Here is a 61750-nt window from a genome sequence, read left to right on the forward strand (position 1 = left end):
GAGGTACCTTGTCAAAGGCCTTGCTGAAATCCAGGTACACAACATCCACCGTCTTCCCTTCATCCACTTTCCTGGTAACCTCCTCGAAAAACTCCAATAGATTGGTCAAACATGACCTACCACACACAAAGCCATGTTGACTCTCCCTTATAAGTCCCTGTCTATCCAAATATTTGTAGATCCTATCCCTTATCACACCTTCCAATAACGTGCCCACCACCGACGTCAAACTTACTGGCCTATAATTTCCCAGATTTCTTTTGGAACCTTTTTTAAACAGCAGAACTAAGTCTAGGATCTAAGACTTGTGAGATTAAGACTCCACAGTATATTTCTAATAGTATTTTATGATAAAATACTCTCAGTTGACACATACAGAATTGCAGAGTTAAATGTATAAATTGATTAACAGTCCTTTGTTAACAAACTAACTTCTCTAGGAGAAGGATACATCTAAACGTGGAGAATCCTAAAGTATCTCATATCAATCTCTAATACATTTCTAAGAAGTTTAATAGAAACATACTTACAAAAACCACGAGGGTCTTTGTTGACGAAGCAGGCTTGCAGAACAGAATTCTTTTGGCTGCACTCTTAGCAGGAGATAGAGTGAGTGATGAATCTGTAGATCCGGCCTGTTTATATACATATTTCTTACTCATCTGGTATTATCTCTTCTGTTTATCTCTTGCATTGTGTACTGTTCTATGCCAAAATGTGTTTATCACCAAGCTGTGATTTAATGTTCTTAGAGTCTGCTTGAATGTCAGGTATCTAAGATATATAGTCAGGCAGGACGTTTGTTAGAGACTCATCTCTATTTTTGTCTATTTTCAATGTGTCTATATTCTTAAATATATAGATGTCCAAATAACCACTGTTCCAAATGGTGATAACGTAAACATCAAAGGTTAGGAAGTTAGGTTTATTTTGTTCTTTGCTTGTTATCTGTAGATGCTCTTTTGCACTCTAGTTAGTAGTTATAATTGCAGGAAGGTAATTGGTAGAACTTGTGGGCTGCCAATTCCCAAGTATCTTCAAACCCTACTTTTGTCTTTTAGTGACTTCCTCCTGGGTCAGCCACAGTTTCTTAAGCTGATGCTGACTTTTGAATGACCTGTCTGCTGAAATAGTTTTATTCCACTTTTAATTCAAGTACCTGATGTGTTAATTTCTGCTGCTCACAAATGTCCTTATCCTGAACCGAATTCTGGGACAGTGCGATATCCATCACAGGTCTGGAGGAGGTTAGAGAGCTATGTGTGAGGACATGGAGGAAAAAGAAGGATGAGAGTTTTAAAACTGAAGTGTCCTGGGAGCCAATGCAGGCTAACAAGCACAGAGACGCCGGATGAAGTTTGTGAAAGTTATGATACAGTATTTTGAAATGCTCAAGTGCTTGGAGTGTGCAAAGTGTGAAGCCAGTCATTTCCAATCCACATATGCCACTGACTTCAAGGAATTTCATGAGCTTAATACTGGTTCATTTTAAGAATTCTTTACAAAATGGCTGAATGTAACCACAAAATGTCTGCCGCTAATATGCCCGTTACACCAGTCAATTGATCCATTCCTCAAACATAAAACCATGGGAACTTTGGCCAAGGTTCATGTGTATATGTGGATTGTAGGTTTATATTGTTGAGTATTTCTGGTGCAATCTTACACGTTTAAACTAATAGATTGTGGTGGGCGAGTGGAATCGGCTGCCGTCAGTGGTGGTGGAGGCGAACTCAATAGGGTCTTTTAAGAGACTCCTGGATGAGTACATGGAGCTTAATAGGACGGAGGGTTATAGGTAGGTCTAGAAGGTAGGGATGTATTCGGCACAACTTGTGGGCCGAAGGGCCTGTTTGTGCTGTAGTTTTTCTATGTTTCTATGTTTCTAAATCAACACCACAATGCCAGAGGAAGTGAACAAATATGAGAAAATTTCCAATTTGCCCTGGCTGAAGATTTATCAATTGTTCAATTTCATGCAAACAGGCAAAAAAAAAGAAAAACAGATTTTGGGTCTACACTAGACACTCTTTCAGTTTCAGTGGCAGTCTGAAGAATCTGAATTCTCTGCTGCCTGATAATTAATGAACCAGGAGAAAGATCCAGGGTCTGGAAAACAAGACCCCTCGCTGGGCTTTGTCATTGCACTAGTGCCACCTGTTGGACAAACTCAAAAAGGTTTGTGAGTTAAGGCCCATTGTGTACAACCAAACTTTTTTTAAACAGGCCTCGGAGACAGGCAGCAAAGCTCCGTGTGTACGGCTCTCCGGCAGAATCAGCCTTCAGTGAAGCTGGAGGCGAGAGTTTGTGTCTCTGTCTCATGGAGTCCGTCAGTGTGAGAGAGAAGAAGCAGAAAGCAGTGCAAGGCACTGCTCCCAAAGCTGCTGGAAACTGATTCAATCTAACCTTCCCAACAGGAACTGCACATCAGCCTGAATAGAAAACACTTAATGTGGCTGGAGGAAAAAACTGGAGGAAAAGACTGAAGCAATGGCATTAATCACATCTTTCAAAGAGCTAGCACAGGCACAATGGGCTGAATGGCCTCCTCTCGTCATCTATCCAGGAATGAAAAATCAGTGACAATCTGCACTGGGGCAGGAATTCACTGAACTGATCCTAATTAATGCTGGTTGGGTGCATTGGCCACGCTAAATTCTCCCTCAGTGTACCCGAACAGGCACCAGAGTGTGGCAACGAGGGGATTTTCACAGTGACTTCATTGCACTGTTAATGTTAGCTTACTTGTGACACTCATACATAAACTTTAAATTTTAAACATGAAGTGGATGAAGGTAGAGAATGCTGTGTTTCTAAAGTTCCATCAATTTCCTATCACTGTCCTAACATGTCACGTTACACTGGCGGCAGGGTGGCATAGTGGTTCGCACTGCTGCCTCACAGCGCCAGGGACCCGGATTCAATTCTGGCCTCGAGTCACTGTCAGTGTGGAGTTTGCGCATTCTCCCTGTGTCTGCGTGGGTTTCCTTCGAGTGTTCTGGTTTCCTCCCACATTCTGAAAGACATGCTGGTTAGATCGATTGGCCATGCCAGATTCTTGCTAATTGTCTTTCTATACATGTTAACCATATTCTTAAATAAACATTGTTTGATAAAAGCTCCCAAATGGATCACTGGAATCGTACCTGAAGTGAGCCATCTCATGCTCATCCTAGCCAATTTCAAGATGCAAAATTTATGATCCAGACAGGCTCCATAAAACACTTCGGAATTTTTGACCCGAACTATAGCAATGTCCCATCAAAATTGCCCTAATTAAATAAGCTCCCAGCTTCTCTCTCTCGCTCTCTCTCTCTCTCTCTCTCTCTGGAAGTTAACCCTTCGTGAACTGCTTCTAACTTCATAGCAATGTCATTTTATAAATTCATCTTCCCCCTCAAATGTTGTTCTTAGTTTGCTTTCATAGCCTTTTGCACCAATGCACCGTATAAATTAATAATTCGTCAGGTGACAAAAATCTCCCAACTTTTAATAGCAAACTTGAATTTATGACTCCTCAGAATTGATTCACCAAATGGCAGAATTCAGCTTTCACTGGTAATCCTCTGAACACTTTTATAATTCAAACATTTCCATTCCTTATATTTCCCCCTTCTCAGTCAACGAGATATCACAGCTTTGACCTTTTTTAGCAAGTACATAAAGTGCGTGGAGTGGAGCCACTGACTGTGCTTGATGTACTAACCTCAAAACTTTCCATCAATATTGCCTGATAACCATCAGTAGCTTCACTTGGCAGTTAGCAATTGAGAGCCAGCCACATGCACACTCATTTGAAAAAGACTAATCTGAATAGAATCATTGCTTGGAACGTCATCCAGGACCCATTCTTCCTGTCTTCTGCCTTCAAGTGCAATAACACCTGTGTTCAACCTAACACTCTTCAGAACAACTTCGACCATTTGTTAAGTGCAACCTTGAAGGTGAGTCATTCTGTATAATTCACCTCTCGCAGAGAGTTGAGGTGATGGAGGCAGATGAAGATTTCTCCCCTTCTGATTTAAAGTTTATTTATTAGTCACAAGTAGGCTAACATTCACTCTGCAATGAAGTAACTGTGAAATTCTCCTAGTTGCCACACTCCGATGTCTGTTCGGGTACACTGAGGGAGGATTTAGCATGGCCAATGCACTTAACCTTTGGACTGTGGGAGGAAACCAGAGCACCCGGAGGAAACCCACGGGGAGAACGTGCAAACTCCATACAGACAGTGACCCAAGCCGGGTAATCAAACCCGGGTCCCTGGCACTGTGAGGCAGAAGTGCTAACCGCTGCACCACCGCATCATGAACCAGAAAACACATCTTATTTATATTCATTCCTGGGATAATGGGTGTCTCTAGAAATGTCAGGCTTTATTTACACACAGGGAAGCCAATGGGTGGGATTTTTCAGTCTAGCTCGAGCGAGACTGGAAATTCCCGCCTGAGGTCATTGGACATTTCTGTTGTCCGCCCTTCGCCTCCTCCGATTCCGTGACCGGCGGGGTGGTAGAATTCCGGCGGATGGCCTAGTGGTATCATCACTAGACTATTAATCCAGAAACTCAGCTAAAGTTCCATGGACCCCAGGTTCAAATCCCGCCACGGCAGATGTTGGAATTTGAATTCAATAAAAATGTATCTGGAATTAAGAATCTACTGTCGACCACGAAACCATTGTCGATTGTCAGAAAAACCCATCTGGTTCAAAAATGTCCTTTGGGGAAGGAAATCTGCTGTCTTTACCCTGGTCTGGATTACACGTGATTCCAGAACCACAGCAATGTGTTTGACTCTCAATCAACTGCTCTTGGGCAACTAGGGATGGGCAATAAATGCTGGCCAGTCAGCGATACCCATGTCCCATGAATTAATTAAAAAAAGAATACTGTTCATCCCTAATTGAGCGAGATTAGGTGGTGCTGTGCCACATTCTTGAACCACAGCAGTCCGTGCAGTGGAGTTGTCCTCCCGGTGCTGTTAGGTAGATGGTTCCAGGATTTAAAATAACCAAATCCTGCAGATGCTGGCAATCTGAAATAAAGACAGAGACAATTCCAGAAATACTCAGGGGGTAGCAGAACAATTAGATGCTGCTCCTTCAGCTTGTGTTGGGCTTCACTGGAGCAATTCATACAACAATCAATTCAAATGTCACCATCTGCCATGGTGGGATTCAAACCAAGGCTCTCAGAACATTATGCTGGCTCTGTGGATTACTAGTCCAGTGATAATACCACTATGCCAACACCTCCACAGAGACTAAATGGGACTCAAGTTTCTTTGTACTGGTTTCTACTCAAGCAACTGCAGGGAATCTATTCCCATACAAGGTGGACCATAAGCTTCGTGATGAACTACAATACATCATTCTTACACTGTTGTACAGATCATTGAGTCATATAGTGCAGAACAGGCCCTTTGGCCCATCGAGTCTGCACCAACAATATCTATCACTGAAGGTGCGCTCATCCCATTTTCCTGCTCTTGTCCCATATCCTTGAATATTATATTTCAAGTCGCCATTCAAATATTTTTTAAAGGTTGTGAGGTTTCCGGCCTCCACTACCTTCCCAGGTAGTGCATTCCAGATTCCCACCAACCTCTGAGTGTCAGGGATTCTCCCCTGAATCTCCTGCCCCTTACCCTAAAACTATGTCCCCTCGTGATTGACCCCTCAACCAAGGGGAACAGCTGCTCCCTATTCATCCTGTCCATACCCCTCATAATCTTATACATCACAGTCGTGTCCCCTCTCAGTCTTCTCTGCTCGAAAGAAAACAATCCAAGCCTATCTAGTCTCTTCTTATAGTTTAAATGCTCCATCCCATTTGCCTTCTTAACAAGAGTCCCATATGCCTTCTTAACTATTCTATTCACCTGCTCTGCTGATTTCAGGTATCTGTGAATAATTATGCCAAGGTCCCTCTGTTCCTCTGAGCTTCCTAGTGTCTTGTCATTCATTAAATACTCCCTCATCTTGTTTCTTCTTCCTAAGCGCATCACCCTGCATTTATCAGGGTTAAATATCACTTGCCATTGCTCTGCTCATCTGACCAATCCATTGATATCTTCCTGTAACCTACAACCATCTTTTTCACTATTAAACACCCTACCAACCTTGGTGTCATTTGCAAACTTGCCTATCATTCCCCCCACATTTTCACCGATATCATTTTTGTATATAACAAACATTAAGAGTGCCAGTACTGATCCTTATGGTACACTGTTGGACACTGACATCCAGTCATTCGAACAGCGTTCTACCACCACCTTTTGTGTCCTATTACTAAGCCAGTTTCTGATCCAACTCGCCAAATTTCCCTAAATTCCAAGCGCTTTAAACTTCTCAATCAATCTCCCAGGTGGGAGCTTGTCAAAGGCTTTACTAAAATCCATACAAACTACATCAACTGAACCTCCTTCATCCATGCATTTACCAATCTCAAATTAAATTAACATGATTTGATACTTTAATAGTTACCCAGTCAATATTCATACACACATACAATGATGATACCAGCATGTTTACACTATAATATGACCTTCAACCCTGAGTTACAATGGACAAAGCAGCATCTTGTATCTTTGTCAGAAAACTCCCATTCTGCTCAGTTCCCATACAGTCTTGCAGCTGAATCTTGAGTCGTTATAATACAATTTTACTTGTATGTTGTTATTAACCTTCCCCTATCACCCTCCTATTACCCTCCAAGCCACACTCCATCCTGACTTAGAAATATATCATTATTCCTTCACTACCACTGGGTCAAAATCCTAGAACTCACTCCCTAACAGCATTGTGGGTGTACCTACATCACATAGGATGCAACAGTTCAAGAAGGCAGCTCATTACCACCTTCTGGACGGCGACTAGAGATGGGCGATAAATGCTGGCCTAACCAGCGACAACCACATCTCTTGAATGAATATTAAATATAATCCTGTTGATAATGTCATTTGGATAACAGCTAGAAATGGAAATCTAGGAACACTGGCATTTACATTAATCTATCCTTCCTGAGTTTGAAGTCTTAAACTGAACAAACAGCTCCAGGTGGATGTTTGAACAAGGTTCTGTACAACTGAATCATTTCCGCACCTTCGTACTCCAGCTTATTTAAGATAAAGACCACCATTTCATTACATTTTAAATTAAATTCTTTTGCTGTGCAGCAGCTTTTACTGATAAGTGCTCATGGACATCCAAACTGTGGGGAAGCACGGTCGCACAGTGGTTAGCACTGCTGCTTCACAACGCCAGGGACCCAAGTTCGATTCCCAACTTGGGTCACTGTCTGTATGGCGTTTGTATGTTCTCCTTGTGTCTCCGTGGGTTTCCTTCGGGCACTCCGGTTTCCTACCACACTCCAAAGATGTGCAGGTTACGTCTATTGGCCATGCTAAATTCTCCCTCAGTGTACCCAAACAGGCGCCAGAGTGTGGCGACTGGGGGATTTTCACAGTAACTGCATTGCACTGTGAATGTAAGCCTACTTGTGACAGTAATAAATAAACTTTAAAGCTCTTTGCCCTTTTACAGTTCCTCTCACCATTCCTGTTGTATTTCTATATTTTCATAATACAAACTTACGAAGCTCACATGGGACTGGTAAACTAAACATAAGTTTACTTTATTTGAAGGCTTGGTACAGGGGGTGGCATGGTGGTACAATGGTTAGCACTGCTGCCTCACAGCGCCAGGGAGTTTGTTAGGTGTGTCCAGGAGAGTTTCCTGACACAGTATGTGGATAAGCCTACTAGAGGAGAGGCTGTACTTGATCTGGTGCTGGCTAATGAACCTGGACAGGTGGAGGATCTCTCGGTGGGTGAGCATCTTGGGGATAGCGATCATAATTCTATCTCCTTCACGATAGCATTGGAAAGAGATAGGATCAGGCAGGCTAGGAAAGTGTTTCTCTGGAGTAAAGGGAAATACAGTGTCATCAGGGAGGAAATTAGACGGGTAAATTGGAAGGAGGCATTCTTGGGGAAAAGTACCGAAGGAAAGTGGAGGATTTTCAAGGAATGTTTGTCTGGAGCTCTGCATGACAACGTTCCGATGAGACAGGGGGGTGTTGGTAGGGTACGGGAACCGTGGTGCACGAAGGTTGTGATGAACCTGGTGAATAAGAAAAGAGAGGCGTACAGAAGGTTCAGAGAGCTAGGAGGTGTTAAGGATTTAGAGGAGTATACGGGATGTAGGAAGGAGCTTAAGAAGGAAATTAGGAGAGCGAGAAGGGGTCATGAGAAGGCCTTGGCGGGTAAGATTAAGGAGAATCCCAAGGCTTTCTACAAATATGTCAAGAGTAAAAGGATGAGATGTGAAGGCATAGGACCCTTAAAAGGTGAAGGGGGAAAAGTTTGTGCGGAACCGTTAGAAATGGCGGAGCTGCTTAATGAATACTTTACCTCGGTATTCACGGTGGAAAGGGATCTGGGTGGTTGTACTGCTGGTTTGCGGTGGACAGAAAGGATCGAGCATGTGGACATAAAGAAAGAGGATGTGTTGGAACTATTGAATGGCATCAAGGTTGGTAAGTCGCCGGGACCGGATGGGATGTACCCCAGGTTACTGTGGGAGGCGAGGGAGGAGATTGCGGAGCCTTTGGCGATGATCTTTGCATCGTCGATGGAGACGGGAGAGGTTCCGGAGGATTGGAGGATTGCAGATGTGGTCCCTATATTCAAGAAAGGGAACAGGGACAGCCCGGGAAATTACCGACCGGTGAGTCTAACCTCAGTGGTTGGTAAGTTGATGGAGAGGATCCTGAGAGACAGGATTTATGATCATCTAGAGAAGTTTAGTATGATCAAAAGTAGTCAGCACGGCTTTGTCAAGGGCAGGTCGTGCCTTACGAGCCTGGTTGAGTTCTTTGAAAATGTGACCAAACACATTGACGAAGGAAGAGCGGTGGATGTGGTCTATATGGACTTCAGCAAGGCATTCGATAAGGTCCCCCATGCAAGACTTCTTGAGAAAGTGAGAGGGCATGGGATCCAAGGGGCTGTTGCCTTGTGGATCCAGAACTGGCTTGCCTGCAGAAGGCAGAGAGTGGCTGTGGAGGGGTCTTTCTCTGCATGGAGGTCAGTGACCAGTGGAGTGCCCCAGGGATCTGTTCTGGGACCCTTGCTGTTTGTCATTTTCATAAATGACCTGGATGAGGAAGTGGAGGGATGGGTTGGTAAGTTTGCTGACGACACCAAGGTAGGTGGTGTTGTGGATAGTTTGGAGGGATGTCAGAAGTTGCAGCGAGACATAGATAGAATGCAAGACTGGGTGGAGAAGTGGCAGATGGACTTCAACCCGGATAAGTGTGTGGTGATCCATTTTGGCAGATCCAATGGGATGAAGCAGCAGTATAATATGAAGGGTACCATTCTTAGCAGTGTAGAGGATCAGAAGGACCTTGGGGTCCGGGTCCATAGGACTCTTAAATCGGCCTCGCAGGTGGAGGATGCGGTCAAGAAGGCGTACGGCGTACTGGCCTTCATTAATCGAGGGATTGAGTTTAGGAGTCGGGAGATAATGCTGCAGCTTTATAGGACCCTGGTTAGACCCCACTTGGAGTACTGCGCGCAGTTCTGGTCACCTCATTACAGGAAAGATGTTGAAGCCATTGAAAGGGTGCAGAGGAGATTTACAAGGATGTTGCCTGGATTGGGGGGCATGCCTTATGAGGATAGGTTGAGGGAGCTTGGTCTCTTCTCCCTGGAGAGACGAAGGATGAGAGGTGACCTGATAGAGGTTTACAAGATGTTGAGAGGTCTGAATAGGGTAGACTCTCAGAGGCTATTTCCAAGGGCTGAAATGGTTGCTACGAGAGGACACAGGTTTAAGGTGCTGGGGGGTAGGTACAGAGGAGATGTCAGGGGTAAGTTTTTCACTCAGAGGGTGGTGGGTGAGTGGAATCGGCTGACGTCGGTGGTGGTGGAGGCAAACTCGTTGGGGTCTTTTAAGAGACTTCTGGATGAGTACATGGGATTTAATGGGATGGAGGGCTATAGATAGGCCTAGAGGTGGGGATGTGATCGGCGCAACTTGTGGGCCGAAGGGCCTGTTTGTGCTGTGGCTTTCTATGTTCTATGTTCTATGACCCGGGTTCGATTCCCGGCTTGGGTCACTGCCTGTGTGGAGTTTACATGTTCTCCTCGTGTCTGCGTGGGTTTCCTCCGGGTGCCCCGGTTTCCTCCCACAGTCCAAAGATGTGCGGGTTAGGTTGATTGGCCATGCTAAATTGCCCATCGTGTCCCGGGATGTGTGGGTTAGCGGGGTAAATGTGTGGGGATAGGGCCTGGGTAGGATTATTGTCGGTGCAGACTCGATGGGCCAAATGGCCTCCTTCTGCAATGCCGAGTTTCTAGGATTACTTAGCAGACAGATTTACTATAAGGATTCAACAGCTATTGTTAACAAAATATTTCAGCTGCAATTCATTCACACCACATGCTGCCAGCTAAACTGAGAGCAATTCTGAACAATGATTGCTGGTCACATGGTTCATATCCTGGCTTTCTTCATTAGCATATTCTCTCTTAAAGTGATATCACAACAAAGGGGAGGCGATGGCCCTGTGGCATTATCGATAAACTATAAATCCAGAAACTGAGCTAATGTTCTGGGGATCCGGGTTCAAATCCCACCATGGTAGATGGTGAAATTTGAATTCAATAAAAAATATCTGGAATTAAGAATCTACTGATGACCATGAAATCACCGTCGATTGTCAGAAAACCCCATCTGGTTCACTAATGTCCTTTAGGGAAGGGAATCTGCTGTTCTTCCCTGGTCTGGCCTACATGTGACTCCAGAGCCACAGCAATGTGGTTGACTTTCAACTGCCCTCTGAAATGGCCTGGCAAGCACTCAACTCAAGCACAGCTAGGGATGGGCAATACACGCTGACCAGTCAGAGATGCCCATGTCCCAGAATGAATAAAAAAAACAATTTCCATTTTTTGGTCTCAGAATCAAGTTGATGACCTTGTCCACATTGAGTTTCCTCACTCATGTTTTACTGCCCACTCACGAGGTCTGTCCACGTCCCTTTGTAGTTTCCGACCATGTACAGAAATTCATGGAATCATAGAATCCTACAATGCAGAAGGAGGCCATTTGGCCCATTGAGTCTGCACCAACAACAATCCCACCCAGGCCCTATCCCCATAGCCCCTCATATTTACCCTCCTAACACTCCTCCCCCCCCCCCCCCCCCCCCGACACTAAGGGGCAAATTATCATGGTCAATCAGCCTAACCCACACATCTTTGGAGGGTGGGAGGAAACCGGAGCACTCGGAGGAAACCCACGCAGACACAGAGAGAATGTGCAAACTCCACACAGATAGTGACCCAAGCCAGGAATCGAACCTGGGTCCCTGGCGCTGTGAGGCAGCAGTGCGAACCACTTTGCCATCGTGCCACCCGGTGCTTTCCTGTGCTTTCTAACTGAGTGTGAATGTCAGCCTACTTGTGACTAATAAATAAACTTTAAACTTTAAAATTTGGAAAATTCAATGAAAGGTAGCACAGTGGTTAGCACTGCTGCCTCACAGCGCCAGGGACCCGGGTTCGATTCCCGGCTTGGGTTACTCTCTGTGCGGAGTCTGCACATTCTCCCCGTGTCTGCGTGGGTTTCCTCCGGGTGATCCGGTTTCCTCCCACAGTCCGAAAGACGTGCTGCTTAGGTGCATTGGCCATGCACCTTATGGATGATATTGGAATAGTGTAGATTAGAGGGGCTTTAGATTGGTACCACTGGTCGGCGCAACATCGAGGGCCGAAGGACCTGTACTGCGCTCTAATGTTCTATGTTCTATGTTCGATGCTAAATTCTCCCTCAGTTGTACCCGAACAGGTGCTGGAGTGTGGCAACTAGGGGATTTTCACAGTATCTTCATTGCAGTGTTAATGTAAGCCTATCTGTGATACTAATAAATAAAACTTAAAACTTGTTACGTTCGGGTCCCGGCATAATTTCTGTTTCTTCCAGCAGACTCCTACTTATGTTATGTCAGAAGCCCCATAGATTTTCATAGACTGTGGATGGGATTTTATGGCCTCGCTCGTTCAAAAACCGTAAAATCCCACCCGAGGTCAACAGACCTTCCCCTTGTCCGCCTCTCGCCCGCTCCGATTCCCGTGGTGGGCGGTAAAATTCCAGCCCATGTGTCTGATGAGGTCAGAGAGGAAACCATGCTGTCCACCCAAAGGGAACGAAAGAAATGTTTTTGCAACCCACACAAAACATATGAGCTAAGGAGATAAGGGTGGCATGGTGACACAGTGGTTAGAATTATTGCCTCACAGTGCCAGGGACGCAGGTTCATTTCTGGTCTTGGGTCACAGTCTGCGTGGAGTTTGCACATTCTCCCCGTGTCTGTGTGGGTTTCCTCCGGGTGCTCCGGTTTCCTCCCACAGTCCAAAGATGTGCAGGTTAGGTTGATTGGCCATGATAAATTAACCTTATTGTCAGGGGGATTAGCAGGGTAAATATGAGGGATTACTGGGATAGGGCCTGGGTGGGATTGGGGTTGGTGCAGACTTGATGGGCCAAATGGCATCTTTTTGCACTGTAGGGATTCTATGATTCTATGATAATCTGAGAGATGTACAGGCTGAATCTAGAGTTCGACTAAATATCACTCCATCTCCCCAAATCATAATCGCAGAGTAAAAGAGCAATAGCGAGCAAGAGGTTGAAGGAGAAATTCTCCACTGCTCATAAACAGCCGTGCATCAACGCAGCAACCTAAACTTATCAATATCTAGTGACCAACAAGTTAACCTAACATTGAAACATTGAAACTAGAAGTAGGAGGAGGCCATTCAGCCCTTCCAGCCTGCTCCACCATTCATTTTGATCATGGCTGATCATCAAATTCAATATCCTGATCCCCCCCTTCCCCCCATATCCCTTGATCTCTTTTAGACCCTAGAGCTACACCTAATTTCTTCTTGAAATCACACAATGTTTTGGCCTCAACTACTCTCTGTGGTAGTGAATTCCACCGATTCACCACTCTCTGAGTGAAGAAATTTCTCCTCACATCAATCCTAAAAGGTTTACCCCTTATCCTCAAATTATGACCCTTAGTCCTGGACACCCCCACCATCGAGAACATTCTTTTTGAATCTAACCTGTCTAATCTGTCTAAAAAAAGAGTGCCTTACCCAGGCCCACCTAAGTGCTACCAACATTCATTGGGTTCACCAGACTGATTCTGGGATGGTAGGATTGTCAAATGAGGAGAGATTGGTTCGACTGGGCCTGCATTCATTGGAGTTTGGAAGATCTAATTGAAATATATATAATTCAGACAGGACTGGACAGACTGATGTGGGAGAGGAGAATGAGCTCAGCAGGGGGTCAGCCAGGTGACCAGAAAAATTAACATATCAGCAGCAGCGCCCTCACTGTAGACTGGGTGTATCTGCATATACATGAGATAGACAGCACAGACAAAGATGGGTATTTCACTATATCTATCAATAGGACACAGCTGAATGTCCTTGCTCGCAGCACCGAAACTGTAAAAGGACATGATTAAGTGACCATTGTCTGAACAGACATTCCATCCATCTACCACTAAAGAGTACTGATGGGACGCGATTAAATAGCTATTGGCTCAGGCCTCTCACTTTGTATCGTATGTAAATAATTTACCGATGTGTGTGAGTAGAAACAATTATCTTTACTAGAAGTTGTAAGAAATGCCCGATAAAAAGGCTGGCTGTACACAATTGAGCAGAGCAGGCTGGAGAAGCCTTAGGAATTCTCCAGTTCTCTCCTTATCGATAAGAAGGCAATAAAGGATTGAGCACTAGAGAATGCTGTATCCGAATATCTTTCGAGCATCGACACTCGATGAGGGAATGGTGCTTCCTCTGGCTGGGGAGAATAAGGGGTCACAGTCTCAGGATATGGAGTAGGCCTCGGGTCCTCTCTGATTCCTTAACCAATTATCTTAAAGCTTTGTCTTCTGGTTACCAACCCTCCTGTCAGTGGACACAATTTCTCTTCGCTTTATCAAAACATTTCATCCTTTTGAACAATTCTGTTATGAATCTTAAATATGTCAAAGATGCTTCTGTTGAAAAGTGTAAGTAGTCCTACAGGATTCAATGATGAGAGAATTTTTTTTCTTCAATAGTTGTTTGAATGTTTCCATTATTCTATGCAGTGAGTTGATATCATTAGCAGGATTAGGCTATTGAGTTGGATGATCAGCCATGATCATAATGAATGGCGGAGCAGGCTCGAAGGGCCAAATGGCCTCCTCCTGCTCCTATCTTCTACGTTTCTATGTTATTTCGGACTGAGATGAGGGGAAACCTCTTCACCCAGAAGCTGGTGAACTTGTGAAATTTTCTATCACAAAAGGCTGTCTAGACCAAGTCACTGAATGTATTTAAGAAGAAAATAGATGGACTTCTATGTCAGAATTCTACCACTATGCCCGCCACGGGAATCAGATTGAGTGAGGGGCGGACCATGGAAAGGTCCATTGACCCCGGCTGAGATTTTACGGTTTCGGGACAAGCGAGGCCATAAAATCCTGCCCCTGGAATCTAAAGGTGCCAGGGCAATGGGGAGAGCGAGCGAGTATGGCTTTGAGGTAGAGGATGAATAGCAGAGCTGGCTCGAAGGGCCTAATGGCCTATTCCTTTCCTATTTTCAATGTTTCTACATTGGCAGAATCATGTAGACTTCTCAACATTTATGTCTGCAGGCATCGGAGGGATGAGCTGTTGCATTATAAAACGATAATGCAGTAAACATTGCTAAATTCAACAAGAATATTAGCAAAGATCTTTGGGTGATCTTGAGCAACAGGATGGATGCAGTTTCTTTAGCAATCTCTGGAAGAGGATGATAAGCGCATTTCAAAAGAAGCGTTACTTGCTACAACATGGAGAGAGAAGTGGGGAGCAGGAGGGCTCCAGGAAAGGGTGAGCACGACACTTTGTTATGCAACATCTGATGTGACGATTTCGTCCATTACACCACATACAGTATGTAATCAAATCTCATCGCGGCAGCTACATGAGCCATAAAAAGGAAATCAAACAATTTACAACACATCTACAATCTACAATTACAACACTTTCATCATCTGATGATCTTAGAAAGCGTCAGGTTCAGGAAGCTGATCATTTCTTTATTCTTATAAGGCTTATGGTATTAAAAAGAAGATGAAGCCTTGAATTTTTGTATCATGTTGAAAGAAAATGCATACAAAGTGGCAAAGATTAGTAGGAACCTAGAGGATTGGGAAAGCTTTAAAGGTCAGCAGAAAGCCAAAAAAAAAGCTATAAAGAAAAGTAGATGGATTATGAGAGTAAAGTAGCTCAGAATATAAAAACAGATCGCAAAAGTTTCTACAAATATATAAGATGAAAAAGAGTGGCTAAAGTTGGTCCTTTAGAGGATGAGAAGGGGAATGTAATAACTGGAAATGAGAAAATAGCTGAGGCATTGAACAGATAGTTTGTGTCAGTCTTCACAATGGAAGACACAAATAACATGCCAAAAATTGATGACAGGAAGGCTATGGCAGGTGAGAACCTAAAAACTATCATTATCATGAAAGAGGTAGTGTTGGGCAAGTTAATGGAGCTAAAGGTAGACAAGTCCCCTGGCCCTGATAGAATGCATCCCAGGGATCTAAAAGAGATGGCGGGAGAAATAACAAATGCACTAGTGGTAATTTACCAAAATTCGCTGGACCCTGGGGTGGTTCCCGCAAATTGGAAAACAGCAAATGTGACGCCACTATTTAAAAGGAGGTAGACAAAAGGCAGGTAACTATAGGCCAGTTAGCTTAACTTCTGTAGTAAGGAAGATGCTTGAATCTATCATCAAGGAAGAAATAGCGAGACATCTGGATGTAAATTGTCCCATTGGTAAGACGCAGCATGGGTTCATGAAGGGAAGGTCATGTTTGACTAATTTGGTGGAATTCTTTGACAACATTACATGTGGAGTGGACAATGGGGAACTTGTGGATGTGGTGTATCTGGATTTCCAGAAGGCATTTGACAAGGTGCTGCACCAAAGGCTGCTACATAAGATAACAGCACACGGTGTTACGGGTAATGTATTCGCATGGATAGAGGATTGGTTAACTAACAGGAAGCAAAGTGTGGGGGTAAATGGGTATTTTTCTGGTTGGTGATCAGTGACTAGTGGTGTACCTCAGGGATCAGTGTTGGGACCGTAATTGTTTACGATTTACATAGATGATTTGGAGTTGGGGACCAAGTGTAATGTGTCAAAATTCGCAGATGACACTAAGATGAGTGGCAGAGCAAAGTGTGCAGAGGGCGCTGAAAGTCTGCAAAGGGATATAGATAGTCTAAGTGAGTGGGCGAGGGTCTGTCAGATGGAGTACAATGTTGGTAAATGTGAGGTCATCCATTTTGGTAGGAATAACAGCAAAATGGACTATTATTTAAATAGTAAAAAATTGCAGCATGCTGCTGTGCAGAGGGACCTGGGTGTCCTTGTGCAGGAATCTCAAGGAGTTGGTTTGCTGGTGCAGCAGGTAATTAAGGCAAATGGAATTTTGTCCTTCATTGCTAGAGGGATGGAGTTTAAAAACAGCGAGGTTATATTGCAGCTGTATAGGGTGCTGGTGAGGCCACACCTGGAGTACTGTGTACAGTTTTGGCCTCTGATGCACCATCAATTTACGATCAATTAAGTCTGCGGTCCTCCTAGATACTGGGGTGGCAGTGGCCGTGGTGCCCACGAAGCAACCGCATGGTCGGGTGCGTAAGCCTCGAGGTTACGGGAGGCCACCACTAAAGATTCAGCGAGTGTCACAGTTTTTGGTAGGTCCAGCCCACCTTGCTCCAGCAGTCGCTGCCGAATGTAGTTGGACACGATGCCCGTAACATCGGCATCGTGGATTAAGTCCTCCGTGTACTGCGCGGCGGATACAGCCTTGCAATTACAGGCCCTGCCGAGTACCCGTAGTTCGCGGAGAAACTGTGCACTCGATTCTCCCGGCCGTTGTCTTCGAGTAGCCAGAAGGTGTCTGGCGTAGACTTCGTTCGTCTGTTTACTATACTGGCTCTTTAGGAGCTCTAGCGCGTCCCTGTACGTCTCAGCATCACGGATGGTGGAATATACCACGACACTTACCCAGGCGTGGAGCACATGCAGCTTGTCTGTTTTGGACTGGATGACAGCCGAGGCTTCGAGGAAGGCTTCAAAGCACTTCAGCCAGTGATCGAAGCTGTTGGCAGCTCCCACAGCTTGAGCATCCAGGTCTAACTTATCGGGCTTCAAAATTTGCTCCATCCTATGAGGTTTTTTTTCTCTTTGCGATTAAAATTGATGCACCATCAATTTACGAGGACTCCAGCGAGTGAGTGAAAACAACAGGCTTTTAATCGCAAAGAACTGGAACACACCCTTGTAGCTAGCCTGACCCAGACCGAGGCAGAGGGGAGGAACCGTTACCTTTATACCTCGATCAGGTGGAAAGGGAGCAGTCTCGGGTCAGGCGCAGCAGGGGTGTGTCCAGGCATATAACATGTAATTACAGTGGGTCACCACAGTCTCCTTACTTGAGAAAGGATATACAGGCACTGGAGGGGGTGCAGAGGAGATTCACTAGGTTGATTCTGGAGTTGAGAGGGTTGGCTTATGAGGAGAGACTGAGCAGACTGGGGCTATACTCATTGGAATTCAGCAGAATGAGAGGAGATCTTATAGAAACATGTAAGATTATGAAGGGAATAGATAAGATAGAAGCAGGGAAGTTGTTTGCACTGGCGGGTGAAACTAGAACTAGGGGGCATGGCCTCAAAATAAGGGGAAGCAGATTTAGGACTGAGTTGAGGAAGAACTTCTTCACCCAAAGGGTTGTGAATCTGTGGAATTCCCTGCCCAGTGAAGCAGTTGAGGCTGCCTCATTGAATGTTTTTAAGGCAAGGATAGATAAATTTTTGAACAGTAAAGGAATTAAGGGTTATGGTGAGCTGGCGGGTAAGTGGAGCTGAGTCCATAAAAAGATCAGCCATGATCTTATTGAATGGTGGAGCAGGCTCGAGGGGCCGATGGCCTACTCCTGCTCCTAGTTCTTATTTCTTATGTTCTTTTGTTATTCACAACCACCAGGCAACATAGAAGCTCTACAGCGCAGAAGAGGCCAATGGGCCCATCAAGTCTGCACCACCCTCTGACAGACTATCTTGCCCAGGCCCCCTCCCCTGCCCTATCCCCATATCACACCCATTTGCCATCCATCTAACCCTACACATCTTCGGACATTAAGGGGCAATTTGGAATGGCCAGACCACCTAACCTGCAAATCTTTGGAGTGTTTTAAAGTTTATTTCTTAGTCACAAGTAGGCTTACACTGCAATGAAGTTACTGTAAAAATGCCCTAGTCGCCATACTCCGGTGCCTGTTCGGGTACACTGAGGGAGAATTTAGCAAGGCCAATGCACCCACCCGGCACGTCTTTCAGACTATGGGAAGAAACCGGAGCACCCGGAGGAAACCAACGCAGACATGGGGAGAACTTGCGAACTCCACACAGACAGTGACCCAAGCCGGGAATCAAACCCAGTCCCTGGTGCTGTGAGGCAGCAGTGCTAATCACTGTGCCACCATCGTGTGGGAGGAAACCAGAGCACCCGGAGGAAACCCACACAGGCACGGGGAGAACATGATCATTGTGATGGTGAGGGCGCGTTTGTCCCCACAATGGAACTGCAGGGCTTGCAAAAAGAACCAGCCTGCATCATCAAAAGACACACCTGATAATTGTAATCCCCCAGGACTGGGGTCAGGAATCCCAGAATTGGATCCTGACCATTATTTTTAAAGGGCTCCTCACTCATCCCGACTTGGTGACAATCCAGCCCCATGTGTATTGAAATCCGATAAGTTCTGAGATATTTTAAAGTGCTGTCAAATGAATCCGTTGTGATTTAGAACTGGAGAGATCTTTGTATTGCACAGGGATAAATTCAACACCTAAGATGTAGGGCAGACCAGTGAATATACATAACGCCCACACTTTCACTTTTTCTCACTTCTTCCAGGAAAGATAAAAATTGCATTTTTGTCGTGCTTTTCATGATCTCAGGAGCTTCCAAAGTGCTTTATGGCAACTATGATTTGAGGAATAATCCTGCTGCCATGGAGGGTTGTTCTTCTTTAGCCGAGCACCCATTTTTGTCTCTTTAGGTTTTTGTGAAGCGTAAAAATGCGAATTGATTTAGCTGTAGAACGTCGCAGCATTATCGCACTCTGACACTCGGCCACCATATATATTAAAAATAACCACAAAACAACGCCTTTATTTTTTTCAACCTCAATCCATTGTGTCTCAATGACTGATACAGATAAATTTATTAACAATCTGCTACCTTCTCAACCAATATCCTGCTGATCTAGGCAACTGCATTTTGCAATCAAAGATATTACCACCTTGCAGATTTCTCAGCAGAAGCTGAACAACAGCTCGAAGCCAAAACAGGATGGAGTTGGCATTCTCAAACTAAGAGAACAAATAAGTTGAAAGGATCTTCTTCATTGGACGATATCTCACGATCTCACAAAGTTTCGCACTTATCAGACCAGCAATCTATTGCAATCAATTATCAGATCCTCATACTCGCTTTGAATTTCTCAGTCTCCTCATGTTCCATTACATGAACCTGGTTTACAGCTTCTGAATATACCAATTTAGACGTTGCTCTTCAAGGCAGCCGAGAGGGGATTTTCACAGTAACTTCACTGCAGTGTTAATGTAAGCCTACTTGTGACGCTAATAAATAAACTAAACTATTTTTGTTGGCATTTAGAGCTGGGAGGGAGGTCATGGCTCAGAGGTCACAGAATTACCTAGAAATCAGGCTTTGTCCAACTTTTTAGAGTTGGGGGAGGCAGAGTGTTGTGGGATAATTTGAGATGGCCAATACTGTCTTTAACTGCAGACAATATGCAACTTATGAGGCAGATATCTCTGTATAAAGACAGATATTTTTATTGATTTAAAACAAAAATAACAGCTGCTCGGAGATCACCAAAAGGGTTAAGTAGCTCTGGAATAGAGCAACAGAACCACTCCGATGAATCTAACATTTACAATCAAAAACGGATCAATTATAGATTTTCTTATCGATCATTCCTGCCTCATATTGGCTAAAAATCAATTATATTCAGTAAACATAGATCAATAATAATTCCTGACAAGCAACTCAGCCAGTCACATTTTACCATCCAGCATAATGATATCTTATTTGTCCGCTTAATCCGGGCGCTGACTCCCATCTTGGCTGAACTCACTTCCCTGTTGCTGTGTAACTATGGACGCTCATCATAGAGGTCAAAATGAACCTTCTCACCGGCTCATTGCCAAACTGGATGGACACGTGATCCTGCGTCCAGGTACGTATCTATTCAATGTCTAGACTATGAATGTCCCTATTCAGAAAGTTGCAAAATGTGTTCCCTCACCAGAAACTTTCTGATATGAATTCTGTTAACTACTGAGGTTCAACTACGTTGTCTACCTGATACGCTGCAAGAAAGGATGTCCCGAGGCATGGTACATTGGGGAAACTATGCAGACGCTGCGACAACGGATGAATGAACACCGCTCGACAATCACCAGGCAAGACTGTTCTCTTCCTGTTGGGGAGCACTTCAGCGGTCACGGGCATTCGGCCTCTGATATTCGGGTAAGCGTTCTCCAAGGCGGCCTTCGAGACACACGACAGCGCAGAGTCGCTGAGCAGAAACTGATAGCCAAGTTCCGCACACACAAGGACGGCCTCAACCGGGATATTGGGTTCATGTCACAATATTTGTAACTCCCACAGTTGCGTGGACCTGCAGAGTTTCACTGGCTGTCTTGTCTGGAGACAATACACATCTTTTTAGCCTGTCTTGATGCTCTCTCCACTCCCATTGTTTTGTTTCTTAAAGACTGGATTAGTTGTAAGTATTCGCATTCCAACCATTATTCATGTAAATTGAGTCTGTGTCTTTATAAATTCTGTTTGTGAACAGAATTCCCACTCACCTGAAGAAGGGGCTTAGAGCCTCGAAAGCTTGTGTGGCTTTTGCTACCAAATAAACCTGTTGGACTTTAACCTGGTGTTGTTAAACTTCTTACTGTAACTACTGAGGTTCCCAGGCCTTTGGCTCTGAACTCTTTGCCTTTACCATCATACCTTGCAATAACTTCCTCTTGGCTGAAAGGAACAACAATTTATTCAATACTTAAAATTCATCTCAAATATCAGCATATATGTTTTAAAATCATAATTACTTATTTAATTCTCTTATTACATTGACATATGTGTAAACTATTTGTTTCATTAGCTTATTATCTTTGTTTCGAGAATCATTTAACTCTCTGCTGGTAGTGTTGTCAGTGCCTTATGTATTCTGTCTAAAATCTTATTAGCCGGTTAATAATTTCCCCCTTCACAGGGGAAGTGGCAGAGAAGAAAGAGGCAAAAGGGCAAGGGGAAGGCGAGGGTCGTGGAGGGAGGAATAGGTGAAGGGGCGAGGAGGTGAGGGTCAGTACAATCATAGAATCCTAACTGTGCAGCAGGAGGCCATTCAGCCCATCGAGCCTGTGCTGACAACAATCCCACCCAGGCCCTATCCCCGTAACCCCACATATTTACCCTTCTAACCTCCCCTGACACTAAAGGGCAATCTAGCATGGCCAATCCACCTAACCTGCACATCTTTGGAATGTGGGAGGAGACCGGAGCACCCGGAGGAAACCCACGGAAACACGGGGAGAACATGGTCATTGCTACGTGGTTGTTGCTGGGAGTTTGCTGTGCGCAAATTTGTTGCTGAGTTCCCTAAATCACAAGAGTCTACACTTCAAAAATCACTGCATTGGCTGTAAAGTACTTTAAGGCGTCCAATGGTTGTGAAAGGCGCTATATCATAGGAATCATAGGAACCCTACAGTGCAGAAGGAGGCCATTCGGCCCATCAAGTCTGCACCGACCACAATCCCACCCAGGCCCTACCCCCACATATTTTACCTGCTAATCCCTCTAACCTACACATCTCTGGCCTCTAAGGGGCAATTTTTAACCTGGCCAATCAACCTAACCCGCACATCTATGACCTTTTCTTGTCTGAGAATGGTGCAGTTGAGAAGTATGGGAGACATTTCCGTAATTGATCAGAAGTTGCAAACTTGCTCTGCCATAAGTTGAAATCTGCCATACAAAGATGTTTTCACACCAGCTTTGAGATGGAATTAATTGAAACCAGTTTCTAAAGCTACTTATATGCTGCTTAGTTGTGTTCACATAGATTGGGATCTGACCAATCACTAAGCCCTTTTGAAGGTGGAAAATTCAACATTTTGGCTAACTTTTTAACAGAATGGCATCGACGTTACAATAGGGGAACAGGGAAATTTGGCTCCTCCGATTTGTGCTCAACCCGTTTCAACATATCCATAGAATCCCCACAATGCAGAAAGAGGCTATTCAGCCCATCGAGTCTGCACCGACTCTCCAAAAGAGCATCCCACCCAGGCTCTCCCCTCTGTCCTATCCCCGTAACTCATACATTTCCCATGGCTAATCCATCTAATCTACATAACTTTGGACACTAAGGGGCAATTTAGCGTGGCCAATCCATGTAACCTGCACATCTTTGGACCGTGGAAGGAAACTGGAGCACCTGGAGGAAACCCACGCAGACACGGGGAGAATGTGCAAATTCCACACAAACAGTGACCCAAGACCGGAACCGAACCCAGCTCTCTGGCGCAGTGAGGCAGCAGTGCTAACCACTGTGCATCGTGTCACCCAGTTTCTTTTTCACCTCCCATCTCTCCGGACCCCCTGGAACTCTCTACCCACTCAACAGAATATTCCATTTTCTCACAAGTGTTTATCTAGCTTCCTCTCAAAAATATCTAAAATATTTGCTTCAACTACTCTTTGTAGCAACAAGTTCCACATTCTAACCACTTTCTGGATAAAGAGATTTCTTCAGAACTCTTTATTGGATTTATGAATGAGTATCATAGAATCCCTACAGTGCAGAAGGAGGCGATTCGGCCCATTGAGTCTGCACTGATCACAATCCCATCCCGGCCCTATCCGATTAACCCCGTGCATTTACCCTAGCTAGTCCCCCTGACACTAAGGGGCAATTTAGCATGGCCAATCCACCTAACCCTCACATCTTTGGACTGTGGGAGGAAACCGGAGCACCCGAAGGAAACCCACGCAGACATGGGGCGAATGTGCAAACTCCACACAGACAGTGACCCAAGCCAGGAATCGAACCCAGGTGCTTGGTGCTGTGAGGCAGCAGTGCTAAGCACTGTGCCACCATGCTGTATCGTATACACGTGGCCCCTAGTTTTGTCCACCCAAAAATTGGAAATATTTTATCTATATGTACCTTAACAAACTCTCTGATAATCTTAAATACCAACGTAAGGTTAACTTTCTCTTTTACCTTGCAGAGGGGAACACTGTTCAGCACCGTAGTGTGACAACAAGGACTGATGGGCAACCCAAAGTGACTGCCTCAACAGGCGGGCATAGCCCTGCAAATAGTTAGAGTGAAGACAGTTGAGTGCATGGGTGCGGAGAGGTTGGCAGCTTCTTGCCAGCAACAAGCCAACCGTCCTCCGTCACAGTGAGATGACTTAGCATTGCTGCATCTAGCACCTTGCAAATCAGGCACTTGGGTGGACTGACTTTTATCGGCCAGGCAAGTTCTCCAAAGGACCCGTTGCTGAGTCAACCGTTATACTTACGTCAAGTGGAACACAGCTCTCCTGGGATTTCCCCACGGGTTTTTCCCGAATGTCCAACAAAACTTGGGTAGAAGATCAGAAGACATCCCGGAATTTCTCTGGGGCTTTCTGCTGACTGGGAGGAGAATCTGGCAGAAATTCTAACCCATTTGCTTTGTCAACATAAATACCGAGGATGGTGATTAAAAGCAGAAAATGCCGGGAAAATAAAGTTTTCTCACTCCACAGTCTCCATCTAATGTGCTGATCGCAAGGTCTGCACTCATACCCTGTCCCATTACCTGATCTGGGCACAAGCTGGCACCTAGTGGTGGAATATAACATTACATCAGTAAGCCTATCACAAACATTTCAACCCATTTCGCTTGAACCATGAGTGTTAAAACATATCACTGGATTGATGCATTAGAGCACTTCAAAAAACTGACTTTGAGAAAACACCAGTCCAGTAAGAACATAAGAGAAAGGATTGGGAGTAGACCACCGAGCCCATTACTGTATCACCTGCTCATTCACTGGTTCAAAATCCTGGGACTCCGTTCCTAACACTGCTGAGGGTTTCCCTGCAGAGTGTAGAGGGGGAGCGAGGTGATTATCAGTGCGGAAATGAGGCAGAGGGGAGCAAGGCAGGGAGTAGAGGGGGAGTGAGGCAGAGAGGGAGTGCGGCAGTGAGGGAATGAGGCAGTGAGGGAATGAGGGAGTGAGGCAGTGAGCAGAGAGGGAGTGAGGCAGTGAGGGAGTGAAGCCTGAGTGAGAGCAGAGCGGGTGAGGCAGAGAGGCAGTGAGCAGGTAGGTACTGAGGTAGAGAGGGAATGAGGCAGAGAGTAGGTGGGGGCGAGGCAGTGAGTAGGTAGGGGGCAAGGTAGAGAGGGAGTGAGGCAAAGAGTAGAGTGGAGTGAGGTACTGAGCAGAGGGGTGAGACAGAGGGGGAGTGAGGCAGAGAGGGAGTGAGGCAGATAGAGGGGGCAGTGAGGCAGAGCAGAGGGGGGAGTGAGGCAGAGCAGAGGGGGGAGTGAGGCAGAGCAGAGGGGGCAGTGAGGCAGAGAGCAGAGGGGGCAGTGAGGCAGAGAGCAAAGGGGGGAGTGAGGCAGAGCAGAGGGGGGAGTGAGGCAGAGCAGAGGGGGGAGTGAGGCAGAGCAGAGGGGGGAGTGAGGCAGAGCAGAGGGGGGAGTGAGGCAGAGCAGAGGGGGCAGTGAGGCAGAGAGCAGAGGGGGGAGTGAGGCAGAGCAGAGGGGGCAGTGAGGCAGAGAGCAGAGGGGGCAGTGAGGCAGAGAGCAGAGGGGGCAGTGAGGCAGAGCAGAGGGAGGAGTGAGGCAGAGAGCAGAGGGGGCAGTGAGGCAGAGAGCAGAGGGGGCAGTGAGGCAGAGAGCAGAGGGGGCAGTGAGGCAGAGAGCAGAGGGGGCAGTGAGGCAGAGCAGAGGGGGGAGTGAGGCAGAGCAGAGGGGGCAGTGAGGCAGAGCAGAGGGGGCAGTGAGGCAGAGAGCAGAGGGGGCAGTGAGGCAGAGCAGAGGGGGCAGTGAGGCAGAGCAGAGGGGGCAGTGAGGCAGAGAGCAGAGGGGGCAGTGAGGCAGAGCAGAGGGGGCAGTGAGGCAGAGCAGAGGGGGCAGTGAGGCAGAGCAGAGGGGGCAGTGAGGCAGAGCAGAGGGGGCAGTGAGGCAGAGCAGAGGGGGCAGTGAGGCAGAGCAGAGGGGGCAGTGAGGCAGAGCAGAGGGGGCAGTGAGGCAGAGCAGAGGGGGCAGTGAGGCAGAGCAGAGGGGGCAGTGAGGCAGAGCAGAGGGGGCAGTGAGGCAGAGCAGAGAGGGCAGTGAGGCAGAGAGCAGAGGGGGCAGTGAGGCAGAGCAGAGGGGGGAGTGAGGCAGAGCAGAGGGGGGAGTGAGGCAGAGCAGAGGGGGCAGTGAGGCAGAGCAGAGGGGGGAGTGAGGCAGAGCAGAGGGGGGAGTGAGGCAGAGCAGAGGGGGGAGTGAGACAGAGAGCAGAGGGGGCAGTGAGGCAGAGCAGAGGGGGCAGTGAGGCAGAGCAGAGGGGGGAGTGAGACAGAGAGCAGAGGGGGCAGTGAGGCAGAGCAGAGGGGGGAGTGAGACAGAGAGCAGAGGGGGCAGTGAGGCAGAGCAGAGGGGGGAGTGAGACAGAGAGCAGAGGGGGCAGTGAGGCAGAGAGCAGAGGGGGCAGTGAGGCAGAGAGCAGAGGGGGCAGTGAGGCAGAGCAGAGGGGGCAGTGAGGCAGAGCAGAGGGGGGAGTGAGGCAGAGCAGAGGGGGCAGTGAGGCAGAGCAGAGTTGGAGCATGCTGATTTGGGAATATCCCAAGGCAGCTGCTGAGTTGCAGTCGAAGCTCCGACAGCTCTGCGCATTGTTCTGCCAATGGCGAATCTGACACACATGTGCAATGGCAACTTCACAATGGAAATCACAATGTAAATCAGAGTAACAATCAGGAACCAACCTTGAAAGCAAACAGCATTGAGCAAGATAACCTAACGCAATGACTACTTTTTTTAAATACTTTTCCAATTCAATCAAATCAAATCCAATTCAGAGTCTCAACAAGTTGAGACATTTCAGATCCAGGCTGACAAGACAGGGCAAGCGACCAAACCACCCTGTCCTGGGCCCGATCTACATGAGCCAAGCTGATTGGAGGAGCAAAGCAACACCTCCTCCAAGACTTGAGCTCATTTGCATCTTAGCCAAAAGGCCGAGATGCCGCTTTTAAAAATTGCTTCATATGAAACATATGAAGCTTCAATGTAACCCAATGACCTCAACCAAGTGCAGCATCCTCTCCATGCTACACTTGATCTTAGCCAAAAGGCCGAGAAGCGCAATGACTACTGTGTAGTTTGAAGTCAGGACAATGTGTAGCTTGGAGGGGAATTTGCAGGTGATGGTGTCCCCATATATCTGCTTCCCTTTATCCTTCTCGGTGCAAGAGGGCACGGGTTTGGAAGGTGCTGTTGAAGGAGCCTTGGTGAGTTTTATTTTAATACTTTTCCAATTCAATCAAATCAAATCCAATTCAAAGTCTCAACAAGTTGAGACATTTCCGATCCAGGCTAAGACAGGGCAAGCGACCAAATTGCCCTGTCCTGGGCCTGATCTACATGAGCCAGGCTGATTGGAGGAGCAAAGCAACACCTCCTCCAAGACTTGAGCTCATTTGCATCTTAGCCAAAAAGCCGAGATGCCGCTTTTGAAAATTGCTTCATATGAAACATATGAAGCTTCAATGTAACCTAATGACCTCAACCAAGTGCAGCATCCACATAACTACACTTGATCTTAGCCAAAAGGCCGAGAAGGAGCCTTGGTGAGTTTTTTTTTTATTTCAAAAATATACTTTATTCACAAAAAAAAACTCTCCAATAAAACATTGCAAAATGACAGATCCAAAAGTCATAAACAGTGCAAAAAAGAATCATTTTTACAGTACAATACAGAGCTTATTTACAAAAACATTACATTTCGTTACATTTCATTTCTTAAAAACTATATACATGTGTCAGAGTTTTCTGTGTGCTGTTATTTTTCAGATTGGCACACAGTTACGCAGGCCGAGGGTGTTCTGCAGTTACCTGGCCCTCGGTCTGCCTCGGTTGAGACGCTTTACACGGTGGTCTTTCCCCATTGTGCCTTGGCGGCGGCTGCTCCAAGCTTGAGCGCGTCCCTGAGCACGTAGTCCTGGACCTTGGAATGTGAAGGAGCCTTGGTGAGTTGCTGCAGTTCATCTTGTAGGCTTTCCTATCACATTGCTTCAGTGGGGGCGATTCTCCTATCCCGTTGCACTAATGTTTAAGTGCAGCAGGCCGGGATACTCCCACAGTGGGCGATGTGTGGGATTTGCGCATGCGTTCCCGCCTCGATAGCGTCTGCCAGTGGCGGATTTCCAGCAGAGAGGCGGGGTAAGTATTTTAATTCTAATTTAAATATATTTTAAATGAGATTAGCGGGCCCGGGACTACAATCTCTGGGCCCGCTAGCCTCTCCCCCTTCCCGCTACGAGTATTTCATTCCAGCGGGGTTTACAGTAACTCCCCACTTTTGGGGAACTAACGGCCTGATCCCGCTGGAGTGCAGGGGGGGTAATCGGGGCCTCGCGGAGGGTCGGGCAACAGGGTGGTGCCCCCTGGGTATTGGCACTCTGGCCCCTGGCATTGTCCAAAGGGCAAAGTGCCAATGGTCAGGGGGCACCTTGGCACTGCCCATCAGGCATAGGGCAATGCCAGGGGGACGGGGCATTGGGGGCAGGGCCTATGGGGCGGGGGTAGGGAGTGATTGCTGGGAGTAGGAGTCCCACTGCTACTCTGCATAGGGATCGGTTATGGAAGGAGGGAGGCCAGCGATCGGGGCAGACTGGGGGGGGGGTGGGGGGGTCAGGCAGTTGCGGAGGGGGAGTGGTAAGCCTGCTGGGGTGGTTGGCACTGCGGGGGAGTGGGGGTTGAGACTGTGGGAGGGGGGTTACTGTGGCGGGGGTGGGGGGGGAGCTGGAAATCATGTTGGCAGGGAGAAGGGGGGTCCGGGCTGGGCCCAGGAATGGTCAGGGGGGGGACTGCGATCAGGCCGTGGCAGGGCAAGGGGGGTGGGGAGAGCAGGCATTGCAGGGGTCATAAGGCTGGCCAGCGATCAAGCTGGCCAGCAATTGGGAGGCCATCAGTGCAGGGCCACTGCGTATGCACCAGTCTCGGCGCTGGTAGATCGGTGCATGAACAGTGCCCCGCTCAACGCGCTGATTTAAACCTCTCCAGCGGGAATAGGCCCCACTCCCTGAAATTTAATGATCCTAGAATCTTAGAAACCCAACAGCACAGAAAGAGGCCATTCGGCCCATCGAGTCTGCACCGACCACAATCCCACCCAGGCCCTACCCCCATATCCCTATATATTTACCCACTAATCCCTCTAACCTACGCATCCCAGGACACTAAGGGCAATTTTTAGCATGACCAATCAACCTAACCCACACATCTTTGGATTGTGGGAGGAAACCGGAGCACCCGGAGGAAACCCACGCAGACACGAGGAGAATGTGCAAACTCCACACAGACAGTGACCCAAGCTGGTGTGATATTCACACTGGTGGCCTCTGCAGTGCACAGAGTGTGGGAGATTCTTCTCTGAACTCCCACTGAAAAAACTAGCATGAATTACTCCAGTTTTCACGCAAAATCGACACAGAATATTTTTTAGAAAAACTCCGGCCAACCTCTGTAACTGTGGTGAGTCAGAACTCAGAAAGGACAGGATTGTTACTGGAGTGCCTGATGATGCCCTTTCAGATATATAACAGGCCAAGGAAGGTCTGACTCTGGAAAAGGTCATCCAAATAGTCAGCCTGAAATCCGCCAACACCAATGATCCATTTTACATGGTACAAGCCCCAAGCCATGGTACAGAGCAAGCCCAACTGTTCATCTTGTAAAGCAATAAAGGCGCAGAGAGACTTCAGGCCACTTAAATCCCGACTGACTACCCTGAGACCCCAAACTGAACACCCAATTGACAATTCAACTCCCCCAACCCATCCTGTGCCCCTAAAACCACCTCCACGTGCCCTATCTCCCCCCTTATGTACTTATCTTAAACCTTTACCTGTCTTTGGCTTCTCAAAGTGGCTGGGACCTTCCTTCTCGAAGTGGCGAGAAACCTCATGTGCTTAACAGCAGCTTGTGCTATAAAAAGGGGCTTCCTTTTGTTCGACTCTGCTACACTGCACTGAAGACCTCGTAACATACCTTTCTCACCCCTCCTGAGTCGGAAAGTCGGGCAAGGAAGTTGCGGCCCTCAGCACGTGGTCCTGGGCTTTGGAATGAGGGATGCACTGGCGCTTGGGGCAGCTCTCACAGAGGTGCAGTGGGGAAGGTCGCTGTCTAAGACCTTTCAACCACACTGAACCAAGGGGAGCAGAACCTCCTTGGGCTGAATGACTCACTGAATGTATACAGTGAATATTACATGTATCTCAGTTGTAATGAAGCACTCGGAGTGCAACTTTTTCTATGTAGACAACCTTTAAAATAACTGCAACATTTGTAAGACCATTGTAAACTGTCTGAAACATTTCCTTTACTATATTGAAACATCTCAGAATGTTACTTGATGTGTGTAAAAAACCTGAATATTAATGCTTTTTGTGTGATGATCATTTTGGAATGTTTGTGATGTGCTCACAGATTTAGGGATAAAGTATATTTTTGGAAAAAAAACTCAGGCAAGAAAGGTGCAGCTCCAAACGAATGTGGGAAAACAGTGGCGGAGCAGCCGTCCAATTGTGATTGCCTCCTCGGAAGTCCTGGCCCATTGTCAATTCCCCAGTCCCATCCTGGAGGAACCAAAATGTTACTTTAGCCACTCCCATCCTTTCTTCAAAAAAATCTGCCATCATTGCAATTGAATTGAGATAAAGTTTGAATGAAACTGCACTCATTGTCATTGAGTGGGAATTTTCTTTTTATTTTGTTTTACTTCCCCCGCCCCCCTCCAAACATCTTCCCCCACTCACTGCTATTTCTGGAGCATGGAAGCACTTTTGTGATAATGATTCCATTTGAACTCACTTTCAAATAGGGCTCCTGCTCTGACCAAGACCACAAGAAACTACAAAGGGTCATGAACGGAGCCCAGTCCATCACACAAACCAGCCTCCCGTCCACTGACTCCATCGACACTTCCTGCTGCCGCGTAAAAGCAGCCAGCATAATTATGGGCATAGTCACTTCCATCTTCTTCCATTGGGAAAAGGATACAAAAGTCTGAGATCATGTACCAACCGACTCAAGAACAGCTTCTTCCCTGCTGCCATCAGACTTTTGACTGATCCTACCATATATTAAGCTGATCTTTTTCTTCACCCTACCTGTAACTGTAACACTATATTCTGCACCATGTCCTTTTCCTTATGTATTCTATGAATGCTATGCTTTGCCTGCATAGCGCACGAGAAACAATAGTTTTAAGTGTACACTAATACATGTGACAATAATAAAACAATTCAACTCATCGTTAGGGGCAGCACGGTGGCACAGTGGTTAGAACAAAGAACAAAGAACAATACAGCACAGGAACAGGCCCTCCAAGCCCGCGCCGCTCCCTGGTCCAAACTCGACCATTCTTTTCGATCCCTCCATTCCCATTCCGTTCATGTGGCTATCCAGATAAGTCTTAAACATTCCCAGTGTGTCCGCCTCCACCACCTTGCATTCCAGGCCCTCACCACCCTCTGTGTAAAATACGTCTTTCTGATATCCGTGTTAAACCTCCCCCCCCTCACCTTGAACCTATGACCCCTCATGAACGTCACCACCGATCTGGGAAAAAGCTTCCCACCGTTCACCCTATCTAGGCCTTTCATAATTTTATACACCTCTATTAGGTCACCCCTCATCCTCCATCTTTCCAGTGAGAACAACCCCAGTTTACCCAATCTCTCCTCATAACTAAGCCCTTCCATACCAGGCAACATCCTGGTAAACCTCCTCTGCACTCTTTCTAAAGCCTCCACGTCCTTTTGGTAGTGTGGCGACCAGAACTGGGTGCAGTATTCCAAATGCGGCCGAACCAACATTCTATAATGTCCAAAGATGTGCGGGTTAGGTTGATTGGCCATGTTAAATTGCCCCTTAGTGTCCTGGGATGCGTAGGTTAGAGGGATTAGCGGGTAAATATGTGGGGGTAGGGCCTGGGTGGGATTGTGGTCGGTGCAGACTCGATGGGCCGAATGGCCTCCTTCTGCACTGTAGGGTTTCTATGATTTCTATACAACTGCAACATCAGACCCCAACTTTTATACTCTATGCCCCGTCCTATAAAGGCAAGCATGCCATATGCCTTATTCACTACCTTCTCCACCTGTGACGTCACCTTCAAGGATCTGTGGACTTGCACACCCAGGTCCCTCTGCGTATCTACACCCTTTATGGTTCTGCCATTTATCGTATAGCTCCCCCCTACGTTAGTTCTACCAAAATGCATCACTTCACAATTATCTGGATTGAACTCCATCTGCCATTTCTTTGCCCAAATTTCCAGCCTAGCTATATCCTTCTGTAGCCTCTGACAATGTTCCTCACTGTCTGCAAGGTTAGCACTGCTGCCTCACAGCACCAGGGACCTGGGGTCGATTCCCGGCTTGGGTCACTGTGTGAAGTCTGCATATTCTCCCCGTGTCTGCGTACGTTTTCTCTGGGTGCTCCGGTTTCCTCCCACAGTCTGAAAGACGTGCTGGTTAGGTGCATTGGCCATGCTAAATTCTCCCTCAGTCTACCTGAACAGGCGCCGGAGTGTGGCGACTCGGGGATTTTCACAGTAACTTCAATGCAGTGTTAATGTAAGCCTACTTGTGACACTAATAAATAAGCTTTTTTAAAAATTTAGACTATAGTGTGCAAGAAACCATACTGTATCCCAATACATGTGACAATAATAAATCAATTCAACTCATCATCATTGAGTGGCAATTTATTTTTTTATTTTGTTTTACTTGTTTATTCCTCGCCCTCACTGCTATTTCTGGGGAATGGAAGCATTTTTGTGCTGGTGATTCCACTTGAACTTACTTTCACCCAAACCCCATTAGCCTCAATCGGCCACGATCGTTCACCTTCGGCTATGTTCGGCCGCCCCGAGTCCCCTCTGTTCTGCCCCTCACAAAGATGGTGACCATCGGGCCGCAGTGGTGAATACGCATGCGCACTTCCCGCCTTTATTTTGCCCCTGACAAAAATGGCGATGATCGGGCTGCAGTGGAGTGGGTACGCATGCGCAACCTGCCCTTGCCCCCCTTTCCCTCACTCTCACTCAAGGGAGATCCTTCAGCTGTCCTAAGATATCGCCTGACCACTAAGACGTCGACTGGCGTCCGTCTCCGGGTCAAGAGGCGCCTACGACCCGTTACCATTTCTGAAATGAAATATATGTACAGAGGACGGAGGCGGATTGAAGCGAGATGAGGTCGGTTGATTTCTCAGGCGGTTTTTTTTGAGGAGGGGTCCTTCCTGAGTCGAGTCGCAGTGGTCGCAGCTGTTGTCAGGAGGCCTGCAGCCCGGCCCCAGCTGCACCTGTGAGCAGGGCAACCTCAGCACACAGTAAGTGGCAGCAATCCGCTTCAGACAGAGGCCAGGGAGCCTGGTCTCAACAGCCTTAGAGCTGCAGCACTCCCCAAAGGGGTTTAAAAAGCAAATTCAATTGGAAATTCTGCTGTGTTACATTGTACCTGGCTTTAAACATGTCTGATTGTCTATGTGTGTTTTTGAATAGAGGAATGAGGAGGGGAGGGGGTGATGCCAACTCAATGATCTGGAGTGCACCATCTGTGCTGCCAGCACATTGCCTCATTTTATTTGATTTATCATTGTCACATGTTTAGTTTTACTTATATATTAGTGTCACAGGTAAGATTGTATTCACTGGAGTTTAGAAGAGTGAGAGGGGATCTCATAGAAACTGGTAAAATTCTAACAGGGTGGATTCAGAAAGAGTGTTCCTGATGGTGGGAGAGTCCAGAATCCAGGTTGCAGCTTGAGGATAAGGGGGTAGATCTTTTAGAACTGAGCAATTTCTTCACCCAGAGAGTGGCGAATGGGTGGAATTCACTACCGCAGAAAGTAATTGAGGCCAAAACGTTGTGTGATTTCGAGGAGAGATTAGATATAGCTCTGGGGGCTAAACGGATCAAGGGGAATGGGGGTGGAGGGGCATCAGGATATTGAATCTGATGATCAGCCATGACCAGAATGAATGGTGAGCAGGCTTGAAGAGTCGAATAGCCACCTCGGATCGAGCTTCACAAAGCTGCAGCATCCCACACCCAGATGCACTGAAGGGAAAATTGTTAAGTCCTATGTCATGAGCAAACCCTAAAGGGCATCCACTAGTGTATTCCTATATGATATTGTCTGAATAATGTTCCGACAGATATAGTAGATGATCAATGGTTCTTTTGCTAAATTGGGTACTGCACAATTTTACAATGCTCTGAGTATTATACTTAATAATTTAGTGTATTTTTCTATCAATAAAGAGGGAACATAACAGGGGTAGGCCATTCAACCCTCAAGCCTGATCTGCCATTCAATACGTTCATAGCTGATCATTCACTTCAGTGCCTTTTTCCTCCACTAACCCAAGATCCTTTTGTCATTCGTATTTTGAAATCTGTCGACCTCGGCTTTAAACATATTCTGAATGAACATCACAGCCATCTGGGCTAAAATGTTCCATAGATTCAAAGGGGAGAGTTATATTTAATATAGCTTGTCCCTTTAAGGCCAGAATGGCGGACTGATTTAAGTGAGCTCAGTTTAAGATCATTCACTTTTTCAGGTTGGCTTGTGATGCAAAGTCTCGTTGAGAGTTTTTTTCTTGTGTGATTTACTAATCCCAGTACAGTAAATAATCTTAGGGCAAGGCATTGAATGCACTTTATATTTTTCCCCTGGGGGAGCAGATTGTGGGGAAAATAATATAGACCTACTTTGACAGAGCTTGAAAATAGAACTCTGGATGGTATCAGCTGGTACCTCCCACATCACTTGTGCTTTAGAGTCAATAATATATTTGCAATTAATTGCATCAACTGCTAAACTGATGGAATTTTAACTAATGGTAGTGAACTATATTGATAAAAGAAAAAGTTGCATTTATATAGCGCTTTTCATGATCACAGAACATTTCAAAACACTTTTTAACCAACGAAGTACTGTTTGGCATTGTAATGTGGGAAACAGAGCAGCCTATTTGCGCACAGCATGGCTAGATTCTCTTTTGTTTCAGATAGTCATTGCCTTGTACTTTTGTGGGATGAATTTAGCTTCCTTCGCTGTTGTTTCTGTTTCTTTCTCAATTTTTATTTTTTCTATATTATTTGTTTATGGGATGTGGACATTGCTGGCTCTGCCAGCATTCATTGCCCATCCCTAACTGTCCTTGTCACAAACAGCAATCTCATAATGACTGGATAATCTGTTCCTATGATGCTGATTTAAAGGCGGAATATGAACTTCCAACAGGAGAACTTTTAAAATAATAAATGGGAAATGGGTGTTAATTGCCCATCCCTAATTGCTCTTGTTCAAAGGGTACTTAAGAACCAACCACGTTGCTGTGTGTCATAATTAGGTCAGACCAGGTTAGGGTGGCAGATTTCCTTCCCTAAACGGGGAGCTGATGGATTTTTACGACAGTCAACAATGTTTTCATGGTCATCATTCGAGTTATAATTGCAGAATTTAAAAAGTGATCAATTCCATCCTGGTGGGATTCATACCTATGGCCCCAAAGTATTACCCTCGGTCTCTGGTTTACTGGGCCAGTGACCAATGAAAACACCACCTTCCCCGGAGTGGTAATTGACGAGGTGGGAAATAGGAACACTGACACTTGTTTAACTGGAATTTTAAAGCATTTGTTCGACTTCACTCATGTGAAATACCTTGGGCCATTTTGGTACATTATGCAAAACGTTAGTTTTTATTTGTACACTGACAACACCTGACCCAACCTCACCCTCGCTTCCCTTGATTCGTCCACTCTCAAGTTCTCAGACTGCTTAACCAACATTCAATACTGGGAGAACAGATATTTCTTCCAGTAGGGAAGACTGAAGCTGTTTTTGATTTGCGTTCCAAACTTCATTCCTTGAAGACTGATTCTATCCCTTTCCCTGGGAACAGTGATAATAAGCCAGTCTCTTCACAGCCTTGATATCACATTTGACCCCGAGTTGATCTTTTGAACTCCTATTTGTGCCAACAATAAGGTCACCTATTTCCACCTTTGCAATGTCATGATCCTCATGATCAGTTCATCTCTTATGAAAACCTTAATTGATGCCTTTATCTTGTCTTGACCATTCCATTGCACTCCTGCTGGTCTCCCAGCCTCTGACCTCTTCTTGTAGCCACAGTATTTATATGGCTGGTTCAGCATAGTTTCTGGTCATGGTAACACCCCCCCCCCCCCCCCCCCCCCGCTACCCCTGGGAAGTTGATGGTGAGGGATTTGGGGCGGCATGTTAGCACAGTGGTTCGCACTGCTGCTTCACAGCTCCAGCGACCTGGGTTCGATTCCTGGCTTGGGTCACTGTCTGAGTGGAGTTTACACATTCTCCTCGTGTCTGCGTGGGTTTCCTCCGGGTGCTCCGGTTTCCTCCCACAGTCCAAAGATGTGCGGGTTAGGTTGATTGGCCATGCTAAAAATTGCCCCTTAGTGTCCTGAGATGCGTAGGTTAGAGGGATTAGCGGGTAAAGATATAGGGATATGGGGGTAGGGCCTGGGTGGGATTGTGGTCAGTGCAAACACGATGGGCCAAATGGCTTCTTTCTGCACTGTAGGGTTTCTATGATTTCTATGATTCTGCAATGGTAATGCCATTGAATGTCAAGGAGACACGGTTAAATTCTCTTTTGATACAGATGATCATTGCCTGGTAATTTTGTAGGATGAATTTACCCTCCTTCGCTGCTGTATCTCTTTCTTTCTCAATCTTAATTTTTAAAAATTATTATTCATTTATGGGATGTGGGCACTGCTGGGTAGGCTAGCATTCCTTGCCCATCCCTAATTGCTCTTGAGACGGTTTCACTGGTTAAGCAAATCGCCTGTTGGTCCTGTTGTTTATTGGCCTCCAGCAACCGACAGTGCAAAATATTTTCAAGCAGAAGGATGCTTTTTCTGTGCTTAGAGATTTAAAAATGCAAGTACATAGAGAACCCAGACCGAAACATTTGTATCCGAAGGCCAAGCAGCAGTTTTACTAAGACAACAGGCTTTTTGAATTTGGCCAATCAATTTGAATCAGTCACTTAGATACCCAAAACCTACTAAATTTAAATTTGAGGGTTTTGACAACTTAGGACCAATCCTATTGTGGAAAATATTGATATGTCATCACATGTATAAAAGAAGGGGGCAGTGGGACAAAGAGGTAGAGCAACTGCCACCTGCCAGAGCTGACAGCTCTCAGCTGTCAACGCTCTCTCTTGAGAGTGAATCGCTGGTTCTCATAGCTTCATCTATGTCTTAGAGAAAGCACCATCTAGAGAGCAAAGGTACCAAAGAAGAAAGAAGTTTCAGACAGAAGAATCAACAGAGACAGTCCAGAATATTCCGGAAAACACAAGACCTGGTTGTAATTTAGAGTGTGACCAAATTCTATTTTTGTTAGTGAGTGGGAATTTTATTTATTTGAACAGCATACCGTTAGAATCTTGTTTTATTTGGGAATAGTTAATAGTTAGGGATTTATTCAGTTTGTTAATAGTTTAGTTAATTTTTTCACAGTTAAATAAATTGTCACGTGTTGAATTTAGAGAGTGTGTCAGGGATTTATTTTTATTTAACCACGAGGAGTTGCTGAAGGGCAGGTCACATCACTTCACACACACACTTCTTACAGATTATAAGGTGAGGTAGTCCTCTTTGGATGTTTCGGTGTTAGTTCTCAGCAGGGGGAAGGGGGGAATCAACCTCTGCTTTATAACACTACTCTTCAAATAGTTCTTCATTGGCTGTAAAGTGTTTTGGGATTTCTACAGATTGTGAAAGGTGCGATGTGAATGCAAGTCTTTCTTCACAAAAGGAGGCCATTTCGTCTATCTTGTCTGCCTGCTCTTTGCTGACATAGTCCAAAACTAATCTCCCTATCCTGGGCTCTTCATAGACTTTTATGAGTCTCTGCTTAAATTATTGAATTTTGCCGTGTGGTCTCAGAGGACTCCATTTTGCATCAACTCTTCAGTTTAGGTGTTAAGTGATGGAATTGTGCACTTATACTTGTCGCCTGAAAAATACCTGCTTTAAATTAATTGTATGAATTTGTGGCAAATTGTGCCAGGGTACCCACCTGTCGGGCTAGATAATCACTCCAGCGTCCTTCCATCTACAAAAGATGGACCACAGCAAGCAATCCATTTCAGATGGGCGTTTTTTATGGCGTACCAGTGCTGATGGCTGAAGAGACCAATCCTTGAGCGATAGGCCCAGCCACAAGAGCTGCACATGAAGCTACCAAGTGTCGTTGTTGTTTTTGGTTTTGGTGTCTGTTGCCGAGCTGATGCAACCATTGGTCGGCATGGTGGCGCCATTTTGCCTTTTCCTCAACTGGTGACTCCCAGGTATTGATCATCAGTGTTTGGGGTCTTCATGTCGTGCTCGCAAGTGTCCTTGAAGCAGAGCTTTGCGCATTCTCCTGGTTGTCTGGATTCGCCTACCGCACGACACAAAGCCCTTGGACATGCATCTGTCTACCATCCTACAGACCTGCCCAGGCCAACGTGCTAACAAACCTCGGAGCTCTGCCTTTGAGAGGACTGCTATATTTGGGATTAGGTACTGCAGGATACACTCATAATTTGCTGCAGAGAGTGAGGATGGATATTGTTGACAGCTGTGAGTCAGTCGTGCTCCGGAGCCGTACAGCAGAGTGTTGAGAAGCCAGATTTTTAAACTGGCACTGAAGACTAATATTAAACCTACTTTGTTATAAGAACATAAGAACATAAGAAATAGGAGCAGGAGTAGGCCATCTAGCCCCTCGAGCCTGCCCCGCCATTCAATAAGATCATGGCTGATCTGACGTGGATCAGTACCATTTACCCGCCTGATCCCCATAACCCTTAATTCCCTTACCGATCAGGAATCCATCCATCCGCGCTTTAAACATATTCAGCGAGGTAGCCTCCACCACCTCAGTGGGCAGAGAATTCCAGAGATTCACCACCCTCTGGGAGAAGAAGTTCCTCCTCAACTCTGTCTTAAACCGACCCCCCTTTATTTTGAGGCTGTGTCCTCTAGTTTTAACTTCCTTACTAAGTGGAAAGAATCTCTCCGCCTCCACCCTATCCAGCCCCCGCATTATCTTATAAGTCTCCATAAGATCCCCCCTCATCCTTCTAAACTCCAACGAGTACAAACCCAATCTCCTCAGCCTCTCCTCATAATCCAAACCCCTCATCTCAGGTATCAACCTGGTGAACCTTCTCTGCACTCCCTCCAATGCCAATATATCCTTCCTCATATAAGGGGACCAATACTGCACACAGTATTCCAGCTGCGGCCTCACCAATGCCCTGTACAGGTGCATCAAGACATCCCTGCTTTTATATTCTATCCCCTTGTTATAGACAATATGTCCCGTGATCAGTTGTTTCTGCTTTCTATTAATTGTGCTAATTAAAATGACATCTGTCAAAGTATGAATGTAATTTGTAAGGTTTAAGCTAATACTTGCCACTGTGTTTACTTGCGAGATTTTACTGCTTGCAGACTGTATTACAAATGCGTCGCTGCTTAATCACCTTCTGACCTGATTACAGGGGTGTGAATCTCTGGCTAAGGGTCGTAATTTGCACCCAGATCTATCCAGTCCATAATCTGTGTGGGAGATGAACGCAGTGCACGCAGTTGGGTGCCAATCCACTCCCGTAGTTTGGATCAATGCACTGAGGTAGATTAAACTATCCCCTTTCCACTCACTAGCTGCTGCTGTCTTTCACAAGTGGCACAGTGGTTAGCACTGCTGCCTCACAGCACCAGGGACCCGGGTTCGATTCCCAGCTTGGGTCACTGTCTGTGTGGAGTTTGCACGTTCTCCCCGTGTCTGCGTGCATTTCCTCCGGGTGCTCTGGTTTCCTCCCACAGTCTGAAGGACGTACTGGTTAGACCCATTGACCCGAACAGGCGCCGGAGTGTGGCGACAAGGGAAATGTCACAGTAACTTCATTGCAGTGCTAATGTAAGCCTTACTTGTGACTAATAAATAAACTTTAACTTAACTTTAACTGACTTAAATATTTAAAGGGTTGCATGCTGAACAGTTTGGAAGAGGAACCTGTCCCAAAGAGAGCTAGTGCAGGTGTAAAGAGCTTGCTTCTTCCTCTCATCAATTTTACCTCCTGAGTATGTTATAAATTTGCACAGATTTCTAATAGGATTTGGCATCTAGCCACCTTCATTAGATATTGTGTCATCTCTAGATCTAGCCATTAAGCTTGTGATTCCGAGCTCCAGAGTATTTCTGAAGACAAACAAAAGTGATTGCTCACACTCTCAGGGGTTTTCACAGTAACTTCACTGCAGTGTTAATGTAAGGCTACTTATGACACTGATAAATAAACTTAAACTTTGTGTAGTTTATTTTCAATTTGTCCATGTGTCCCTGCCAAGCTCCTCTTAAGACATCCCTTCATCCCCTGACCCCATTCTCACAGCAGTCGATATCTCAATTCCAACACAATTAAGCTGAGGATGAAGAGAGCGTTTATTAGTTGGGACCTTGATAACTCAGAAGAGCTGACCAGTGTCGATTTTTTTTTTTAGGAGCGGCGGTGGTGAAGTGGTTTTGAAAAGGAGCAGGGCAGTATCGGAGGAGAGGGAGGAATTTGAAATATCAGCTGGAATGGGGGCCAAGAAGGGAAATTGGGTGGCCAGCAGTCCGGTGAGAATATGATCAGGGCAACTCGACATGTCCCCATGAGGAAGTGGTGTGAAGAGGAATAGGGGAAATAGAAGAAAGGGAGAAAGTTCAGGGCTATGGGAGAGATTCAGAGACTGAAGTAACAATCTGTTCCAAATATCCCGTAACGCTTTTTACAAAGCAGAGTAACTTGTTATTCCTGTGTCTTGGCGTTCTGCAAGGTTCCTGTGCAGTGGTAGAAAAAGTAGCAGCGATGAGGAAGAATTTAGCATGGCCAATGCACCTAACCAGCCAGTTTTTAGGACTGTGGGAGGAAACCCACACAGACATAGGGAGAAGGTGCACAGACAGTGACCCAAGCTGGGAATCGAACTCAGGTCCCTGGCTCTGTGAGGCAGCAGTGCTAACCACTGTGCTGCCCAACTTGATACACTATTTACTTTAACTATTTGCCTTAACTATTGCTTCTTGATACTAACCATGACCTTTTTGGGAATTATGAATACTGTGCAAAGTTTTTTTTCCTTTCAAATGATTTCAGTTTAGTTCCATGTAATGTGTAAGTCAGTATACTTGGTGTTGGTCCTCCCCAAATGTAGAGCACTGTGCTTATTTAATTTAAATATCAGAGGTCGGGATTACCCATTTCCCAGCATATTTGCAGCAATTTCTCTCCTCTTAACACTCGTACAATGTCCGTGAACCTTCTTGTGACGTCTATATCTGGGTTATTTAGAAAGATATCAAAAGGCAATGATCCCAACACTGATCTTTGTGAGATTTCAGTGACTCCTTAGAAAATCCACACACCATTAATAACTTTCTGCTTATGGCAACTTTCCACTGATTCCACCAGATCCTATGTTTTTGCAGTGTAAGCTATTGTGAAGTAAATCCAAGTAGGCAGTGTCCGCTTTGCTGTTTTGAACTACTAACCCAGGAACTTGTATAACAAAATTATCGCAACTTAGTAAGACGTGGCCTTCTTTCCCAGAAGCTACATTAAATGCCTCTGATGACTCCTTTCTTCAGCTAAAGAACATCTTATGTTCTCCTTTCACGCCTTGTTAAACTGACTAGCTTACTGGTTTCTTTTAGAAAATGAGAGCTACTTGAAGATCCTTTAAATTCAAAAGATCACGCCTAGACTGTAAACTGGTATAGATTGAGGCAAGGGTCATATTTAACAAAGCAAAGTGCTGTTTTCCTCCAATTAACGCACGTTATTTCCTCTTCCCAGGTAAATTGCTGGCCGCTATTAAGATGGCTGCTACAATAGTGCATGATACCTCCGAGGCCGTGGAACTGTTCGCCCCACAGGGTTTATTCCTGAAGCCAATTGCTAAACTGACTCTTAGCGTGTCACTCCCTCAGCTGAAACAGCCTGGCAAGTCCATATCAAACTGGGAGGTGATGGAGAGACTCAAGTACATGGTTCACCCTGAGCAGTTCGCAACACTTCGGGTGTCCAAGAGCACCATGGATTTTGTTCGCTTTGAAGGGGAGGTTGAAAACAAGAACATGGTAAAAGCCTTTCTGTCCAAACTGGACGCCAAGACTATTAAACTCAGTGGCTTCACGGACACCTTAAAAGTGCGAGCGGCCGAGGTCAAAATAGACTTCCCGACCCGTCACGACTGGGATTCCTTCTTCCGGGATGCCAAGGACATAAATGAGACTTTACCAGGTGAGAGGCCGGACACCATACATCTGGAGGGGCTGCCGTGTAAGTGGTTTGCTCTGAAGAACTCCAGTTCCGAGAAGCCGAGTGATTTCATCCTGCGCAAAGTGTTTGAAACTTTTGGGGAGATCCGAAACGTGGACATCCCAATGCTGGACCCTTACAGAGAGGAGATGACTGGGAAGAACTTTCACACCTTCAGCTTTGGAGGTCACTTGAACTTTGAAGCGTATGTACAGTACCAGGAATACATTGGATTTGTGAAGGCAATGGATGCCCTGAGGGGAATGAAACTGCTGTACAAAGGGGATGATGCAAAGGCAGTGGCCTGCAGCATAAAGGTGAGCATGTCATGGCAGAGCAGGCTCGAAGGGCCAAATGGCCTACTCCTGCTTCTAGTTTCTATGTTCTGTGCTATTTGGAAATTCTGTTCTAGAAAGAGTATAAGAGCAATGGAAAAGGTGCAAAGTAGATCCACGGGTGTGATGCAGGGGGGATATAGTTTAATAATGGAGCTTTTTCTAAAATAAAACAACTTGGATTTTAGTCGCACCTATTAACTACCCCAGGAAGTTTCACAGGAGAATTATAAGACAAAATATGATGAGTCATTTATGGCAATGTTAGGTCAGATGACTAAAGGCCTGATTAAAGAGAGAAGCTTTAAGGAATGGCTAAAATAAAGAAAGCAGGTTGGAGAGGTACAGGGAGGGAATTCTAGAGCTTCGGGTCCTTGGCAACTGAAAATGTAATCACCAATGATGCAGCAATTCAAATCGGAGATGTTTGAACAGGACTAGACAGGGTTGATGCAGGGAGGATGTTCCCGATGATGGAGGAGTCCAGAACCAGGGGTCACAGTCTGAGGATACAGGGTAGACCATTTAGGATGGAGGTGAGGAGACATTTCTTCACCCAAAGAGTGGTGAGCCTGTGGAATTCATTACTACAGGAAGTAGTTGATGCCAAAATATTGAATATATTCAAGAGGCGGCTGGATATAGCACTTGGGGTGAACGGGATCAAATGTTATGGGGAGAAAGCAGGATTAGGCTATTGAGTTGGATGATCAGCCATGATTGTGATGAATGGCAGAGCAGGGCCAAATGGCCTCCTGCTCCTATCTTCAATGTTTCTATGTTTGAGGTCAGAATCAGCTGAGTGTGGACATCTTTGGAGGGTTGTTGGTTGGGAGAAGGTTACAGATGAGGAGGGCTCTGGCCATGGAGGGATTTGAAAACTAGAATGAGAATCTTAAAATCAAGATGTGACTTGACTGGGAGCCAACGTAAATCAGTGAGCGCAGGGTGATAGGGGAATAAGACTTGGCTTGGTGCAAGTTTAAGACATGGGCAGCAGAGCTTTGGATGAAGTTTAGGAGGGTGGGATGTGTGTAACCAGACAGGAGTGCGTTTGAATAGCCCAGTCTAGAGGTAACAAAGGCAGGCATGAGTAAGGGGTTTCAGCAGCAGATGAGCTAAGCCAGAAATAAAATTGGGTGATGTTATACAGATGGAAATTGGCATCCTTAGTGAATGTGGGTGGCACAGTGGTTAGCACTGCTGCCTCTCAGCGCCAGGGACCCGGGTTCAATTCCCGGCTTGAGTCACTATCTGTGTGGAGTTTGCGCATTTTCCCCGTGTCTGCGTGGATTTCCTCCGGATGCTCCGGTTTCCTGCCACAGTCCAAAGATGTATGGGTTAGGTAGATTGGCCATGCTAAATTACCCCTTAATGTCAGGGGGAACGAGCCAGGGTAAATGCATGGCGTTATGGGGATAGGACCCGGGTGCGATTGTAGTCGATGCAGACTCGATGAGCCAAATGGCCTCCTTCTGCACTGTAGGATTCTAAGGGTCATTGAATATGTGATCAGAGGTTTAGTTTCAGTCAAACATAACACTGAAGTTATGAGCCATCAAATTCACTCTCAAACTGTTGCTGGAGAGGTGGGTGAGTAGAAAACTTGTCTATGGAATTTGTAGCAGAGACTGAAATAGCTTCGTTCTTCCCAATATTTAATCAGGAAATTACTGCTAATCTGGCACTGGATGTCAAAGAAGCAGCCGGATAGTTTAGCAACAGTGGAGGAGTCGAGAGAGGTGGAGGTGTCAGTCGGTGCGTATGTGAAAACTAACACTGAGAAGCAACATGTAAATAGGAGTTGGCCAAGAATAGATCCCTGTCGGGACACCAGAGTTGGCGGTGCAGGAGCAGGAAGAGAAGCCATTACTACTGATACTCTGGCTACGATTCACTAGATTAAAAATGGAACCAGGTGAGAGCAGTCTCACCCAGCTGGATTGCGATGGAGAAATATTAAAGAAGGATGATGTGGCCAACTGTGCCACAGGCTGCAGAGGAAGGTTAGGGAGGGATAGACTGCCTTTGTTACAGTCACAGAGGGTATCATTTGTGACTTTAATAAGAGCTATTTCAGAACTGTGGCAGGAGCGGAAGCCTGATTGGAGAGATTCAAACATGGGAGTTCCAGGAAAAACGGGCACTGAGTTGGGAGGCGACAACATGTTTAAGAAGTTTGATAGGAAAGGGAGGTTGGAGATTTCTTTTCCCAAAGGTAGGGGAGTCTAAAACTAGAGGGCATTGGTTTAAGGTGAAAGGGGAGAGGTACAAAAGTATCCAGAGGGGCAGTTTTTTCACAGAGAGGATGGTGAGCATCTCGAGCAAGCTGCCAGAGGTAGTAGTAGAGGTGGGTACAATTTTATCTTTTAAAAAGCATTTAGATAGTTACATGGGTGCGATGGGTATAGAGGGATATGGGCCAAATGCGGGCAATTGGGATTAGCTTAGGGGTTTTTTTAAAAAAAGGGCGGCATGGACAAGTTGGGCCGAAGGGCCTGTTTCCATGCTGTAAACCTCTATGACTCAATGGTGATGGTGGTTTGCAATGACAGTAGAATCAAAAGATGATTTGTTTTTAAAGAATGGGGTGATGACGGCTGATTTAAAGCAGAGAGGAACAACACACATAGCAAGAGAACAGTTAGCAATGTTAACTAACATGAGTAACGGGCAGAGAAGTGGGTGGTTATCAGTTTAGTGGGAGTAGGGTTGAGGGGGAGGGAGATGGGTGTCATGGTTAGGGGCGGCACGATGGTGCAATGGTTAGCACTGCTGCTTCACAGCGCCAGGGATCTGGGTTCAGTTTCTGGCTTGAGTCATTGTCTGTGCAGAGTCTGCACGTTCTTCCCATGTCTGCGTGGGTTTCCACCAGGTGCTCTGGTTCCCTCCCACAGTTCAAAGATGCACAGGTAGGTGGACTGGCCAAGCTAAATTGTCCCTTAGTGTCAAAGGGATTAGCAGGGTAAATGTGTGGGGTCACGGGAATAGGGCCTGGATGGGATTGTAGTCGGTACAGACTCGATGGGCCAAATGGCCTCCTTCTATACTGTAGGGATTCAATGACCACATGAGCTCAGAGAGGAGGGCAGGAGCAGAGGGCAGGGAGGAAAGAAGCTCGAGTAAGCAAGAGTATTATCTAAGGGAGAAAAGGTTAAAGGTGCAGCTAAAAAAAAAGCATCAACAAGTGAAACTATTTGGAGCAGGTCTACTGCTCCTGCAGTGCTAAGTATAATTTGAAGTCTGTTCATGTACATAAACTGTTGACGTGTCGTACTTACAATCTGGCTGGAGAGCCACGTGGGTTGGGCTGACTATTTTCTTGTTGGTGATCTAGGTCGCGGTGACCTGTTTCTTTCACTGTTGGATGATTCTTTCCATAAGCAAGGGAGACACAGTGGCTCAGTGGTTAGCACTGCTGCCTCACAGCACCAGGGACCCGGGTTCGATTCCCGGCTTGAGTCTGTGTGGAGTTTGCACATTCTTCCCATGTCTGCATGGGTTTCCTCCGGGTGCTCTGTTTCCTCCCACTGTCCAAAGATGTGCAGGTTAGGTGGATTGACCATGCTAAATTGCCACTAGTGTCAGGGGGACTAGCTAGGATAAATGCATAGAGTTATGGGGGTAGGGCCTGGGTGGGATTGTGGTTGGTGCAGACTCGATGGGCCGAATGGCTTCTTTCTGCACTATAGGATTCTATTCAAGAGCAGGAAGAAGACAGTAACTCATTTCAAGCCGGGGCCACCTTCAGCCAAGAGGCTTTATCTCTGCTCACTGTCTCTTCCAGTACCTTTTTTGAAATAATCACTCCTGTTGCAATGTGGGGAGACCCCCTATTTGACATAATATTTTTGGGCTTTAATGAACCTTGTCTACCAGCTGGCTGTGTAGGGAGATGTGAGCACACCAGAAAGGCATCAAGCCTTTCATCAATAATGCACAGAGGCCGCTCCCAATATATGTCCAAGCAAAAGATGCTGGACGTTGCATTATTAGCCCCATTGTACTGGTCCAGAGATAAATAATGATCACTTGGCTGGGATACCAAGTGGGTTTGCACCTTGAGGGGAGGTAGTGTCACGAGAGGAGAAAAATAAAGCGGAGATGTAAAGAAAGTATTCAAAAGTAATTGTATTTCAGGTGACGTTTGACACAACAAAGCACCTGAGTGATGCTTCTATCAAGAGGAGACAGATGGAGAGACAGAAACTGCAGGAGCTAGAACTACAGCGGGAAGAGCAGAAACGTCGGGAGAAAGAGGAAGAAGAACGCAAAAAGGAGGAAGAAAGGTACTTTGGTTTGACAAGATGAAATCAGCTTTTACATCGCAACATTTTTCGCCAGACATGCAAAAGAATATCACTGGTGCTGTGTCAAGAGGGCATAAGATTTTAATGAATTTAATACAGTAAGAAGTCTCACAACACCAGGTTAAAGTCCAACAGGTTTATTTAGTAACACAAGCCACTAGCTTTCGGAGCGCTGCTCCTTCATCAGGTGCAAAAGCTTGTGGCTTGTGCTACCAAATAAACCTGTTGGACTTTAACCTGGTGTTGTGAGACTTCTTACTGTGTTTACCCCAGTCCAACGCCGGCATCTCCACTTAATGAATTTAACATAGAGATTACCATTTGACAAATGGCTGAATTGAGTTGACAGCAATTGACCTTCTCCTGCTTCCTACATTCTGCTCTTGGTCACCCAGGCTGTAAGTTCAATATCACATCCTCATTCCCTCTGATTTAGCATAGGATGCTGCTGACTTGAACCATCGATTGTATTAAGGAGTTGGTCAAGACATTACTGTGGAGAGTGCACCAGGGATCTATTGTCCCCATGCTTTAGTTTATTCAAAAGTGTCTGGACGTAGCAATATTTGAATTCAGAAGCGATTCAGAGCACAATTTTGATGTTTTAAATAAAATTTATAGTTAAATTAGTTAAGGTAAGGCAAGACAAAGCGACAGGACCTGTTGGAATATATTTTAGGATCCTGATAGAGTTGAGGAAAGAGGCCCTCCAAATTCTATTTTACAGTTCTGTTGAAGGTGGGTACCCTCTGGAGAACACATTCTGATCGGTAGGAATTTAAGAAAAATGTTGACCCAGAAATAATGAATATTGGGGAACTAGAAAGCAATGGTGCTCCAATGAAATTGCTCCCCTTGCCTTCTATGAAGCACTCATCATGGGCTGAAAGATATTATCCAAACTAATCAATTTTGAATGGCTTGACTTCGTTCAGTGGAGTAACTACAGTTAAAAATGTCACACGAAGAAAGATAAACAGGAGCTGTAGACTTGCCCGTTCCCTTTCCAAGTTCAATCCATCTCATTTCCCCATGAAGGAAATGTGGGGATATGTTGTTGAGGAAGACTTTACATTGAGGGAAAGAGACTACAGATCTGTTAACCAATCAACACCCTTTTTTTCATGCGGTATAAGTTGAAATTTTGTATTTTTGCATTTGTCCTGATGGGTGCAAGACAAAAGGTTTTGATTGCATGTCTTTTTTTCTTCAGAAATACTCAAGTTCTGTACTGGGAAGTGATTATTTCAGTATTCACTAAAGCCTAGAAATTACTATTGGTGATGAGTGGACAAACATATAGTGTTTGTATGATATTTGACTATTTGCTTTTTAGTGGACTCATTTCAAATAGACTTGAGTTGTTTTACACTCTTTAAGCCATTTCAATAAGCTTTACCTTCAATGATTTTCTTTCATGGGATGTGAGAGCTGCAGGTAAGGCCAGCATTTGTTGCCCAGCCCTAATTGCCCTTTAATTAAGTGGATTACTGGGCCATAGTAGAAGGCAGTTAAGAGTCAACCACATTGCTTTGGGTCTGGAGTCACATGTAGGCCAGCCCAGGTAAGGATGGCAGATTTCTTTTCCTAAAGGACGTTAGTGAACCAGATGGATTTTATGGCCATCAGTGATAGTTTCATATATTTTTGTTTTGTGTATCTGTTTTTGCTTCGTGGTCACCATTTCTGAGACTAGTTTTCAATTCTAGATCTTTTTTTATTAATTGAATTTAAATTCCTCCAGCTGGTAGTATTTGAACTCATGTCCTCACAGCATTAGCCCAGGTCTATCAATTATTTGTCCAGTCACATTACCACCGATGCCACCATCTCCCCTATTTGAGTAGGAGGAGTATTGTATTATTATTGAAGGAGGTAAACTACTTGCAGCATTGACCACAGTGTTGCATTCAATACATTTAGTGAGTCTAACAGTGGATGTCGCCCCATTTAACAATAAAAGGAAGTTTTGGATCCTAATTATTCATAGAATCAGAGAATCCCTACAGTGCAAAAGGAGGCTATTTGGCCCATCGAGTCTGCACCGACTCTCCAAAAGGGCATCTTACCAGAACCCATCCCTCCACCCTAACCCAGTAATCTCACACATTTACAATAGTGAATCCACCTAATCTACAGATTTTTGGACTCTAAGGGACAATTTAGCATGGCCAATCCATCTAACCCGCACATCTTTGGACTGTGGAGGAAACCCATGCAGACACGGGGAGAACGTGCAAACTCCACACAGACACAGCAAGAAGTCTCTCGACACCAGGTTAAAGTCCAATAGGTTTCTTTGGAATCACGAGCTTTCTGAGCGCTGCTCCTTCATCAGGTGAAGGAGCCTGATGGACTCACCTGATGAAGGAGCAGCGCTCCGAAAGCTCGTGATTCCAAATAGACCTGTTGGACTTTAAACCTGTTGGACTTTAACCTGGTGTTGTGAGACTTCTTACTGTGCTCACCCCAGTCCAACGCCAGCACCTCCACATCATATCCACACAGTCACCCGAGGCCAGAATGGAATCTGGGTCCCTGGCACTGTGAGGCAATAGTGCTAACCACTGTGTCACCGTGCTGCCCCTTGTGAGCCCGTCAGCCATCTTACCTTTTCCAAAATGACAGATCCAGTGGAATTTGCAACCGATTAGGTTCTGCCTCATTTTTCTCCAGGAAGCAGAAAGAGTTGGATGAGCAGGAGCGAGAGAAGAAGAGAGAAGAAAAGGTCAGGAAGCGGGAGCAGAAGCAGAAGGAGCGCGAGGAGCGACGTAACATGCGGAAGCTGCAACGGGAGGAGCAGAAAAGGCTGCAGGAGAAAATCGCCCTCGAAGAAAGAAAACTTCTGTTGGCGCAGAGGAACCTGCAGTCTATCCGACTCATCGCAGAGCTGCTGAGTAGAGCCAAGGTGAGATGCCTGACCTCTGTGAGATCAGCAAGTTAAGATGATGTACAGAGGCAGCTGGCAATGTTGTAAAGATGCTGAGCATCACTTGTTTTAATATCATGAGCTGTGGCTGTTGGGTCTCGCTTGATAGTCATGTGTAAGTTGCCAGGGCCTTAAAATTGCATTTTAATCCCCGGTATGGTGCTTGGAATAAAGGAACAGGCGTAGAGCATGCAGTTCCTCCGGTCAACAGCTCATTTCAAAAGTATTTATCGGCTTTAAAAGTCTTTTGGATGTCCTGTTGCCATGAAAGACCTTGTATAAAATGCAGCTATTTTCTTCTTTTTAGATCATGGCTGATCTATGTTTTTACTCCATCTACTCATTAAGAAATACCTCAGCCATGGACTACCCATTAATACTCTTGTCAAACTGAAATAGACTTGGATTCAGCCATCTGTCTCACCTGAAGAAAGCTTTTCAAATTGGAGAGCTCTTGGAGCTGATGATTTGACAAAGTACAGATCTGCTCTGAAACCAAGAGGCCATTCGGCCCATTGAGCCTTCACCGACTCCCTGACAGAGCATCTTACCCAGGCCCTATCCCCGTAACCCCACATATTTACCCCGCTAATCCTCCTAACCTAGGGACACGAAGAGGCAATTTTGCTGCCTCTGCAACTTGTGTACAGTTGTTCTATTCAGGGAGTAAATGATACCCCATTCGCGACATTTTCGAATGTTTTTAATTGGATGGTACCGAACACCAATATTACCTTATTAATGTTTAAAGTGATAACTTGTTGATTGCGGGAACGCTCTGCTGTATATTGGCAAAGCATGAAGGAGACGGGGTCAGCAGGCTGAACTGGATTGGTGATGGTTCAGCCACCCTCACTAAATTCCTAATCTATCGGAGGAGATAAACACATTTAAGAATGCATGGATTCATCCAGTTATTTTCTTAAACAGTGATAACGGCTTTGCGAAATTTCCACAGGCATCTTGGGCGCGCTGCCTGGCCAGCACTATCCAATCCCCTGCCAGAGGTGATCAAAGTGTAGCTGAGCGTGAGACGGTGGCCGAGCCCTTGGGCTCCTAACCAAGGGTTTTCCACCCATTGGGCCAGTCGATTCTGTGTTGAATTTTGGCTCCGGTAGCTTCAAAGGATAAAAAAATTGAGAAGGACCCAAAAAATCTCCAAGGAAAATCAGTTTGAGGTCAGATTGCCCTGGCACTGGTGGTGTGGAAGTGAATGAGTTTTGTGTTGGAAATATTCATGTGAAGCCCCGCTGTCAATCCAGTTTTTTTTTTCAGTTATTTTTCTACTTGAATTATTTTCATAAGCCTTTTGCAAAATGAAAAAGGATTATCCTTTCTTCTGTTCTTACAAACTTTACCACATTTAAAAAGAAAAATATCAGTTTTGAAGAAGCTGTTTCTATTTGACACAAACAAAAACAGAAAATTCTGGAACATCTCGGCAGGTCTGACAGCATCTGTGGAGGGAGAACAGAGCGGACGTTTTGAGTCTGGATGACTCTCCATCATAGATTAAGCCAATTGAAAATGTGATGAGATTCATACTGTTCTGGTGGGGGAAGGCAGGGGCTGGATAGGGGGCCAGCGATAGGGGGAGGCAAGGGACAGATTAACAAAGATGTCATGGTCAAAAAGACATAGGGAACATAAATGGTGGTGATCGTGGCGAATAAAGGTGCTGGTAGTGGCATGTTGGTAGATCAGAATGTGTTAATGGCAGAACGAAGGTAAACAGTGTGTCGAAGGACAACCTGAGACATATAACAGATGGCCCAAGTAGGATGGGGAAAAGGAAGACAATGAATCATAGAGATACACAGCCCAGATGCAGGCCCTTTGGCCCAACTCTTACGTGCTGACCAAGATTCCTAAACTGAACTAGTCCAATTTACCTGCATTTGGCCCATATCCCTCTAAACCTTTCCTTTCCATGTTCTTGTCCAAATGTCTTTTAAATATTGTAATTGTGCCTGCCTCTACCACCTATTTTGGCAGCTCATTCCATATACGCACCCACCCTCTGTGTAAAAAAAAATGTTGCCCCTCGGGTCCCTTTTATAAACCTCTGATCTGGAGATGCCAGTATTGGACTGGATAGGTACAGTAAGAAGTCTCACAATACCAGGTTAAAGTCAACAGGTTTATTTGGTATCATGAGCTTTTGGAACGTTGCTCCTTCACCAAGTGAGTCAGGTGTTTTATAAACCTCTGTAAGGTCATCCCCTCATCCCCCTAAGCTCCAGGGAAAAAAGTCCCAACCTATCTCTTTATAATTCAAACCTTCCAGCCCTGGTAACATCCTTGTAAATCGTTTTTGCGCCCTTTCCAGTTTAATAACATCCTTCCAAGAGCAGAGTGACCAGAATTACATAAGAACATAAGAAATAGGAGCAGGAGTAGGCCATCTAGCCCCTCGAGCCTGCCCCGCCATTCAATAAGATCATGGCTGATCTGACGTGGATCGGTACCACTTACCCGCCTGATCCCCATAACCCTTAATTCCCTTACCGATCAGGAATCCATCCATCCGCGCTTTAAACATATTCAGCGAGGTAGCCTCCACCACCTCAGTGGGCAGAGAATTCCAGAGATTCACCACCCTCTGGGAGAAGAAGTTCCTCCTCAACTCTGTCTTAAACCGACCCCCCTTTATTTTGAGGCTGTGTCCTCTAGTTTTAACTTCCTTACTAAGTGGAAAGAATCTCTCCACCTCCACCCTATCCAGCCCCAGCATTAACTTATAAGTCTCCATAAGATCCCCCCTCATCCTTCTAAACTCCAACGAGTACAAACCCAATCTCCTCAGCCTCTCCTCATAATCCAAACCCCTCATCTCCGGTATCAACCTGGTGAACCTTCTCTGCACTCCCTCCAATGCCAATATATCCTTCCTCATATAAGGCGACCAATACTGCACACAGTATTCCAGCTGTGGCCTCACCAATGCCCTGTACAGGTGCATCAAGACATCCCTGCTTTTATATTCTATCCCCCTCGCAATATAGGCCAACATCCCATTTGCCTTCTTGATCACCTGTTGTACCTGCAGACTGGGCTTTTGCGTCTCATGCACAAGGACCCCCAGGTCCCTTTGCACGGTAGCATGTTTTAATTTGTTTCCATTGAGATAGTAATCCCATTTGTTATTATTTCCTCCAAAGTGTATAACCTCGCATTTCTCAACGTTATACTCCATTTGCCATATCCTCGCCCACTCACTCAGCCTGTCCAAATCTCTCTGCAGATCTTCTCCGTCCTCCACACGATTCACTTTTCCACTTATCTTTGTGTCGTCTGCAAACTTCGTTACCCTACACTCCGTCCCCTCCTCCAGATCATCTATATAAATAGTAAATAGTTGCGGCCCGAGTACCGATCCCTGCGGCACGCCACTAGTTACCTTCCTCCAACCGGAAAAACACCCATTTATTCCGACTCTTTGCTTCCTGTCGGATAGCCAGTCCCCAATCCACTTTAACACACTACCCCCAACTCCGTGTGCCCTAATCTTCTTCAGCAGCCTTTTATGGGGCACCTTATCAAACGCCTTTTGGAAATCCAAAAACACCGCATCCACCGGTTCTCCTCCATCAACCGCCCTAGTCACATCTTCATAAAAATCCAACATGTTCGTCAAGCACGACTTTCCCCTCATGAATCCATGCTGCGTCTGATTGATCGAACCATTTCTATCCAGATGCCCTGCTATCTCCTCTTTAATAATGGATTCCAGCATTTTCCCTACTACAGACGTTAAGCTGACCGGCCTATAGTTACCCGCCTTTTGTCTCCTTCCTTTTTTAAACAGCGGCGTAACATTAGCCGTTTTCCAATCAACCGGCACTACCCCAGAATGCAACGAGTTTTGATAAATAATCACTAACGCATCCACTATTACCTCTGACATTTCTTTCAATTCCCTGGGATGCATTCCATCCGGACCCGGGGACTTGTCCACCTTCAGTCCCATTAGTCTACCCAGCACTGCCTCTCTGGTAACATTAATTGTATTAAGTATTTCTCCTGCTGCCAACCCTCTATCGTTAATATTTGGCAAACTATTTGTATCCTCCACCGTGAAGACCGACACAAAAAACTTATTTAAAGACTCAGCCATATCCTCATTTCCCACTATTAACTCCCCCCTCTCGTCCTCCAAGGGTCCAACATTCACTCTAGCCACTCTATTCCTTTTTATATATTTATAAAAACTTTTACTATCATTTTTTATATTAATTGCTAGCCTAGCTTCATAGTCTATCCTTCCTTTCTTTATCGCTTTCTTAGTCTCTCTTTGTTGTTTCTTAAATTTTTCCCAATCACTTGTTTCTCCACTATTTTTGGCCACTCTGTACGCAGCTGTTTTTATTTTAATACTCTCCTTTATTTCCTTCGTTATCCACGGCTGGTTCTCCCTTTTCTTACAATCCTTGTTTTTTGCTGGAATATATTTTTGCTGAGAACTGAAAAGGATCTCCTTAAAAATCCTCCACTGTTCCTCAGCTATCCTACCTGCCAGCCTGCTCTCCCAGTCTACCTTAGCCAATTCATCCCTCATCCTATCATATTTCCCTCTGTTCAAACAGAGGACACTGGTTTGGGACCAAACTTTCTCCTCTTCCATCTGAATCAGAAATTCGACCATATTGTGGTCACTAGACCCAAGAGGGTCCTTCACAATAAGATCCTTAATTCTACCTACCTCGTTACACAATACCAGATCCAAAATAGCTCGTTCCCTCGTCGGTTCCGTAACATGCTGTTCAAGGAAACTATCCCGACAGCATTCTAAGAACTCTTCCTCCATTCCACCTTTACCGACTTGAGTCTACCAGTCAATGTGCATGTTGAAGTCCCCCATGATTATTGCCGTTCCGTTTTTACACGCATCCCTTATCTACTTGTTTATAGCCCTCCCTACCTCAACATTATTATTTGGGGGCCTATATACCACACCTACTAGTGTCTTTCTCCCTCTACTATTCCTCATCTCTACCCATAATGATTCCACGTTTTGTTCCTCAGAGCCTATGACATCCCTTAGTACTACCCTGATATTATCTCTTATTAATAGCGCGACCCCACCACCTTTTCCTTCCTGTCTATTCTTCCTAAACGCCTGATACCCCTGGATATTCATCTCCCAGTCCTGGTCACCTTTCAGCCACGTTTCTGTAATGGCCACTAGATCGTACCCACTTGTGCTGATTTGCACCATCAACTCATTTACCTTGTTCCGAATGCTTCGTGCATTCAGGCAAAGTGTCCTTATTCCAGCTTTTATCTGGACCCGCTTTGATGAATCGCGAACACCCTCTCCCTCTACTCCCTTATCTAAATTACCGCCTTCATTCACTTGCACCCTCTCCTCTACCATTAATTTTGTAATTCCCCTTACCCCTGCATCCTCCCCCCCACCAATTAGTTCCTTGATCCTAGTCAACTCTTCTAGCTCCCCTCCCCCCAACCTATCTAGTTTAAATTCTCCCCAGTAGCCTTAGCCAACCTACCGGCCAGGATATTGGTCCCCCTGTGATTCAAGTTCCACCCGTTTTCTGTATACAGATCACCCCTGCCCCTAAAGAGGTCCCAATGGTCCAGGAACCTGAATCCCTGCCCCCTGCACCAGTCCCTTAGCCACACATTCATCTTCCACCTCACTCCATTCCTGCCCTCACCTTCCCGTGGCACAGGCAGTAATCCTGAGATTACTACCTTTGCTTTCCTCTTTCTCAGCTGTCTCCCTAATTCCCTGTACTCCCTTTTCATGACCCCTTCTCCCTTCCTACCCACATCAGCGGTACCAATATGTACCGCTACCTCAGGCTCCTCTCCCTCCCACCTCAGGATATCCGGGACGCGACTAGCGACATCCTGGATCCCGGCCCCAGGGAGGCAGACCACCATGTGAGAATCCCGCCTACCTCCGCAGAAACGCCTGTCTGTCCCCTTCACCATCGAGTCCCCGATTAATACCGCCTTCCTCCTCTTTTCCTTAGCCCTCTGAGTTACAGGGCTGGACTCCACTGCGGAGACACGGCCACTGCTGCTTCCCCCAGGCGGGCTGTCCCCCCCAGCAGTACTCAAGCAGGAGTACTTGTTGTGCAGGGGCAAATCCACTGGGGTGCTCTCAACCACCCTAGCCTTACCCTTCCTGGCCGTCACCCACTTGGCCTCCTCCCGTGGCCCTGGTGTGACCACCTGATGATAGCTCTTGTCTATCACCTCCTCATTCTCCCTCATCAGCCTAAGATCCTCGAGCTGCAGTTCCAGCTCCCTAACACGGTCCCTCAGGAACCGCAGCTCGACACACCCCTCACAGATGTGGATGTCCGGGAGGCCAGATGCCTCCAGGACCTCCCACATCCTACACTGGGAACAACACACTGGTTTCACACTCATACTGGACACTTTATGTCAAGTAAGACACTGAAAAGTTAATAAGAATGTAAGGAAACAAAAACTCACCCCTGCTCGTCCAAGCCCTGTGAGCCAAAGCCCTGACAGCTCACTCAACTTCCCACTCACTCTGCTGCCCGCTACGATGCTGCCCGCTGTATACTTTGGTGCGCTTTTAAACCCTCCAAAAACTTCCCCAGGCCTCTCCTGGCCCTACTTCCGGTTTTGAAAAAAACCTCCGATTTTAAACCCAAAATTAACTGAAAAAATAAATAATTAATTAAAGTCAGAAAACCAACTCTCTTACCCTCAGCCTGCTCCTGGGAACAATGAAGCTGAACCTCCAAGGTAAGCCCTTTTTAAACCCTCCAAAAACTTCCCCAGGCCTCTCCTGGCCCTACTTCCGGTTTTGTCCACAGCTCTACAAATGTGGCCTTACCAATGTCTTGTACAGTTGTAACATAATGTCCCAACTGGAATCATAGAACCCTTACAGTGCAGAAGGAGGCCATTCGGCCTATCAAGTCTGCACCGACCACAATCCCACCCAGGCCTTATTCCCATAACCCCACGTATTTATCCTACTAATCCCCTGATACTAGGGTCAATTTTGCATGGCCAATCAACCTAACCCACACATTTTGGACTATGGGTGGAAACTGGAGCACCCGGAGGAAACCCACGCAGACATGGGGAGAATGTGGAAACTCCACACAGATAGTGACCCGAGGCCAGAATTGAACCCGGGTCTCTGGCGCTGTGAAACGGCAGTGCTAACCACTGTGCCACCCCTGTACTCAATGCTCTGACCGATGAAGGCAAGCGGTCAGGGAAAAAAGATGGAAAGAGGGATTTAAAAAAGGGGGAATTGAAAATTTGAATCAATGGAAGAAATTAAAATAAATAAAATAATAATATAAATGAATAATTTATTTAACTTTCGCTCACTGTGACTGCTCTCTGCAGGTTGGGAAACAGCAGGAGCTGGAGGCACGTGAAGCGGAAGCGGCTCGGCTGCACAAAATGGAAGAAAAGCGGCGGCAGCAGGAAGCTGAGCTCAGGCGAGTGGAGGAAGAGAAAGAGCGAGTGGTCGAGCTCCAACAGAAGGAGAAGGAACTGCGGGAGAAACTGCTGGAAAACCTGAAACGAAAGGAAGAAGGCGAGAGCCAGCAGAACCGGGCCGAGCCCAACCTGTGCCCCGGGGACCAGACAGCCGTGAATGCAACTGCGAGTGTGTGCCCACAGTCGGGAACGGCCACTGCCGCACCGGCTGCTGTCAGTGAGCTTGCATGTACTGGCGCTCTCGCCCACGGCAAAGTGGCACTGCCTCAGGACGTCAATGGAAAGCTAGATGCACCTGAAAGATCTGGCAGCGATTTGGACCAAATACTGGCGGGAAGAGATTTAAACAGTGCTGCTCTCCCGAGTGCATGCAAGTCTGCGCAGAGTGAGCAGCGCCTACCTCTGTTACCCAATAGTCAAGGGTGTTCTCCACAGGAGTGCAGTAGTAAAAAAGGTAAATGCCAAAATGGCCCCAGCCATGAAGAAAAAGAACTTCAAACCAACCCCGTCAATGTTGAAAGGAACCAGCTCCAGAAGGACTTGAAGAAGACGCACAAATCCCGCAAGAGCAGCACGAGCAGTGAGCGTAGTCGAAACTGGAGGGACTCGAGCAGTGATGGCAGCTGCCATCAAAGGGAATGGAGCCGGCACCAGGGTCGCTCAAGGAAGGATAGCTCCCGGCACAGCAGGGATACGAGCAGGGACCAGGGCCGCAACTGGCGAGACTCCAGCAACGAGTTGAGCCGCAAGCGGCGAGACACGAGCCGCGAGCGGAGGCGGTACCAGAGGAACGGGAGCAAGGAGCCAGTCCGCGCTCAGCGGGGCTCCAGCCGGGAGCAGAGCGGCCAGCGGAATCCGAGCAAGGAGCGCAGCCGGGGGCGGGCAGCGAGTGGCGAGCGGAACCACCATCCGAAAAGCTCAAGCAGGGAGCGCAGTCGCCACCGCAGGGACTCGAGCAGGGAACGCAGTCACTATAGGGACTCCAGCAAAGGACACAGTCGCCATCGGAGGTAGTCGAGCTTCACCACCAGACTGGCTATCATCACGGGTGAAACCAGAGAGCAGCAGAGTCAACAGCAAAAGTCAATTCAGTGCTTCATGCTGCTCTTGAGCAGATTAGTTAGCAAGCGTCACACAGTACTGACTGCCCAATGGAACAATTCAAATTTAAACGGGAAAGATAAGTATCACCCTGATTGGAAAGTTTCTGTTGAAGTCTCCTTTTCCTGATGGAAGGAGGAGAAACATAGGAAAATAAACAATCTCAGATACCAAAAATTGGATTCTAACATTGAGCACAACCAGACGTCACCACACTTCACAGCCTGAGCGTGATTACTTCACTGTGTAACATGTAAAATGTTTGTTACTTCCAGTACTAAATTTCCCTGATAATTTCCCAAACAGACGCATTTTAATGTACACCATGACCTATCATGTTTTGACTGCTGATTATTATTGCAAAGCAGAATTAAGGAAATGCCCCCAGTGGATATCTTGTGGTGAGCATTGGTCATGGGCAGTTATCTCTCGCTGAATTTTAGTCAATGTTATACATAAAGGGACTTACCGTCCCTCACGCCCCGCTGCTGCTGCGAGCGAGGATGGAGAACTCGGCGCTCAGCCAAACCTCCGATCACTGCAGCGGGACCGGAGAATCCCGCTGGTGTGAACGGCAGGAAAATTCCGCCTATTATGCTCATACCACATGTTTCACAATGCAAATCCTCCTGGTTTGGTCCTGCACCACATTCCGTGGATAGTCTTAAGCGTGCAACGGGGAGAGCATGCTTTTTTTCAAGAGACACCTTTCTTGAGGTTTTTGCTAACTGTCTTTCAGAGCATTTCTTGGATAATGTTGATGCTAGATATTTTGGGATGAGAGGATCTGCAACTCCTCACAAACACAAACCCCATTTCCCTGACTTCCTTCAGAAGTCATTGCTGCCAGCTGTCGACTTGGTCTTGGTAGTTTGGCCACTCTCTGGTGCCATATTCTTCCCAACCAACATGGACACAAGGGGAAGTGGCCGCAATGGGAAAGGTTAAGTTAGATTAGATCTTGATACCTGTGAGAGCTGGCCCATCGCACAGTCGAAGGACTTGAGAAAAAAGCCCTGGGGTTTCAAATGCAAGCTGTCCCGATCTTCTTTTGGGTGGGTAGCAGATGTTGAGAGAGAAAATCGGGGTGTTTCTGAACAGACAGATTTGATAGGTCTCGTCTTCTCAATTGTTTACCAACATTCCTGGTGAATCCATAATGCTGCAACTGATTCAAGTGGGTTTGGGAAATCGTCAAGTCTTCTCCAAAGAAAGGGACATTGCTAGGCGGATCTCATTGTAGCCCATCGGACCTGTGTAATACTGTAGAAACCTGGATCATAAGCCTCAAATGTCCAGTTTAATGGGGCACATTTTCCATATTTCCAGCAAAGCAGCTGTCTGCACAATGCATGAATGTGTGGCTGAATTTTTGATAAGCTAAGTATCCCGCGCATAACATCCAGCTAGGATAACTCTTGCCTATTAGAATATTTAATTGCAGTTATTTGGTACCAGGCAAGAAGGGTCCCAAGTGCTGAGAAAAGTGATAGCCCCTGTAGGACCCGCCAGTGAACCATGGTGTCTCAGTCTGTCAGAGAATTCCTTCTGCCCTGATTGCTAACATCACCCCAAGGAAATTGACTTGTTCAACCCCAGAACACTTGGCAAATTAGGAGCATTGCACAAATTTGACTTATTTCAGTTATAAGTGCGATTTGCTTCCCCTCCACAATACAACACATCGTTAATCTGTACGTTAAATCTGCTTGACAACAACATTGGAATTTGTTTTCGTGACTCCTTCAGTGCTTAAACTTAACAACTATCTGCAGAGTTCACAGGCGCCAGTGTGATATTGGGAAGCCTGCCATTTCTTTTATTTCTTTAGGCTCACTGACCCTGATTTCAGCACGTACCCACACCCCTACTTCACTGTGTATGCTTTGACTTCTGTCCGTGCCAATCTGTAATTAGCTCCTAGAGACTGTAAAAGTGGCAAAGAAAGCGGGGTATTTGGAGCCAAGAGGGACTAGCTGGTGTCCTGGGCAAACTAGCTTCGATAGGCCTTCTCCCTTTAATGCCTTTACTTGTACTCAAAAGAAACCAAACTTCCATTTATAGTCTCATTTTAATCTGAGACATGTTAATTCAAATTGAAGTTGTGCAAAAACTGCTCTGGTGCTGTTATTAAAATCGCTTAATTCAAGTGAGTGAAATAATTGAACATTGTAAGAGCAAAGGAAAACTTTGCATTCACAGCAGTCCTCTTCTTTCAAACCTTTAATAGAATGTCTTGAGTCAGTTCGTAATTAGAGGTCCAATCCAAAAATAAATAAAGAATATAAATAGACAAAGAATATGGTCCCTTCGATCTTTCGCTGCCAGGATCATGGCTAATATTCTGTTTCATTCCACATTTTTTGGCCCATTCCTATTTCTCTTGATTCCTATGGTGCCCCAATCCATCTCAGTCTGAATATACTCGAGGGGTAAAGCCCTCTGAGCCAGTGAATTCTGAAGAATCACAGCCCATACAGGTGATGAAATCCCTTGATCCTGAATGGTTGACACGTAGCCTAAGGCTAAGGCCTCTAAAACAGCATCTCCGCTATAGATGCCGCCAGAATTGAACTTGAAGCAAGCTTCAGAAGATTGGAAAGTAAATAGCAAAGCTGAGAGATTTAGGAAACTCAGGAACATGTTGGAAAGGTGGCTAAAAAATCTACAACCCATGGTAGGATGGGAGTTTGGGGTTTGAGCACGGTGCACCAGAGTTGGGGTAAAACAGAGAATGTGGGAAGAGAAATGGAGCTGAATTAAGGTCATCGAGGTGACAAGGAAAGAGGCCGTGTAGGAACTCTGCTGAGATTTCAAAATTGATCGAGGGATTCGAAGCAGATCTTTGTTACCAAGAAAAGCGGAAACAAATGCAACTTGTGTGGAATAGGGTTCCAGTTATGTAGTTCAGGATGATTTGTCATTCCTATGCTACAGGTAGATTAATGGGAAGAGCAGAGTGGGCATGGACAGCCCAGTTTCTGCTGTGTTCACGTGGCTCTTTGCGTTTTCTGTAGGAGAACCTACAACAGGAGAGAAGGAGATCCAGCACCTAATCTAACCATTCAAAGAACTCTTGCTCTTTGCTTCCAGTTGCTGGGTCCAGCATGGACTCATTGGGCTGAATTGCTGTAGTTGCCTTCTGTCATAACTCCATGGGGTGAATTCTCCCGTTCCACCCGCCACCGGAATCATAGCGGGTGAGGGGCGGCGGGACCATGGAAAGGTCCGTTGACCTCGGGCGGGATTTTCCAGTTTCGGGGCGAGCGCAACCGGAAAATCCCGCCCCATGACTCTGACATGTTTGGAACACGTTACACCCTCAAGAAACCAGTATTCAAAGGCTAGGGCATTGTACAAGCGCAAGGTTGCATTTGAGAACACTCAAATGGGCCAAATGCGGGCAATTGGGATTAGCTTAGGGGTTTTTAAAAAAAGGGCGGCATGGACAAGTTGGGCCAAAGGGCCAGTTTCCATGCTGTAAACCTCTATGACTATTGGTTTTCACTTCCATAGATAACAATCTGTGGTATATCAAAATTAATGGGTAATTGGTAGATATGTCGTGAGACTGGTATTAACATCAAGATAATTGGTGTAAGATTCTTTGTCAGAAAGCACTACAAATGGTCTTGGGAGCCTCTGAACCGCAAGGTGGAGGAGCCATGTAAACTGATGTTAGGTATTCACTCTTTAAAAGTTTTTTTTGCACCATCTTGGT

The 61750-nt window shown here is 46.0% G+C and overlaps 1 protein-coding gene across 2 annotated transcripts; it reads left to right on the forward strand.

The window, feature by feature from the left end:
* The first annotated feature begins 32778 nt into the window (after positions 1-32778).
* Positions 32779-60296, forward strand: LOC144499877 (uncharacterized). Of its 2 annotated transcripts, XM_078222490.1 has the most exons (6): positions 32798-32860; positions 40092-40209; positions 41429-42210; positions 46369-46517; positions 49215-49446; positions 56833-60296. In XM_078222490.1, exons 3-6 carry the CDS (start codon positions 41452-41454, stop codon positions 57940-57942), a joined length of 2250 nt encoding a protein of 749 aa, XP_078078616.1. In that variant the 5' UTR covers positions 32798-32860; positions 40092-40209; positions 41429-41451; the 3' UTR covers positions 57943-60296. The 2 variants fall into 2 exon arrangements, with proteins under 2 accessions (XP_078078615.1, XP_078078616.1); XM_078222489.1 differs by lacking the exon at positions 40092-40209 and having other exon boundaries at positions 32779-32860.
* The last annotated feature ends 1454 nt before the right edge of the window (positions 60297-61750 follow it).

The sequence above is a fragment of the Mustelus asterias genome, chromosome 10, assembly GCF_964213995.1.
Source record: "Mustelus asterias chromosome 10, sMusAst1.hap1.1, whole genome shotgun sequence".
Classification (NCBI taxonomy): domain Eukaryota; kingdom Metazoa; phylum Chordata; class Chondrichthyes; order Carcharhiniformes; family Triakidae; genus Mustelus; species Mustelus asterias.

What these genes read in the sequence shown, in the direction of transcription:
- LOC144499877 (XM_078222489.1), top strand. Translation starts at nt 41,452, where the DNA reads ATGGCTGCTACAATAGTGCATGATACCTCCGAGGCCGTGGAACTGTTC. An exon ending in CGCAAAAAGGAGGAAGAAAG is followed by an intron (nt 46,518 to 49,214) that starts GTACTTTGGTTT and finishes ATTTTTCTCCAG; the next exon opens with GAAGCAGAAAGAGTTGGATG. An exon ending in AGCTGCTGAGTAGAGCCAAG is followed by an intron (nt 49,447 to 56,832) that starts GTGAGATGCCTG and finishes TGCTCTCTGCAG; the next exon opens with GTTGGGAAACAGCAGGAGCT.